Below are 72,089 nucleotides of genomic sequence, written 5' to 3' on the forward strand. Positions count from 1 at the left end.
ATTCCTGGAAGATTGTGGGAGATCTGCAGCTTAAAAAGTGTGAGATCTGCAGATTGTTCATTCCTAGAAGAAAATCTGATAGGTTTTTGGCTGGGAATGCTTTGCCTGTATATGTGGATTTGTGAAAGTGTGAGATTGTGAACATGGCCATATGGGTCTGGGTTTGTAGGAAGGAGGTGGAAGAATGGGGACGGATCTGGGTTTATTGGAAGGAGGTGGAAGATGATGCAATGGGTGATATACAACACGATGAAAGGGATAAATATTTGGTTTTGTTTTAATTCTATAGCTTAAGATAGAATAAATAAAAAAATTGTATGGATAACAACGAGAGCAGTTTGTGCTTTAGTGGTTGAGAGCGAAGCTCTTGTACATGAGGTTTGAGGTTCGAACCTTGCCTCTCTTTTATTTTAATTATGTTCGCATAAGACATAATAAATATAACATTTGTACATATTATAATGAGAGCAGCTCTTGCTCCGGTGGTTGGGAGCAAAGCCTCTGTGTATGGGGTCTGGGGTTCGAACCCTGCCTCTTACAAAGTTTTATGAATTTTGTATATGCTTTGGTATGTAGACGTATACCGTATGTAAAACTTCATAGCGTAGTCGAGCCGAAGGCAGCCAAACGGTACTACTGAGTCGAGACGAAAGTCGATGGCCGAGTTTTCGGCCCAAATCGGTACAGGCCTGTTCGGTTGCTTCGGCCAAAATTGCTAGCCCTCAGTGTATGGGATATATTTTAGTATAAATTGGGTGAATGCTCATTATCCCTTAGGGAAAAAACTACCCAACCTAAGGCCCACTCCGAATTTCTATACCCAAGTTTCCGAAACTATCATAATGGTACCCCAAATACCTTGCTCGACCCAACATATGTACCCGCCGTCCATGATGGCGTTATCCCGTATGCCACGTGACGTATATTAAGGGGAAAATCTGACCAAGTGGTTATGTTTTTTAAATTAGTATTAATAAATTAATAATCAATGAAGAGATAAATTAAAAAAAAAAGTATTGTTATCTCTTTCTTTCGTCCCCATTTAAACCCAGATAGATAAACCATGCTGATCTCTCTCTCTCGCGTCCCCATTCAAATCAAGCAAACCCAGAAACAATTAATAATGGTGGAGGAAACATGCCATTAACAATGGTGGAGTCTACCCATAAACCCATTAACGATGGTGAAATGGTGAATTAATAGCAAAAATCACTTTTTGACACCCAAGAGAAGTAGCAATCAGTAATGGTGGAGTCAAAGTTCTAATGTAGCCGATCGAGAGACCTCGACAACCTCTTTTATGTTTTCCTCTAATTTTTCTCACAATCACTTTCTTCACACTTCATCCCCTTTTGTTTTCTGCTCTTGTTTTCACTGTTGCATGTAAAAAAAGGGTTTGCAAGAAGAAATCTGGGGAAGGTAGTGTTTTTATTAGCTCTGATTGTTTGCTTTGGGACTGATCGTTTTTGGGTCAGTTGATTTTAGGGGAGATATGAGGTGGATTGTGGGAAATTTTGGGTTTTGATAAGCTTAAATGTGGAGGCTTGGGAGGTGCTGATTCCGGCCTCAATTGCAACCAGAAGGTCTTGATTCCAAAGCTATAGATTCAAGTGAGGAACACCATTAAAGATGAGAAGGTGACTGAGCTCGAAAGCATTTGCAATCCCATAATTGCCAAGATGTATAGGGGGCGCTGCTCCTGACATGGGTATGGTCGTATGGGTGGTGGCATGGAGGAAGGTGTTCCTCTAACTGATGGAAGTGCCAGCAGGCCTGGACTTGAGATTTTGAGGCTTGAGGCACAAAATCAAAATGGGCCTACATTTTTTATAAAATATATATATATATATATATATATATATTTACTTACAAAAAAAATTAAAAGAAAGACAATTTTTAGGTTCACCCCTAGGGTGAACGAGCATATTCACCCCCGTTATCGATTAACATATTTTTACTTAATAAATTTATAATCCAACAGTTTATATCATAAATTATCATTTAAAGATAATCTTTGCAAAAAATCAATCGAATCGGAAATCGTTTAATTATCTAATTAAATTAAACAAATGGATGGTTCTAACAACACTTACTACTACTATGATGAACCGTCCATGTATTTCATAGAAATGAATAACTAAAAGGCCTTCAATTTGATTGATTTTTTACAGAGCTATTTTTTGTATTACATTATACAACATGAATGGTTAGATTAGAAAATTATAAAGTCATTATGCGTTAATTGCAAGAGAGGGTGTATATGCTCATTCACCCTATGGGTGAACTTAAGAATTATTCAAAGAAAAATAGATACACAACTGAAAAAGGATTCGAACCTAGGCTAGGGGTAACATAAAAGAAAGGAATGCAACTTGCCAACTAAACCAATTTATTGTTTGGTAAAAAACATACATTTTATTTACTTAATAATTTTTTTAAATGCCCTAAAAAAAAAAAATTAGGCCTGACGAGACACTGGGCTTGAGACGGCCGACTCACGAGCCTCATATCAGGTCCGGCCCTGGGCAGTGGTGCTCAAGGTTTGAGAGCTGAGCATAGGGATCCAAAAGAGAGAGGAATGTCTGTTGAAATCTTTTTTTTTTTTTTTGGACGAATAGGTCTGTTGAAATCACTAGAAGAAAAAATTTTGAGAGAGGAAAGAAAAAAATATTAAAAAAAGTCTAAGTGAATGAAGTGACCAAAATATCCCTTAAAATACGCCACCTGGCATGCCGCTTGACGCCGTCATGGACGGTAGGTATGATTGTTGGGTCGGGTTGGGAATTCTAGGTACCATTGTGATAGTTTCAGAAACTTGGGTATAGAAATTCGGAGTGGGCCTTAAGTTGGGTACTGTTTGTATTTTTTTCCCTATCCCTTATGAATATGGACCAAGTTGCTAAACCAACCAATAGTTTTTCCACCTGCAGGTCAATGCCCACCATTCCAAAGGTAAAGCTTGATGCAAACATCTTAGTTTTGGATGACCGGCAAACACCAAGCCAGACAACATTTTATGAGAATACGAGTTACCATCATTTCATGTTGTTAGTGCAATGTTTATTTTGATTGGCATTTCCTAAGCGCAACAACCAAGAGTCATGTTTCTTTTAATAGCTTTCTACTCTTGGATCCTTGAAAGAATGGAATGCTTCAAGCTTCATGTATCACTCTCATCAATCAGGTATGTCTTGCATACATGTGCAAGCTTGTAAAGTGGTTAGGACTGAACTTGCCTCTGAATCCTATTATAGGATGCGAAAATCTTTTCAATCCTAATGTACTGATATGAGAATTTTTGGAAGGTTTTATCCAAAGCATTCAAACTTTCTTCATTTGGTTTATGGGCTTTTCCTTTCAAATGTCTGATTTTAATCCATGGATAAAAACCTCTTTTGAAAAGCCTTTCCGTAGTAGAAACCCTAGGAGACCCTAGTTCATTCATATCTTATATATATATATGTGTGTGTGTGTGTGTGTTTTTCACGTTGTTAGGGCTCGTGCACCAGAACAGAAAACATATTACTGCTACGTTTATAAAGAGCTTTCTGATCTTTCATCCTCAGAAAGTATTGAGCCAAAATTGTTGTTGAGAATTCTTCATGAGCTGTTCCTTGTTTAGCTCTTGAAGGATTATCAAATCTCAAACTTTTTCTATCAAAAAGTTTTCTGGTTTTATGCTTCATGTGTGTTGGTAGTTCATGCATGATTTGTGCCTTGAGGTGATTGACAACCGAGGTGAGAGTTGAACCATCTTAAGATTGACAAAGGAGAACAAGGTCGCTGATTTGGAAGTAGCAAAGACGAGGAGACACCGCTGCTCACTAGATTGGTTCTAGTAGATGAGTTGTGTAAGATCTTTATGTACTTTCATATTCATATAATGGATTGTTCACCGGCATAGTGCCCGCAGTTGTTTACCTCTTTGGAGGGTTTTACTGCGTCAACAGATCTTGTGTTATGTGTGATGAGTTTACTTTGAATGATTTGGCTAATTGAGTAAAGCATAACATCGTCAGACTTATTAAGATTGATCTGCAGTTTCGTTTAGGATTCAAATTGTGTTGCTATCCTGTATTAGGATGCGAACTGGCCTGCACTCCTAAGACTGATTCCTAAGTTAACATATTGATAAGTTGCGTTAGTTGGGAAATACATATCCATTTTGTAATTTCAATTGGTACCAGAGCAGGTCACTAGACGGACTTAGTGAGATCCTCAAAGGAAACAGAATGGAAGGTATAAGTGATCGTGCAGCTGGGTCAACAAGTCACCTCCGTTTCTTGATGACAAAACAAACTATGCAGCATGGAAGGCTAAGATGAAAGCTTTTTTGTGGGCAAAGGATGTAGTTGTATGGGCTGTTATTGAAAGTGGTTGGGAGCATCCAACTAAGACTGAAAAAGTTGACACAAAAGAGATTGGAGAGGGCAGTTCTACTGTTGAAGCCAAAGTTAAGAAGCCGATGAGTGAATGGACTATAGATGAGAACACCAAGAGTACAAATAATCAGAAAGCATTAAACTCTATCTTCACATCGGTATCCTCTGATAAATTTCAACTTATTTCTCATTGTTACTCTGCAAAGCAAGCATGGGATATTCTCCAAGTTACTCATGAAGGCACTACAGCTGTTCGAGAATCCAAGCTTCAGCAACTTATCCAGCAATTTGAAAATATGAAGATGGGTGATGATGACAAGTTTGCTGATTTCTATGCTAGGCTCAGTGTTGTTGTGAATGGTTGTTTCAACTTAGGAGATCCCATACCTCAGCACAGAATAGTCAAGAAAATACTCAGGTCTCTTCCTATGAAATATCATTCCAAGAAGATAGCCATTCAAGAGTCGAAGGACCTGAATAACTATAATATGCAAGAATTGATTGGAAACTTAACCACATATGATGAAATGAAGAGCAAAAGCATAGCTCTTAAAGTGAAGAAAGACATTGAAGATAAGTCAACAGATGAAGAGGATGCTGATGAAGATGAAATTGATCTTGTCACAAGAAAATTCAGAAAATTTCTCAAGGATAGGAAATCCAAAAGAAGTGAATCAAGGTTTGTCTCAAGCTCCAAGAATACAAGAATAAAAGAAAAGCCGGGTAATAAGGTTTTAAGGTTTGAAAGAGCACATGAAAAAAGAAACAACAATGCTCCAAAGTGTTTTGCATGTGAAGGGTTTGGTCACATTGCATCTGAGTGTGCAAATACCTTGAAGAAGTCCAAGAATAAACGGAATAAAGCAATGAATGTTACTTGGAGTGACAGTGAAGATGACTCTATGCTTGATAGTGATTCTGAAGTGGTGGCCTTGGTAGGATTAACGACTATTAGTGATGGGTCTGAAGTTGAAGAATTTGATCTTGAGGAAGTAATGCAACACTATATCATGTTGTCTGAGGCTTCAAAAGAATTGAAGAAAAGAAATTTAGAGTTGAGTAATGAAGTTGAGAACTTGAAGACTGATGTCAGTAGGACTGAAGCTGGATTTCAATCCCAATTGGAGGCAGGTGATGCAGTAAGAAAGTCTCTTGTGGAGGACTTTCAGTCCCTTCAACAAAAGTACCAAGAGAGATGTGACAAAGTTGAGGAGCTTAAAACTGAAAAGGCTTGTCTGTTATATGAGCTTGAGCAAATGAAAACCAAGGCTGGATGTGATTCTTCAAGTGGTGAAAAGTTGGAAAATATTCTAATGATTGGTAAAAAATTTGGAGATAAACGTGGCCTGGGATATGATGCTGAAAGTTCATCCAAAGGAGAGCATGTCACCAAGTTTGTAAAAAGCTCTGATCATTCCTCATCACAATCTACTTTCCCTGTGCTTGAAGAACCAAGACCAATGTTGAAGAATTTTGTGCCTGTGTGTCATCATTGTGGAAAGCGAGGACATATAAGACCGAGGTGCAATCAACTAAGAAAAAATTCTTGGAGTGACAAGAAGCCACTCATGAACAAAAAGAAAGAATATCTTCAAGAAAAGCTGGAATTTCTTTTGAAAGAAGTAAACAAGATAGCAAGATTTGTTTCAGTTCCATTCTCACCTATGCCCAAGATGAAGCAAGTCTGGATACGAAAAGAGTCTCATCTTTCTAAGCTTCCACATACAGGTAAGTGAACTCCTCCAATATGTGCTTGTGAAAAATATATATTCTTGGTTGCCAATAGCATGATTTTTCCATCATAAGCACATATATAGGGGGAGTAGTGTCTTTCTGTTTACATTAGTTTTTCTTATCATTAGAGTGTTCTGGTTTGTTAGGACTGAATGTTCTTTTCAATCCTAAGGTTCTAGTAGCTGTGTGTTTATTTTTGCATTTCTCTATAAGATGTTCTTTTCTCTTTTTAGGTTTGTTTTTGTTTGGTCTTTATTCAAAATAAAAAAAATTATAATAAAAAAAAGGGAAAAACTGAAGTGTATGCTTTGATTTTATATCATACCATACCATGCCTCACGGGTATTTCTGTTTGAGAGTGTTGAGTTGCAGGATTAATGGATGGATATTTGGATGCTCAATTTCCAAAGAAAGCTAGGTTGCCGAGGTTTAAAACAAAAAAAATTGGTCTGGAACTTTGGCATCAACAACTCAATGCCTTGGAAAATTTCACAATGGTGTTACTGAATGTGTGAATCAGGTTAATCTGATCTATCTTGTGGTAAGTTGACAGGTAAGGTTAATAATATGAACATATCATGTGGTGTTTTAAATGGTGCTGAAAGAAGTTCTCTTGTACTTGAGTTCATGTTAAATGAATGCCAACTTTTAATGCCCTTGGATTAAGTATGTATTGACAATCTCAAGCGATTCATTAGAATTTGTGATCTAAGTTGGTTCCCAGTTTTTAACTTGTGCTTGTAGCAGCTATGAATTTTTTATTCCAGGTTTATTTCAATCCTAGTTTAGGATGCGTGTTCTGTTGCAATCCTAACATGTGCATTGTAGTACATTATCACCTCAAGAGCAACTCATGAACTGAGATTTAGTTACATCACTTGGCCTTCTCCTGCAGTGATTTGAGTGTTTAAAGGTGCAGAATTAAACCCTATTCTTTTCCCTCCCTTCTTGTGTTTACGGCAACTAAAGCCTTGCTTTGTCTCTTGCACTTGCACACCTAAGATGTTGAGTGGGGTATGCAGACCGAGTTATCACTTTTGTAATGGCACCAGTTGTTCTTTAAGGAGACATCCAGTCTACCACCAAATGTAGATGGGACACCTGCCTTGTAAAGCTAGAGTGTTTCAGGTCGAAACTGTAAGTGGTGGTCTAGGCAAGTCAGGCTATCTCCAAATGTCACTACGCCAATAATACCTTCAGACGACAGTTTTGGACTGTCGTCTGATGACCTTGTCTGCTGTTGTGAAAGCTTGTGCCGTCTGGTAGGAGAATCAGACAACAGCAGAAAACTGTCGTCTGATTTGCTTTTGTACGAGAGCAAACATGTACAAGTCTATTGTCTGAATACCAGAAAGAACAACAGACCTAGATGCTAAGTCTGTTGTCCAAAGCAAAGTATGTCGACAGTAGCCTAGCGGAAAACAACTTGTGAAGATAGTCAGACAACAGAAAATTAAGAAAACCATTGTCTGTTTATATTTAATACAATAGAAGATCTTATTTTGCTGTTGTGTGTTTTCTAATTAGACAATTGAATATGTTTGAAAAATATTGTAATTAGGTGGCTCATACAACAGATTTTGCATTCCACTTCTTAATGTTCAATTGTTAGACAATAGATTTTAGTTAGAAGAATTGTCTGAGAGAGAATCATAACACATACATTGATTCCAAAAAAAAAAAATTTTTCCATCAATAATATGTTCATCCCAACATTAACACATACTAATTAACCCTACCTATATATACCTAAACATAAAGGCCAAAAACACAAAGATTATCTAAGCATAGCAGCATTAGTATCTTTATTAGAACCCTCCTGTTGCAGCTTGGTCTCCTCATGCTCTATGTAGAGGAACATACACTAGTTTTGAGCAGCACTGCCAATACTTCCCAGTAGTAGCAATCATGAAGTCATGAAGTACCACTGCATTCAAAGTGAAGCCCAGATAGCAAAGCTAGTAAGACCTGCAAATTCATGCATATTAGTTTCAATAAAAGAAGTAATCTCTTCATGCATAATAGTTAAAAGTAATCACTTTAACTTGTAGGTACTATACATTTCATACACTCATAACAGTAAGGATTGATGATGGCCAGACATTTGATGAAGCCAGAAGCAAACCTCCTCTTTTTGAGAGTGAAAATTCATGGTTTCCTCAGCTTCCTTCAATATGGGATTAATGACCAAGCTGCATTTTTCCCAAGTAGAAGAATTTCTATCCATGTGCATTTTCTGGACACAAAATTAAACCAAATGGATAAGAAAGAACTCTTGATAAGAATGAGATAATACAGTCAAAATGACTTCAAACAGAAACGTAATGTATAATTATTCTTATTTCCAAACTAAAGTTTTAATTCCTCTAAGCAAGAAGTCAATTGGATGCCTTCAAAACCTAATCTATACATGAATTAATGTAATTAAAAAATGTATGTAGCCAACTAAAGCAAAGATGTCAATTCATTTGGTAAATATCAAAGCTGCTGCATATATATATATATATATATATATATATATATATATATTGTTCCAGAGTTTGGCAATTAACAATGTAAGCCCAAAAAAATACACACACAATTTGGTAATTAGTAGTTTAAGAAAAAAGAAGTTCTAAAATGTGTAAAAGGATATACATTGAAAACTCTTACTACACAATGAATTGGTAAATATTCCTATGGGCATTGAAAACCAAGGATATACATCAGAGGCCACATCTTAACTTGCTTATTACAACCTCCAGAGAACACAATTGTCCCATCGTCTTTCCAAGCGGAGCACAAAACCTATATTTGCATATATGTATAAGAATTCAGACTCTGAGTTAACCATCATACCATAAATTGCTGACACTATCCAAAGAAGTAAAAAGGTAAGAAGTTACGTGGTAGACTTTCTACGAATCCATCACCTTGATGAGGGTACCAGATCATTAGTGGCAAGGGTGCTGCCATTGCTGGCAGCAAACCTCCTACCCGCTGTGGTTGCTAGCTTTGCTACTCTTCAAGATTCACCAAAAAATCGATTACCCTTCTCCAAATCTACCTCACAGTCCCTTGCAAATTAAAACACAATTGGATCATATACCACTCACCAACCAATTAAAAAATTTACAAAAACTCAAGCATTGACCAAACAAAGCCACTCAACCACAATCCAATTCTCTTCATTTTAACCCAATTCGCACAACACTCGTTACTTCCTCACTCTCATTCCATTTGGGTACACAGATCAACCACAATCCCCTCAATTCAGACCAAGATCGAATCAAAGTCCCAAGCTTTTTTCACTGGGTAGTCAAATTTTCACCAAAACCCAACAAAAATATTGACCCCAGATTTTGGCACAACTCACAAAATCAAACCAAATCCGGATTGGGTATCTAAATTTCACCAATGCACATGAAAACAAAGATAGAGATAGAGATAGAGAGAAGGGTGTGTTGACTTTGAGAGAGTGAGAGACACGGAAAGTGTTTAGCACATCACAAATGGTTTCGTAAACCAAAAGCTAGCATCAAAGAGAGAGAGAGAGAGAGAGAGAGAGAGAGAGAGAGAGAGAGAGAGAGAGAGAGAGAGCCCACTGTAACAGCAACAAACAGCTATAATGAAGAAGCTAATGAGAAAAAGCACCAATGTCTGAGAGACTTGATGGGATCAAAATCGGGGAACACAGGCCATGGCGTCGCGGCTTTCTCAACATGAGCGCGGTGAAGAGCTATTGCTCGGCGACGATGGGATGGGGTTTGTTCTTCGAGCCCCCGCTGTACGGTTTGGTGGTGGTGGTGATGAACGCCAATGGCCGGAGGCTGGCGAGTTGCAACGATTGAGGCGGAAAATGGAGTAAGGCTCGGGCTGAGGAAGAGTGAGAGAGGGACAAAAAATTAGGAAGGCTGCTAGGATTTTTCCCTTTAAATTGGGCAACTCATTAATTCAACTAGGGCAGCAGAATTCGAAATGGAGGGAGTCAAAAAATTGAATTTTGGCTAAGTGTGGGAAGTCGATTAGGGCAGCAGCATTTATCAACTCATAAAGCTTAGACAATAGAAACACATAGCCATTGTCTGAAGGAGAGTTGCACAACAAACGTCGAAAAACTGTTGTCTGAATATATAGTCAGACAACATCAAATATCAACATTATATGAATAATAATCACACAACAGAGTCACAGAAACAAAAACAAAAAACTATTGTCTGAAGATATAGTTAGACAACATCAAATACTAACATTATCTAAATAATAATTGCACAACAGACACATAAAAACTATTGTCTGAATTAAAATTACTCAGACAACATCAAAATGCCACCATTGTCTGAATAATAATTGCACAACAGAGAAGTAATAACTGTTGTGTGATTGAAAACAATCAGACAACATCTTTTCTCAGCCATTGTGTTAATCAACTTTTTACAACATCAATGTAGTAACTATTGTCTGAATTGGTTGATTCAGACGACATCAAAAAACAATCATGGTCTAATTTACAATTGAACAACAGCAATATAACAACTGTTGTCTGATTCAGAAATTGGGACGACAGAATAATTCTTGCTGTCGTCCCAAAGTTTCAAACGACAGTTAAATTTTTTGCAGTTGTCTAAAGCATGTTGTCTGATGCCATTATTGGGGTAGTGTGTAGATGGGACACCTGCCTTGTAAAGCTAGTGTGTTTCAGGTTGAAACGGGGATGGTTTGACTCATGATCTTTCTGTTAAAATAAAAAGGAAAGCGGGGGGTCGCAACAAAAAAAAAAAAAAGTATATGTTGCTCAACGCTCAATGCACCCTCATAGATCATGTCTCCATTTATATGTATATTGTGCCTCTTCGTGATACTCTCTCTAAAGCCTCTGATGATCTGGGTTCACTTTTCAGCATTGAACTTTTAGTACCCTAACTCAATTTGGTTTTGAAATAAATAGTGATTTGTTACTGAGACCTGCTCTCTTTCAAATCTGCTGGTTGATGCTCTTGAGAAGTGTTCATGTTGATGTTATCTTGGAAAAGCTTTGCTTGATTGCTCTGTGTGTGGTAATGGTTTGTCTCATGCATCGTCTCTGCTTGGTTCTTCTTAATTGTGTCTGCTACAAAGTGCAGGTTACCTTGGTTCAAACATATACCCTATTCTTCTTGATCTTTTGAAAGTTGTCATAACATACTGATATTCAAGAGTGTTTGAAGGTTCAATTCTATCACTACTACAAAAATCCAATCAGACGACGCCTCTCACACGACGCATTATAATTTTCCGTCATCTGATTGATTTTTATTTTTTCAGACGTCGTTTTTACAAAATTTGTCGTCTGATATGGACTTGTGAATTAGTTCAGACGGCGTTTAAGGAAAAAACCGTTGTGTGATGCTTAAAAAATTGAGCGGCAAGTTTCCCACCATGTAAGTGGTGCCAAATTCCCCCCTAACATTTATTAATCAGACGACAAAAAATAACAAAACTGTGGTCTGATCAGTATGTTTGGCTAAAGGAGGGAGATTTCCCACATCACAATTTTTCTCCAACTCCCGAAGGAGGGAAGTCCAATTAAAGGATACAACCCCCAAATTTAAATGGCTTCATTCAGACCACGTTCTTACACAAATCTGTTGTGTGAGTCCTTTTCCAAATTGATAGGGCATTAGGGCCTCACAAATCTAGCTGAAACCCTAACACGTACTTGGAGCAAAAAACATAACAAAAATAACAAAGTAGCAAAATCCTCTCTCGACAGCTAGCGCCTCGCTCTATCTTGACTCGTCTCACTGTCGATTGACAGACCCAAAAACAAAGCCCTCCTCTTGGTCGCCTCACTGTCGACAGACCCAGACCAAAACTAGAATCCTCACCCTCTACCCAAAACCTCACTCTCCCAAACCCTCATTCTTCTCTCTATCTCGACAGACCCAAACCAAAATGAAAATCCTCACTCTCCGAAATCCTCATTCTTCTCTCTAATCAATGTCATCTCTCTCCGAATAAGACTGAGCCAGTGAACTGAGATTGAGCCAGTTTAGCCTCTCCAGATCGAGCCGATTCCCTTAGAGTGAAGCACTGTTGGCCGCCCAGTTTAGCCTCTCAGACTGGTTCCCATCGCATCCAGCCTCAGGTATCAAAATTTTTTCTTTTGGTTGATTCTCTTCGATTCTGTAACTGGGTTTTAATTATTACGTCTTGTTTTCAGTTGGGTCCTCTCAAGTTTTGATCTTTATGGTGTAATTATCATGGGCTAAGCTTTCGGCTTTTTAATAATCTGTGAATATGCTTAATTCTGTTCCTTCTTGTTGGTTCTGTTTAATTATCTTCTGGGTTGCTTAAATTTTTGTTTATATGTATATACATGCGGTGATGACAATGAGAAGCAGATTTGAATATTTGATTTCATCATCTGAGTTATTGTTCTTAACTGGTAAGACACCGTATGAGCTATTATAATACTGGGCTAGCAGTTTGGGCACACAAACACAGAATTTTATTCTTCTCCAACTCCTAAGAGCTAGTTGTTACTGTTATGTAGAGGTAAAGTAAAGGATTTACACGTGTTTGGATTGATCTGAATCAAAGAGTCTGGTTAACTGGTTTTAGCTAAGCTAGGAATGAAAAAGCTGCACATGCATAAATTTTGATGGGGTTGGAATCAAAGAGTTGCGTGAGGGTTGTACAAGGCACGATTCTAGTTGTTCAGGTTTGTTGATTTGTCTGAAGGTTTATACTAGCAGCTGGGTTATAAAATTCCTCAGGACTTACGCATCTTTTGTATTCATAAGATGATTCACTGGGATGATCCCCCTCATGAAGGAGCCCTCCTTTGTTCTAAATGTCCCCGGAAAACCCCAAAAGAAAACCTTAACATAAGTGAAATTCATACTCAATGGGGTTGAGTTTAGGTTACTCTAATTTAGTTTAGGTTATCCTAATTTTAACCCAGATATTGGGTTAATTACTTCATGTCAAACCAGAGAGGCAGTAAACCAAAAATCCAGTCACGAACTTGTGAAACAGAAGAAACCTAGTTGAGCTAGTCGCTGTGACCAGCTCCATAGCTATTTTTTTCCCGAACCAAACTATATGTGACATGTGCCTCATGGTTGACTGAACAAAGTTAATTTCAACTTGGAATATAGCTCAAAAATAGTTACCACGCTACTTGTAAGATATAGAGCCATGCCTATATTTATATTCTTAGGGTCAAATTAGATACTAAAAACAAATGAATCTCTTTTGGGGTAAGATTTATCTATAGACATCGAAGTCCTTTTCTTCATTTTGATAAGATTTAGAACTGATGAATCCTCCACCAATAGTACCCCAAAGCTCGTTATCACTTTAAACAAAGGCCAAGGCCAGTTAAGTGGTTCTTCAATCAACCACATCTCTTTCAACTATATATCTCTTTCAACTTCAAGCTAAAATTTCTTGATCAACTTGACCTCAACCTCATAATATTGATTTGAATAAAGCCACCACATGACTAGCTAGTTGAAGAGCCATTTTGGATTTGATCAGATTATATATATATATATATATATATATATATATATATATAACATCTAATTTAAGTAGCAATGATCTCTCCCTCAACCTCATAATATTGATTTGAATAAAGCCACCACATGACTAGCTAGTTGAAGAGCCATTTTGGATTTGATCAGATTATATATATATATATATATATATATATATATATATAACATCTAATTTAAGTAGCAATGATCTCTCAGTTGTAGCGTAGTATTGAATCTACATACGTAACAAATTAGTGTGAAGTATTCGTTCTGCTTTTTCTCAAAGTCGGTTGCAATAGCCTTTCACAATATTTGAAACTGAGAGTGCCGTGTGGTTTTTTTTTTTTTGCTTTATGTGAAGTTAGATTTCTTCTATGACTATTCAAGAGAATAATCAGAGCACGAATTGAATGCTTTTAGGTTCTTAAAGATGGTTGTTTATTTAGAGCAGCTATACTAGGGGTTCCAATCAAAACGACCATTAAAGAGGGACGTATATTAATCATAGTGACTTGCTTTCGGATTTATACTACTTTCAGTGGATGAATACTTAAAATTCAGCCAATTTATATGATGCATTTGGTTTAGTTTCTCCTTTTTTCCTTTCAATGAAACATGTGTGTGTATTAGGATATTATGTAGCTGCTAGTTTCCATGTTTCCTTGTACTTTGAGTTGCATTAACAGTTATGTATCCTTCCAAGAGGTACTTGGGCAATTGTTACTAAAGTCCATCTCTCTACTGGCCCAACAGTAATGACTCTACCCAGCTGGTTGAAATGTTCTTGTCTTGGCTCTCACTAACATTTAAAAGCTACTTGTTATTATTGTAACACAACTGTCATGAAATTTCAGGATATGTAAACAGAGGAAATTCTGCTGACATTTTTAGTTCTGCAGGTTGTTGATATTGATGAGGAGGTTGATGTTATAATTTCAGAGTGGATGGGATACATGCTTCTGTATGAGGTAGCTATCAAAAGTTTTGCAAATTATATTTTTAAGATGTTGGTTATTGGATTGTATAATTACTGCTAGTTTATAATTGTGCCTCTGAATTATATACATGGGCATATATGGTTCAAAATTATTTTTTTGACATGCTTACTTTTCAACACAGAGGTTGGAAGTGTCATTACAGCGAGAGATCGCTGGCTAAAACCTGGAGGTGTTATATTTCCTTCAAATGCAACGGTAATTTTCTTTATCTCTTTGGTCTTTCAATTGTTGTGACAGTACATCTTTAGTTATGAGATTTATACACGATTGCTGCTTTAATGTCATTGAATTGACAATCATTTCAACCTCATATGTTGTTAACTTGTGGATTATCAACTAGAATATGCAGCTTCGTCAATATATTTTTGTACAAAATTAGATGCTAAATGAATTTGGTTCTGTCTTGCTGATTTTGTTGTTGAATGCTTGCGGTTGTACATAGCACCTATCACACATGTTGATAAATACAGTGAAAGCATTGATTTCTGGCAGAATGTTTATGGAATTGATAGTGAGTACACACCTTACTTACTAACATGATAATCAGTTGTGAAAATGTTTGGAATTACATGGATTTGGTTTGTTGGGTCTGTAAAGAGGATGCTTTATTGCGATGTGTCGAGGGTTTTACGAGTTCCTTTCCTTCTTGTATCCTTGTTTGTGAAAGCAGATCCATTGAATATAATTGTTTATTCAATATATATCTTTGCCCATAGATACTGAATGAGGTTGTTGAATGAATAGTTTAAACCCAATTCAAACAGCTTTCATCTTAAACTGGAATTCATGTTGCAGGTTTCATAGCTATGCATGCCACACTTGCCAGTCGCAATGTGGACTATTGTTTGATTCCAAATTCCCTCTTATTTCTTGAAGGACGAGGTGGACTTGTTGAGTTCATTGAAGAACGACTCAGAAAATGGACATATGGTTATTGTGATTGCTGAGGGAGCAGGACAGGATCTTCTTTCAGAGTGCTTGTAATCCATGAACCAGTAAGATGCTTCAGGAAACAAGCTACTAAAAGACGTTGGGTTATGGATATCTCAGAGGATCAAGGTGTTACTCGTAATCTGTAGAATTAGTGCTTGAGAGCTTCCAAAGCTAGACTCCAATGAGGCCATGAGAGCAGCAAAGCTAGACTCCTTAAGTAAATTTCTGGATGTATATTGCTAGGAGAGTAGTATTAGATGTACTCCTTTTGTAGATGAATGATTACCTTTGCACAATCTATTTTGGTGCATGATGTGGATTATAACAATTTCTTCTATATATTGATCAGCTACTGTTAATTGGATCATTTTTTTATTTCAATTTCAGCATATACAATGCATTGAATCATTCTATTAAGACAACAATAACCACAAAAAACTGTCGTATGTGCACAATATTCACAGTGACCCAAAAATAAAAGCTGTCGTTTGAATATAAAATAGATAATGGATACTTCAAAAAACTGTCGTCTGAATGAAAGTCACACAACGAGTATAAAATAAAGCGACCTCTGAATTGCCTTCACACAACAGTTTCTAAAGTCGCCCGTCGTCTGAAGAATAGTCACGCAACAGCTAATGCTGTCGACAGGCTGCTGGCATGCTGCCGACATGCTGCGCGCCATGCTGCCGAGCCCTTCACACGACGGTTCTCTACAATCGATTTTCATCAGACGGCGCCTCGATAGACGACGCTTTGCCTCTATATCAGACGCCGTCGTCTGATTCAATTTTTGTAGTAGTGTATTGCAGGATCAGTTTGACATTTTATTCCTAGCCCCCTGATTAATGTTTGTTTCCGCTGCTACCAATACATGAGTATTGAATTTAGGGGGAGTGAAATCTTATGCACAATATGCTTTGGTCCCTTTGTCCTTTCCAGGCAAAAAGGGGGAGAGATTGGAAGTTTAATGTTCTTAATGTTCCATATGCTTATGCTTACATTACTTCAACCATACTTGTTCTTCACGGGTGTTATGTTTCTTGTGTACAGAATACAACTTGGAAGTGCATATTTCATGGGTCATGGTAGTATAGGATCAACTATTGTGTATGATTAAATGTATATGTTTTTTAGCCTAGGAAATGCCAAAGGGGGAGATTGTTAGTGCAATGTTTATTTTGATTGGCATTTCCTAAGCGCAGCAACCAAGAGTCATGTTTCTTGTAATAGCTTTCTACTCTTGGATCCTTGAAAGAATGGAATGCTTTAAGCTTCACGTACCACTCTCATCAATCAGGTATGTCTTGCATACATGTGCATGCTTGTAAAGTGGTTAGGACTGAACTTGCCTTTGAATCCTATTATAGGATGCGAAAATCTTTGGATTAGTAATACAGGGCTCAGGGCTAATATGTGAAAGTCGAGCAATTCATTAGCATAGGAGCTACATGTCAACAAGATACAAAAGCAAAAAGTTACATCAATCACTGAGAAAACCCCGTAATTCTGATTCTTTCTGATTAAATAGAAAAAACTAATAGAAACCCACTAAGAATAGAAACTGTAATGACCTGACTGATAATGAAATGAAAGGGCTGGTAATCAAAGAGAAAAATGAGAAACACTCCGTTCCCATCAACAAGTAGTAATTAAGTCTACCCGGAATCATTAAATCAATGAAGCAAATCACTCATCAAACACAGTCCACTGCAGAATCATCAACTATAGAGGTACAACCTTTTGGAGGATTGGTAAACCTTTAAACTAGCCTTACTCTGTCATAGTTATTTCTGTTTGTTTTTAGCACAACTCTTGATTTTTTATTTTATTTTTCATTTCTATGAGTACATATCTCTGGGAAGGAAAAAACATAGGAAAAATTCAAAGTCAAAGCTAAACTAAAATGCAACACCAGAATACTAAAATCTAGCTCAAGCAAAAATGATTTGAGTATATAATGTATCAGAAATCTACAACCGTATACAAATTTTCATTCAAATACCTCATGCACAAATTTACTAACTCGCCCAGTGTTCACAGTTCACAGTTCACAGTCCACATGAACATTTTTGTGCTTTTCTGATCTTTCTGCACAAACCTTCTAAAAGAGAAGAAAAAGAAAAAAAAGAGTGATCAGTCATGACGAATGATAACACACAAAGATAAGAATGAAGAATAAGGCTAGTTACTTAAAGTTATGACAGTATTCCTTTCCAGAATCCATTTGGATGATTGTAGTATATTTGAAACTGAATTTGAGTCTTTTGGAGTTTAACTAATCTTATGAGTTGAATTGAACTGTAACGAATCTATAATTTAGTTGATTTGGATCTGATGCTCACTTTTTAATCTACAAATTAAAAAGTTAAAAACAAATAAATAAACAAACAAATAAAGAAGGAAGGTACAGCAAAGAGAAGGTGGACCAGAAGTCCACAATGAAGGAGCAAAAGAGTAAAAACAGTGCTCTAAGCAAACCAGAACAGAAACAGCCCTAACTTACAGCAGCCTTCACTGATCCTCACTGATCAGTTTAAATTAAAGATACACTCTTATTCAGAACCAAAAACTGATCCTAGTCCTGTTTATGAATAACAAATCAACAGCCAATCTTGTAAGGTGTATATAGAATGGGAATTAATATTCCAACTTGGTCTGCAGACATTTACAGTTGAAACAAAGGAACTGATGAATACCACTTAGAAAGCCTGATAATTCATAACAGAAGCAGGATTAATGGTACTGCAACAAGTGGGAAACACAGCTTTTGGCTCTCAGGTATAGACTCCCTTGGATTATTCATTATGGTTCAAACTGTGGGAGTTAGGTTATTGATCAAGATGCAGCTTAAAAGGCAGGAAAAACCTGTCAACCTGCGAAATATAGAACTGACAATGTCCCTTTTATTAATATGGGGTGCTCAAAGCTAAATGTTTAGTTAAAAACCTGGTCAAAGTTGGGAAGTATTGCTAAACTTCTGCCTATATTTAACCTTTCTAGAACATGTTAGGTAAAGCTTATTTTTGTTAAAACTTTAGATCGTGACCTAAACAAAACGACCTTTTTGACGAAAAGAAATTAAATTGCAAATAACTCTGTTCATATATGCTTGTATACAAATATACTTAATTTTTGACTTATGAGAACAATTCTTTTCTTCTTTGGTCCGCAAATACTTCAATTAAAGCCTCAAAAGAGCACAAAAGAGTACAAAGAGCAATACAACAGAATAGAACAGCAATAAGGAACACAAACCAGCTCAGCTATTCTGATAACTAACACAGGAAGGAGCTAGTGAATTAGTAGAGGCACTAAAGAAGGCTTAGGCAGCCCATCATCGACTAATATATGCTAGTGTAGACTTCATTGTATTACTTTTGATCATTACTCATTAGAGTTAAGTATATATCTATATTACAAGAAGCACATGCAGGACACCTGATATCTACCACTAGATAGAGGAGCGAAAATTGGGCTTCCTAGCAAATTTTTTCTTTCATTTGTTTTCTCTTCACACCAACAATCCAGTTAACTCACAAGCAAAAGGTTGCCTTTATTCAATAACAGATCTTGGGGAGCAACTCATCTCCCAATTTGTTAGAAAGGAGCTCATTGATGAATTGCAACATAGAAGTTGATACATGCAGTGAAAAAGTTTTGGATTTGAAGCCTTGTCAAGACTCCAAATTTCCACATAACATGAAGTACGTACATGTTATATAATACCTGATCTTGCATCATCATGGATATGATGGACTGACATGACAAACTTGGACCTAAAAGTAGTATAGACTCGATCAAAAGAATCAAAGAACTGACCTAGTACTCAATCATTAGAAAATCATGTAACTAACTGAAAGCACGTCTAATTAATATTATTACCCAAGAAAAAGCACAGATATTACTTATTCCAGGTGAATGGTAGTGTATATGAAATTACCATGTTCATTTATTAGATTTCCTCAGGATTGGCCATCGTAGAAAGGGCAGCCATGATAACATGGACACTGATGCGGACAGCATATCCATAAAAGGTGCAAAAACCTGCTGAAGAAGCTGTAGAAACCGAGCTATGAGTTAGTTTCCCTGCCAATGAACATTGGAATCACATTGGAGAACCAAAGTCCAAAGTTTAAATATAAAAGCTAAGAGAAAAATTCAGCTACCCTCCCCAAACTATGTTGGCAAGGCCAATTTGATACCCGAACTCTCAAAAGTATCAATGTGATACCCAAAGACACATTTTAATATCAACGTGATACTTCCGTCAAAACTTAGTGATGGTTCCGTTAAAAAAGTGACGTGGCAAGCACATGAAGACCAAAAACAAAAAAAAAGACCAATTTACCCTTTTCTTTTGTTAATTCATTTTTTTTTCTTTTTCTTTTTCCTTCTTCTTCATCTTGTTCTCCATCTTCTCTGATGATCTGGGAACTTTCCCAGAAAACTTGACATCGTCATCATCAGGAGGCCTACTTTACTACTACCCCAGCTCCTCTTGCCATGGATTATCTGATTCCCCCCAATCGACGAAGTCAGTTCAATAAATAAATAGAGCTTATAGCACTCCTAACAAAATCTAATGAAATTCATGAACTAGTCATACATAACAACAGAGAACATATAGCCTGACGGCAAAGAAATGAAATACCCCAGAAACACAATTTGATCCCTTCAACCGAAAAAGTTGAGATACTGAAATTAAAGCATCAAATACCAGAAAAACTATGCAAGAAACTAAAGAAATAAAGAAGATGATAATCCCAAATGGTGGTGCAGAACACCACAAAGAGTGCCACGGCACTAATAGAATCCAAGACACTGCCAAAACAGATCCAGGGATTCAAGAGGTCGGTCACAACTCACAATCCACAACCAAAAGACCAAAACTTGATAAACAGGTACCAAGTTGAACTACAAGAATTACCTGCTATGACAATTCAAAGAAACCGCAAATTCCAAATGACAAAATCAATGAGAAAATATTGCTCACCTGATCGTTCAATTTCAGAGACGATAAACCACCGATTTGGACAAAAGGGCAACAAATAGTTTGAAAGACCGTACGTTCTTCAGTTGCTTAATTCGATAACTTTCGATCACCAACACAGGAACAAAACGTGATTCTAGGTCGAGATTATACCTTCGAAACCGGAAATCAACCTGAATCAACCCAACTCAGTTCCCAGAACTCACTGCCGAGACGGAAATGGGTGATGAACTGATGAGTGTGATGCCAACAACCAGAAAGCTCTTCGATTGTTAGCCGAAGGCGGCCCAGACGGTGGCCGGAAAGTGCAGAAACTCGCCGGGAAGACTCAGACCTTCTCACTGACTTTTCTCCCTCCTCGTCCGATGCATGGACAATCGAAGACCACAGGCGTGACCGTGACGACGAGAGCAAGAAATCGGTGGTCGTGAGTCGTCGATCGGTATCCGGACGGCGTCGCTCCGGTCGGGTTTGTCTCTCGGGTCGCGGCGGTCAGAAAAAACACCATGAAACTTTACAAGTGATTTTTGTCTGGTGTAAGTTGAAGATGAAAAGCATATATATATATATATATATATATATAACAAAATTGGTGTAAAAGTACAATTCTGCCTTTAAAATCTAGTCACATGTACGACATGTGATCATTTTTAACGGAACCGTCACAAATTTTGAACGGAAGTATCACGTTGATATCAAAATATGTGTTTGGGTATCACATTGATACTTTTGAGAGTTCGGGTATCAAATTGGCCTTGGCAACATAGTTTGGGGAGGGTAACTGAATTTTTCTCAAAAGCTAATATAAAACAGCAAACCAATAGGTAAATACAGAACCATCGGCACTTGCACGATTAATGAAGAGGTATTAAAAATGAAGGGTAACAGTCAAACAGTCAAACCATCTACTATTGTACATTGAGCTTTTACTAGTATTATGTTTTTGTTCCATATCATCAGTCGGGTTTTTGAATTGAAACTCAGAGTAACACATAACAACTACAATCATCAGAGCATGAACTAGTTAATGATGTTACTACAATTTCAGGACAGAGATATACAAAAGAGAAATTTTGAGAGCCAGACGCCAACGCGAAACCCAAAATACCTGTTTGTCTCAAAATCGTCTCGGCTGAAATGAGGGCCGAGGGACCAGTGATTGAATCGTCCTTTTGAAATTGCGTGGGCGTGCCAACTCGTCGCCGAATGGCCGAACGAGGTTCAGATCTAATTTGCGCTTATATCTGACTTCCTATCAAATGATTAAAGGCCGAGGAAGGAACCCTCTCGACCGTTAGGTTCTAATGCCTCTGTCGCAAGGACTTCGGTTAGGCGTCAATCCTGACCGGGATCTTCTATCATGTTCACTTCTTGGGTAAACTCAAATGTTCAGGTGACAAGCGAGAGATCTATCCGGTGAAGGTACTCGCAAATCACGGTGAAGACGAAGGTGAAATGGACTCGGTTGTCAAAGCGTTGTGAAATTATGTGTGTGTGAACAGCGAATTGCATTGACCCAATCCAGACTTGCCGAAAGAGATCAATGGATGATAATTCTACGTTACGTGCGAAAAGTAAAGTGCATATAAAGTAAATAAACAAGAAAGTAAAGTGTTTGAAGGTAAAGAATTGAATTGAAACTAAGAAACTAGAAATGAAGACAAGTTATGAAAGTTGAATAGAAGGCAAAGTACCTATGAGATAGCAAGAGAAAAGTTTGTGAGTAAAAGTTGTATATTGATTTGTTTGTGTGGTGCAGGACCTTTTACAATGAGTTACAATGTGCTATATATACAAGTCAGAAACCCTAGCTAACTTGTCTTCCAAGACGTGGAATTTAAGTAGGATTCTCCTTCCTTCTAGGATTGATTCGTCTCATAAAATCCTAATCTGGCTGATATCTGAAATCTTCATAATCAAAATCCATAATTGTTTCGAGCTCCTTCTTTGTGAGGACTCCTTCCTTGAATGACCTCTCGGCCGAACTTTTTGCCTAGGCTCGGCCGAGCACTCCTAGTCCTTCTCTCGCCCTACTTGCATATTCACCCATTCCTTATTCGGACTGTCTAAGAGCTTAGCTGGGCGGCCCATTTTACTAACTTTAGGCCGTCCGACCCAAAACCTCGATCTCGGCCAGGCTGCCGAACGACACATTCGTCTCAGTCATATGATTCAAAAATCATTACCTTGGTCAAGCAACGCATGCAATTCGGCCGTATGCCCCAACTTCTCTTCGTCAGACTCTACAAATGGCCTTACATAGGTGTTACTAAATTCAGGTGCAAACAATACCATCGAACAATACTATCCACCAGGTTCTGTATACTTTGAAACCAATAGAAAGAAGAACTGAATCCAAGTTTTGATCGAAGTTTGTAAATTTCGTATAATAGGAATACACAAAAGCAAACGTAAAGGAACAACATTGTAGAGCTATCGAGTAAAAAATAACAACAGTAAGAGGAAGTTGCTAGAATTTCAAATGAGAGAGAGGAAGGAGACAACCACATGCTTCACGGAGAAGCGAGCGATCTCCACGAGCGGAATCGGAGCGTTCAGTATAGCTGAGCGGTCTTTTCTCTCAAGTGCCGGAGCTGTTAAATTTGGGTGATCGGGTTCCTCAAATGATCCAACCCATGTAATTGGGCCTAGCCTATTTAAAGACTGGGCCATTGGACAGTTGGGTCATTACTCATTAGTGAGTGGGCCTAGGCCTCAGACTTTGACTAGTCAAACAACATCCAATACAAAACAAAACAAAACAATAAAAACACCAAAAAGAAAAATTAAAAATCCGATTATACAATCCAACAGAACATAGAAAGAACATGGTGGCATGCTACACAAATTTTACACATGCATGCATACTGAGGAACAAAGATTGTGGTTATCGTGCTAGTAAGTGAGAGAGGTAGCTAGAAAGAGGAGAAAACTTACAAGTTCAATCAATTACGTCCATAGATGTTTACATGTTATGTCCTGGCAAAAGAACATGTAAAAGTCCGTACATGCAGTTTCCTAATATGAAAATCGGAGGCAAATGTGAAACAGCACAGAATCAAACCAAAAACTTATGAGTACATCCAAATAAAATGTCAGGTAAAATAGCAATGACATCCATATTCTTGCCAAATGAGGGATCTTCCAGGACCATTGAACATCTCTTCAATTTCGGACCATTGAACATCTCTTTGTGCTGTTTCTTCTTCACTGATAGGCTATGGACAATTTTTTTGATCTTTCGATCTTTACTCTCTGTCACCAAGAGTCAACAAAGTTCTGGAATGATGATCGGGTTAAAGTAAGTGCCTCTCTCTGACCTGTATCTGCACCAGATATATATGGAGACTTTTGAAATGTTAAAATGTGCACTAAAGAAAGAGGAAGCAAAAGAGAAAAGATACAAGACAGAATAACAAATTTGACCAAAAAAAAAAAAACAGAGAGAGAGAGAGAGAGAGAGAGAGAATAACAAAAGAAAGACAAAGGATGCTGATGACATTGTCGACATACCTTGGATAGAACCGAAACCTTCTTCCGCTTGTTCATCACCATTGAACTGAACGTTGTTATGGCTAATTCAGTCTATGGACTCAGAAGGGTATTTAACCACTGAATTTGCTCCGACTCTGGCATTTTCCGAATCCAAACTTCACCACAAAGTCTGTTAATTGGATAATACCATGATGATCATCTTCTAGGCAAAGGCAACAAAGGAAGAAGCATGATTTGGCCTTTTCTGGCTTTCAACAAATCCCAGGACATAAGTCAATAAAGTCCATGTGAAATAATAGCAATAAATAAGCCAGCATTTAGTGTATCTCACTAATTAACGTACAATACACTTCTCGATCTAATATTGAAAATATCAGCTAGGGGCAGAAATTTAAAAGAAAAAGCTAAACTAAAATGCAAGATCAATCATCAGAGCAAATTAATCTAGAATGAATATAATCGAATAATATATCATCTGTACAAGGACCCTGTTTTCAAATTTTTCTTTCAAACTATGCATTTGTATATATGTAATTTGTACTAGTAGAGTACTGAAACATGAAAAAAAACTCATTGAGATGATTTATTTTCTGTGTAATCTTGTTAGTTTCACAAACCTATTACCAAGAATCAGTTGATTTACAAAAATTAAATAGAAAGAATGTTCAAGATTATAAATATAAATGATAACAACAAAGTTATGATATTTTATTTCAGATTTCTTGGTGCATGTACTGATGGTGGGTGGAGAACTCATTTGCATAAAGATTGGCAAAACAATTGAATCAAAGATATTATTGAAACATTTTCACAACTAACATTTTGGCCTAGTAATTTGGAAATGTATTTACGTCATGGCCAAATTTTTTAAGACCTTTCAATGAAAAGAAAAAGAAAAAAAAGATCAAAAAGGAAGAAAAATAAAGAGAAAGGACAAATGAAGTAAGTTTATGGAACATCATCATTTATGGAACAACATCAACATACCTCTCCCTTTGGAAGTAGTCAGATGCAGAGGTTGGAAATGACAAGTTGGGGCAGTTCTTCACATACAAGTGTTCCGATGTTACCCATTTTCTCACAAACTAGCTTTTCCAGATTTGTAGTTCTGCAACATGTTGATGGCAACAGTACATGTTGTCATTGATGGCCATGCCTTCTTTCTTTCAGAACCTCTCATCTTCTTCTGCTTAAAGTTGGTGTGTCTCTCGGACCTCTCTCTGCACTAGATATGGAGACGTCCAAAATGTTTAAATTTGCACCACAAGAATGAGGAAGCAGAAGAGTAAACTGAAGATAGAATAACAACAAAACAAAAGACAACAGATTTTAATACGTCATAGGGACATACCTTGCATAGGAATCAAAACAGGCTGCTTATTCATCATTGAAACCAACATGTCCTTAGCTGGAGAATTGAAAATATGGCAGCGTTCCACATGCGAGTGTTCCAATAAAGGAAACTCAATACATTCTTCATCATTAGTAGCACTTCCAGTACTACCATAGAACCTTGTAAGCTTAAGAAGCTTTTTCAAAGCTAACTTCTTCAATTTTGGTAAAACTATCTTGTCATTCACTGTTTCCTCACTTGCTTCAATAACTCTCTCCAACCCTAGGCAAGCCTCTACTGAAAGATCTTCCAAGTCATGAAGATGGTGAGCTATGTCAGATGTAAAGAGATTTTTCAGCTTATTGCACTCGAAAACTACCAAAGTTTTAACATGACAAAAGATTTCACAAGGAGCAGGACCATTCCATATCTTTATTAGGTTCCCAAGATTCTCCAGTCTCATCTCTATCAACTCGGTCAGAGTACTTTGTTCTACCTCAGACCCTTCATATGAAAACACATACTCCAATTTATCCATCTCTTCACAACTTAGTTTTTCCAAATTTGGTAGTCTCTTCAACAAATTAGATTGTAAAAGTGCATTCATCAATTCAGGACAACCTCTCACCTCCAGTAACCTAAGCTTGCATAGAGACTGATTTGGTAATTCACCAACACATAACTCCTTCAGACAATTCACTCCATCGAGATGCAACTCTTCCAAATTCTCAAACACAGGTTCATTTGGAATCGGTGTTATTGTGGTCATCAACTGTTCCAATTTGTCACTGGGACCAATAACATGTAAATACTTCAGTGAATGTAAGGTCCCTTGGTAATATTCCTTAAGAACATTAACTAAACCCCGACAGTTTCTATACTGTAGCTTCTCTGTTTTCTTGGTTACCACATCAGTAAACCATTTTGGTAAGGTATCCATGGTTGTGTCAAGAGTCAAGGCTTTTGAATCGGCTTTTGAATCAAGTGGAGAACTTGGATCCAAAAGCGATTCTCTAATTGATGGGTCTCTACAGATACATATGTCAAAACTTTTCCAATTAGACTTTACCTCAACATCTGTAGGTAAGCATTTTGGATCAGATATGAAAACCTTCAAAATCTGTAGATGTAACAAGCTAGTGAACTCATCAAAGGAAGCATTAGTTTCCTCTCTTGCTCCCTCAGCTTCGCTCTCCTCAACTGTATTTCCCTTGACTTCACTTCCCTCTGCTTTACTCCCCCAGTCCGCAAAATCGCACTGTATGTACAGTTCCTCTAATTTATTGAGGTTGCTTATCACTTTAGAAGGAACTATATCAACACAGACACTAGTGAAGTCCAGCATCCTTAGTGTGGTCAACTGTCCTATTTCTTTAGGCAATTTCAAAAGAGGAAGTTCTCTCATACTAAGAATCTCAAGTTTTTTCAACCGTCCAAGTAGGGATATGTTACTTATCCTTGACAAGCAACCATCTAGATACAAAGTGTGGAGGCTGGTTAGGAGATTGAATGATGTGGGTAGTAAAGAAATGGCAGTGTAGCTAAGATCTAAGACCCTTAATGCCTTTAGACGTTGAAATGAAGAAACTGGGATGTTATTCATAATATTACTTTGTAACAAAAGAATATGAAGTTTTGGAAATACCAAGTGTTCAGCGGGAAGCGTGCATATTTTGTTCTTCATTAGTGAGATCGCAATGTAGCCTTTACCTGCATCAATCCTTGGCCAATACTGCAATTCACAACCAGCTCTTACAAAAAATTGTAAGGAAATTTGTATGGCAACATCTCTGATGACATCATGCATCCTTACGCACCCCTTAATCCCTTTAGCATCCAAAAGCAAGCTGGAATCTTTAAGAGATTCGATGATTGTATGTATTGTGTCTCTGGCATTTTGCATGTTGGACTCTTCAAACAATCCTTTCCCAATCCCATACTTCAGCAAGTCTTCAATTTTGATATCATAATCCTCCGGGAATAGGCAGCAAAGCAAGAAGCATGACTTGGAAACATCAGATTTCAAGTAATCATAGCTTAACTTAATGCATTCGAACACAACTTTCTCGTCTTCAGGGTGGGGAGGTTGAGACACCTTTAGTCGCTCAGCAGCTTTGTTCCATTCGTCCAACTCTTTATCCCCAAGTGCCTTTGCAACTGCTTTCAACGCAACTGGAAGACCACCACATTCTCCTGATACCTGCCTTGCTTTGTTATAGAAAGTCGACGTTTTAAAAGAATTTCTTGCTTCCTTTGCAAACAACTTCCAAGAATCTTGTTCAGTTAAGGTATTGAGACGAATGCTTGCTTGGCATTGCATACGATAGCAAACATCCCTTTTCCTTGTTGTCAGTAGGACCTTGGAATTGCATCTTTTAAGCTCGTTGAATCTGGGAATTCCTATGCTTGTCAACTCTATTCCCTCCCAAATGTTGTCCAAGATTATAAGGATCCTATCTCCACTTGTTATCTTCTTCCTCAATGTACGGGCTCTTCCAATTACTGTCTCATCCACCAGTTTCAGACCCAACATGTCTGCTAATGTGCCTTGAATATTCCACACGTTAGGTTCTGGGGATATGCGAGCCAAAATCACCTGAGGGAAAAGCCTTTTTTTTTGGGCTTCTAAACCAACATGTTCCACCATTGTTGACTTTCCAACACCTCCAATTCCGTAAACCCCAATGATAGTGATGTTTTCATCTTTTAGCGCCTCCATTACTTTATCCATGGCTTCTCTTGTTGCTTCAAATGGTTCAAAATGGATCGAGGAAATAATAAACTCAGTTTCAATAGGTCGTACTTTACTGCCCACAGCATCCACAATGGCTTCGACAAGATCTCTTTCAGTCCTACAATGAAGAAGGGTGAAAATAACATGTAAATTAGTAACATAGGCAAAAAGTGTAACTCTTGCTAATTGAGATAGTCTCATGATGCTTACTGAAAATCTTGTGCATTACGCCCAGAGAAACCGGCCACTCTGTGTAAAGCATCCCTCCACCGCTGCACCTTCTCTGAATTGTGCCGGCCCGAGTTTCCATGCTTAGTTAAAGCATCTCCAAAAGTCCCATTTTGATGCCGCACATCACTTGGTTGGACATAATAAAACAGGGGTAGGATTCTGTTCTTGTCTTTCATGCATTGACAAATCTTTGTAAGTTCCTCCAAACACCATGCAGACTGAGCATAGTTTTCCGACAGAACAACAATTGCAAAATTTGATTCTTCGATTGCCTTTAGCAGACTTGAAGAAATAGGGGCCCCTGTTTCAAGATCTTTGTCATCCTTGAATGTTTGGATCCCTCTCACAGTCTGCAATTCATGGTGTAAGTGGGATACAAAACCCTTACGAGTGTCTGCACCCCTGAAACTCAGAAAAACATCATACTTCTGCCAAGGAGCTGCTGATGATACAAGAGATGTAGAGGGGACCAATTCTTGATTTTCCTCCGGTACTGGCTCAGGGTTTTCAACCATGGAAGCTGACGATGATTCAGCTGATGAAAGAAGAGATGCAGGGGAGTCCACGTCGGCCAATTCTCGATTACCATTAGACACTGGCTCACGGTTTTCAACCATGGAAGCCAACCAATGTGTCATTGTCGCAAATCCCACAGCTATCGCCAACGCCATCTTTTATAGAGAAGAAAAAATGGAATAAGAACCAACAATCGGAGGATTCCAATTGATCTAGCTTAGTGAAATGGTATAGAAAATGGCGAGCATAGTGATCTAGCTTATAACCGTTTGGTTATGGTTTGATCATTCAATTAATGTTACTAATTTTCACCTCTTTTACTTCGAAGACTTCTTCTATCTGTTTTGTTTCTGAAGAGCAGCTAAACAGATTGGTTTACATTCTTAGGATGATGCAGTGCCTAGATGTAAAATATATAGATATATACAAAGGACGATTACAAAATAAAACCATGCTTCTCACCTCGACGGAATAGAGCTCCATTAGCTTCAGGCCTTCAGCTGTTCAGACTCTGTGAGAAGGTTTGTGCCTTGGAGTAGCGTTGGGCAGATCTCTGTGAGCCTTTTGAACAAAAGATCAATCGAATGGGATGGGATCTAACCCAGAGATCTTTGATACCAGATTACCACTAATCAAGTACGGAAACGAGACTTGACTTTCATAAATGAGCTTTTTGTAAAGTTCTGGGCTTTTTCCTCTTTCTTCGAGTGAGCTCAAATTCCATATTTTATATTATTTTTCTGGTTCCAATTTTGCCCCCGAAAGCCGCAACTCCGCTTTTGACTTCAAGTCTTCAGCCACGGCTTACAAGTAGAACGGTGGCAGTTCAAATTAGTTATAGGTTAAAATTCAAATTTTAAAGTTAAAATTAAAATTTTAAAATTAAAATTAAAATTAAAATTTTCAGTTTCAAAATTGAGCTACTAATTACAAATTAAAATTTTCAGTTTTTAATTATATATACCAAACTCAGTATTTCAGTTTTCGGTATTACCAACCTTAGAACAACTAAACTAATTCTTTTTAATATAAATTAGAATGAACAATACTAAGTTTTTCAATTTTATAGTCGTAAAGTTTGTATTCGTCTACTTATTATAGCTTTCTTTTGTATATGTGACATCAAGTTTTAGCCATATTCAACAAAACTAGGTTATTAACCATCACAAGTAGTCGAGTTGGTAAAAGCCTCCAGATGTGGAACCCCCACACCCGGGTTCGAATCTCTCCTACGCTTATTGGAGTTAAATCTCAATCTATTCTTAATGGCCAGGGGGAGGAAGCGTTTTGACATGATCCCCCCGTCACGGATTAGTCTCTGGATCTAGGAAACTTTTGAGAATCTCAGTGATCTCGATAAAAAAAAAACAAAAAAACAAAACTAGGTTATTTCACCATTTTTGACCAGGTTACTTAAAATACATGTACTATATACTATATGCAGTAATGTTCATACTATTATGAAAATTTTTATGTTTATTTCATAATATATATATATATATATATATATCTGTGTATTGAAAACTATAGTATATAAAGCTAATATTTAGATAATCAGTAGATTCGGTATTTACCAAAACTGAACAAACTTTTTCAGTAATTTTTTATTTCGCTTTTATCGGTCTAAGTTATCAAAAAGTTAGTTTATCAAACCTAAAATATCGGTTGGTATTTGGTCCGTTTGATAATTACCAAACCAAATGGCAGCCGCCTACAAGTTAGGGCTCAATGCGGATCCTTAAATTTACTGAACCCGAGATTGAATTAGATATATCGGTCTCGGTTAAGGTTTACAAATTTTTATTTTCAAAATTGATCAAAATCTGAACCGACTACTTTATTCTGGACTTTCACTCTTTCAGTTTTAAATACCCAATTGCAGAAAATAATTCGATCCAGTTCTTCTACTTCTATAAATTTCTCCGTCGGAATATGAAAAAATTCTCATTAGCACCTACAAAGTTCAGTAAAATACATCATAAATACACAATTCTCATCTCAAAAAACTGCTTTGGAAGTTTTGCTCCAAATTTTCTGGAGAAGAGAAAAACTTGGTTACAGATCGTGGATGGTTGTTCCATCCGGCAGTGCCTCCTCAAGACGTCGTCGTATGAGGTATCAAACTCAATTAAATTAATGAATGAACCGAATCTGTCCAACCTGAACCGTTCGTGTTCATAATTGTAAATTGTAGTTTTGAATGCCTTAACGATCATCAATTTGACTAAAAATTTACATAAGTGATTTATACATTAGAACCTAAAAACGCTGTTAAGATGTGAATATGTGATCGAAAAGTGGTCAAAATATGGAAATCCACCTCCTTAGCAAAGCAAGATTATATATATATATATGTATATATATATATAGGACAAAATACTGTTTACTCCCTATACTTATAGGGTCTCGACGTTTCAGTCCCTGACGTTTCAATTTTATCTAAAAAGTCCCTGAACTTTCCAATTTCACCTAAAAAGTCCATGCCGTCAATTTTCCGTTAAAAAGTCTGTTATCTTGTTGACGTGGCACTATTTCAACAGTAAAATGACTATTTTACCCTTACTGACCCAAAAAAAAAAATTACTCTCTTTTCTCTATTTTAACTCTTTTTTCTCTATTTTTTTAATTTGTTCTTTTTTATTCCTACTTTTTTTTTAACTCTTTTTTCTCTATTTTTTTTAATTTGTTCTTTTTATTCCTACTTTTTTTTTAACTCTTTTTTCTCTACTTTTTTAATTTGTTCTCTTTTTTTTCCTACTCTTTTTTAACTCTCTTTTCTCTTTTTTTTTATTTGTTCTCTCTTTATATATATATATATATATATATATATATATTTCTTTCTCTTTTCTACTTTTTTTTTAACTCTTTTTTCTCTACTTTTTTAATTTGTTCTCTTTTTTTTCCTACTCTTTTTTAACTCTCTTTTCTCTTTTTTTTTTATTTGTTCTCTCTTTATATATATATATATATATATATATATATATATATATATTTCTTTCTCTTTTCTACTTTTTTTTAACTCTTTTTTCTCTACTTTTTTAATTTGTTCTCTTTTTTTTTCCTACTCTTTTTTTAACTCTCTTTTCTCTTTTTTTTTATTTGTTCTCTCTTTATATATATATATATATATATATATATATATATATATTTCTTTCTCTTTTCTATTTACCTCTTCTTCCTCTTCCTCCTCTCTGCTCTTCGACCTTATTTTCCTCCTCCCTGATCGCAGCTCCAGTTTTCGGCCACGCTTGGAAGCCGGAATGGTCGGGTTCTCTTCCCTTCAGATTCCGGCCCTTTCGTGGTGTCGGAGCTATATCAGAAGCTTTCTCTTGACGTCAATAACGTTTCTTTGGTGTTGGTTTGCTGAGATGATGAGCCAATAGTGATTCGAAGAGGATAAGATATTTGAGTTTTCCTGCGAGTTTCCATGTTTTGGTCTATTTGGCTGTTTTTGATCGTAACTTTAAAGAGAAATGTTTGAACTGTTTTGGCACCGAAGAAAGGGAGGTGGAACGTGAATTGATTTGATTTGGGTGTGCTCCGATTTGGTTTGGAACCGATTAGGAGAGGTGGTGATGCTTGCTGGCATGACGGGGATGATGGATGGATGGTGGAATGGCCAGCACTTGCTTGGAGCGGCGGGCACGCCAACGGTGATTAGGAGACGTGGTGATGCTTGCCGAAAACTGGAGCTGCGATCAGGGAGGAGGAAAAGAAGGCCGAAGAGCAGAGAGGAGGAAGAGGAAGAAGAGGTAAACAGAAAAGATAAAGAAATAAAAATAAAAATAAACAAAAGAGAGAGAACAAATATATATATGCCCGATCACAGGCAAACGTCTGCAATGTGGCTAAAGTGGGGACGTCGACGCAGCAGCAGCTTCCAGGCCGAGACGGCGGCGCGTGGCTTGCAGGAGGGAGGTCGGAGGCATCTTGGATCGTTCTGGGCAGCGATCGAGGTCGGAGGAGATCGAGGTTGCACGTTCTGGGCAGCGGCCGGACCTGCAACTGCAAGCTTCTGGGCAACGCCGCAACCTCGTCGCCGGTGACTCCACCCGACTGCAGACCGACTTCTTAGACCCCTAGCCCCCCTCCGGCAAGCCCCGCCGCGTTGTCGAAGCTTGATCAAGCCCGGAGGAGCAATGTCCGCACTTTTTCTGGGTTTGCGGACGTCCGCTCTCGAACGGCTCTATATATATATATATATATATAATTAGCTAGTTTGGTTTAAAACCGATCAGTTTGGCAATATAAATAGGATCCGAACCAGATTTAACCGATTTCGGTCCAGTTTTCTTCTTTTCTGCTTCCCTTTTTGGTTCGGTTATTGTTCATACATATTATATAATATGCTAATAATACCAATAAAACAAGACTTATAGCCAAATACTCACCAATGGGGACTACTAGGACCACCACGATGTGACCACCGAGGTTGGCCCATCCCCAGCTTGGACACACTCTAAAGAGAGCATGCCTCTCCCACATCTGAAATGAACAGGACTCAACGTCCTCCAACACCTATATAAGGCCAAAAATCTTTCCCAACAGGTAAGTTCTCTAATCTAATTCTTCTCTTGATATTGTCAACATTTACTGACTTAAGCATCTAAGAGTCTTAGGCAGGCAAACCCGATCTCTCTCTGACTGTTGTTGTGTTAAACAGATTATGAAGAGAGAAATAGGCGAGACAAGATCAATCCGTGATTCCAGATCCCATTAGCAACCAGACCTCGGAAGACCCCGAAAACATTGGCGTTAGAAGGAGGGTCCTACTCTTTCCCTCCTTTTAGTTAACGGTACCACTAGTCTCAACACTATGGTAGAAATCAGCAATGTCGATGACCCCCAGGTCTCAGATGAAGGTGTCAACCGAGGCCTACAGTTCATACCCATAGATGATGACAATTCCACAGTCGCGGCTAGCGATTCCGCCACAACAACAGATATCGTTGCAGCTCTTGAACTCACTAAGCGAGACATTCTCCAATTCAAAGAGCAGGTAGCACGAGAACATGTGGCCATGATCGAAACACAGAACCACACAGCGGCAGTGGAAAGACAAAACCATATAGTCCTCAACACACTACAGCAAAGGGTCAAGAATAATGCCACTTGGAACGCCTTCTCCAACAGACATTGTTACCAACACTCGGTGGTACCCTAACACCTGAGACACTTTTCACCATGGGCGCACCTACATCTGGGATAGCTAGCCAGCCTGCCAGTACTTCAGGTGTCAATAACATATCAACCAACACCCTTGTCCCCACCACTGGCACCACTCAAAGGATTATCTACATGAACATAACTTTACACAATGATTCCCTTACCAAACCACCGCTAGAGCCTTCCTTACTCCCAGGGTTAAGTAACACAGCTTTAGATATGACTACCAGGTTACTCCTTCAAATGAACCAAACCATTAACAAACTTCAGCAACGAATTGAGGCCGCCGAGATCAGGGCTTGGTATCCGGTGTCAGTAAGGTTCAAGGGCAGGCCAGGCCTAGGCTGAGAAGCGACCATTTGACTCAAAGCCCTTCAAGATGAACAAATATAAAGGTACCACACACCTTTACCCACATCTGGAAATTTTCAACTCCTTCCTCAACAACACCCACTACTCCCGACGCTATGGCTTGTCATGCTTTTGAGGAGACCCTGTGAGGAGGCTCTCACATGGTTCTTGGGTCTGCCACCCACTTCAGTGGATTGCTTCCAGCAACTAGCAGATAAATTCGTGACCAGGTTCATTCTTCGTGCCAACGGGTACCAATCAACTGCTCAACTTTTCAGAGTGAAACAGCTGGAGGGCAAAGGATTGTGAGACTTCGTGACTAGGTGGCAATCTATGGCTACCAAGTGTCGGAATCTCACAAGATGATAGCAGAGAATGCATTTCGCCAGGCACTTAAGGCCAGGTCTCTTCCTCTATGAAATCAATGCTCACAGACCAAGGGATTATGATGAACTCATGGAAGTAGCCACTCTACATGCATAGGTAGAATTCAAAAATTTTGGTATTCCCGAGATGGTAGCAGTATCGAGACTCCAGTAGCAGCAATAGTAACCCTCAACCCAAAACCTCTGGCCTAGGTTCGCCCCACACAAGAGGGCAAGAGCAAAGATTGGTAACAAGATAAACCCAGCTATAGTTAGGACAAACGCCAATAGAACTATGGCAAGAGTCTAGAAAAGCCAAATAATAGTACGGCGACAATAACCGTAACATGGACTCCCAGGACACTCCATATGTGAAAAATCTCCCTCAGCCAAGGTACGAAGTATTCACGACACTCAATGCTTCCTATGAAGGGATATAGAATATCCACAGAGACATCATCCCTCCTCCTAAACGTCGATTCAGCAAAAACAAGCAGGCAAAGGAGGATAACGATAACTATTGCACCTATCACAGAGACTCGGGTCACAACACTAATCTATGTTATGCCCTCAAGAACGTCATCGAATACCTCATTCAGAATGGTCAGTTGCACCAATACAGGCCTCCCGCCACTGGTAACAACACCATTAAATGTAGTACCCCAGAAATTCATTATTATTTTCTGAGGATTATTCAGGAATTTAATTAGTAGTTGTTTGACGATTTTGTGGTTTATGGGTGATGCGGAAGTATTTCAGACGAATAATTACTCGAAACGTTTTATTTTTGAGGGGTCAAAATGTTGACTTTTTATTCATTGGGTTTCTCCAAAAACTTCCTTCATGAAAGTCGTAGAGCGAATCGATACAATTTCGTGGACATATGGTACGCATAAATCGGAGTTAGTATGAGGAAGTTATGGCCGATGGAAAATTGGAGAAATTTCTCTAAATATAGAAATTTCCGGGTTTTTTTTTTCATAAAACCCAAAACTTTCAGAAACTCCATTTTTTCGTCCGTTCTCTCTCCTCAGAATCGACAGAACCCAACCCGGACCCAGAAACCCGACCCTGTCAGAACTTCCATCTCCGGCCACCCCAGACGACGCCGCCAAGTCAGGGACGTTCAGATTGACCTCGCGCTCCTCCTTGTGGTAGTGGCTTGCAGCGGAGGGAACCGTACACGGCAAATCAAAGCCGCAAAGCTAGGAGCTTGGGACCCAATGGTAAATCCGACCTCCGGCCCACGATTGGGTCTGATCCTTACCTTTCTGGAATCCTCTCCTCCTCTAGATCACACATAGACAAGACTTGGAGGACGATTCAAAGTGTGGAGCAAAAGATCAAGGTATGAAGTTTAACGGTGGAGGATTCTTGGATTTCAAAACGTGATATAGGCCAATCTAGGCCGATTCAGACTTAGCTCCAGGTTTTGAGTTTGGTCCAGCGGTGGTGTTCTTCGCATACAGTACTATTTAGGGGACCACGCATACGGTTTTCTTCATCTAGCAGTACCTCGGTACGTCCCCCTGTACACAATTATAATTCATGAATAATAATTCAGCAATTAAATACGATTTCAACATCATATCCTCATAAATCAACATTTCCATTTCTTTTCCGATTTAACCCAAACTTCACCATTAACATCAATTCATTAATTTCAAGGTTCTATGCTAGAACCGAGAGAAATCCGACGATGGGATTCTCGTAAATCGATAATCAAAATATCGAACTTCGGAAATTCAAAATCAATATTAAACTTCTCCGATTTCCACCAAAAATCATATCTACATGTTATACCACTCACAATTAAATTATCTAACCAAAAACAGGACTTCAAAACCGGCCATACGCACCTCCACGAGCCACCAACAGTGGCGGTGCGTGGGCCCCGCTGGCCAACTCCGATTCTGGTCACCAAATTTCACCAACATCATCATCTCAACATTCTAAACAACTTTCATAACTACAACAAAGTCCAATTTCAAGTCAAAAGTCCGGAATTTACCTTGAAAGCAAAGTGGGAAAAATTGAAACCCTTGATCTTCAATCCTTCGATTCATGCTCTACACTTCAAAGAGACTTTGAGGGATGGTTGTATGATCCAAGAGCTCAAAGACCCAACAAGAATCATCACCGGAGGTAGCCGGAAACGAGAGAAATCACTGGAAATGTCAAACTGCTACAGTAACTTTCTTTGCTTCGATTCGTCGTATGTCTATGGTTAATGATAGGATGCAAGACATATATGGATAGAAACCTTATTTCAAGACAAAGATATCGATACCAATTCCATGGCCATAGGTGGCCGGACTAAACGGCGGTGATGCCGGAAAGCCACGCCGACAAGAGAAGAAGAAATCCCGAAATGGAAAGTCAGATTGCTATTTATAGACATGAATTCAACATAATTACAAAATTATCACTGACTTGAAACCCTTATAACTTCTTCGTTACAACTTTGATTTTAGCGTGCCACATGTCCCCGAACTCTGTTTAATGTTATCTACAACTTTCATGAAGGAAATTTTCTCAAAAACTAACCCAAACAAAAAGTCAACTTTTAGGACCCCCTAAAAGATTGAAATGGAGTCAAAAGTAAAAGTAAATGTCGTTTACCTTCCGAAAGATTAGTATGCCGGTAAATTTAGGTTTGGGACGTAACAATGAAGATACTGACACCTGGTGGTATCCTCATAATCAATGGTGACAAGGAAATGGGTAGGCAGTGTAACTCTTTAACTATCGCCAGGGGCGAAGGGGAGAAGTGCTCTCGCTAGGTGAACAACCGTCTCCCTCTAACGAACCAGATGATCCCTGAGATGACCCAGGAATAAATTACGACACTATATCTCAGCAAAAGAAGAGAACCAAGCAAATAGTGAGACCAAGCTCAGCTGAAGAGATCATATCTGTCTCAATCTCAGATGAGCATTGCGAGAGAAAGGTAAGGATTAGGTCTGGTTTGGATCCCGAGATAGGTGATGCTTTGATCCAATTCCTCAAATCCAGACAGGAGATGTTCGCTTGGTCCTATGCCGATATGCACAGAATCTCGCAAGAGGTAATCACCCATGAGCTAAACATCTCCCCTTCTTGCCCATCAGTACGATAAAAGCGGCGGGCCTTCAATGAAGAAAAATACAGGGCCATTCAAGCAGAAGTGAAAAAGTTTAAAGAAATAAGCTTTGTCAGAAAGGTAAACTACCCCATTTGGTTGGCAAATGTGGTCATGGTCAAGAAGGCAAATGATAAATGGCATATGTGTGTGGACTACACTGACCTAAACAAGGCCTGTCCCAAGGACAGGTTCCCATTACCGAGAATCGACCAACTCGTGGACTCGATAGCCAGACACAAACTCTAAGCTTCATGGATGCTTTCTCTGGGTACAATCAGATTAAAATGGACCCCAAGAATCGGGAACACACTACTTTCACAACTGACAAGAGCCTCTATTACTACGAAGTAATGCCTTTTGGCCTCAAAAACGCCCGCGCCACGTATCAACGGCTAGTTAACACCATGTTTGTTGAGCATATTGGTACGATAATGGAGGTATATATGGATGACGTGATGATCAAGAGCTTGACAGTAGATGGTCACATCCCTAACCTGCACATCGTGTTTGACATTATCCTTGGCAGTGGTATGCGATTGAACACAGAAAAGTGCATTTTTTCCGTACATGGTGGTAAATTTCTAGGTTTTGTCGTTACCACGAGGGGAATAGATGCTAACCTTGAGAAGGTTGAGGCGATACTGGACATGAAGACACCAATCACCAGAAACGAGGTCCTGTCATTAACCAATAAGATGGTTGCCTTGTCTCGCTTCATCTCGCGGCTAATAGACAAGTGTACCCCATTCTTCAAACTGTTCAAGACCCAACACCAGAAACAAATCACATGGGGTCTGGAGCACGAGGCAGCTTTTGTTGCTATCAAGAACTATTTGGCATCTGTTTCTATCTTGGCCAAGCCTGTCCCAAGTGAGGTAGCAATATCTGGCACGGCTATCAGCTCTGCCCTGGTCAGGAGAGAGCACGCCAACAAACTACCAGTTTTCTACCCCAGCAAAGGTTTTATAGATGCCGAGACCAGGTACCCAGGAATTGAAAAGCTAGCTCTCGCTTTGGTCAGTGCTGCCAGGCGCTACGACAACACTTCTAGACCCACACCATTCATGTCCTCACTAATCAACCCCTCAAGCAGCAACTGCAGAAACCTGATACATCAGGACGCTTGGTGAAATGGTCAATTGAACTGGGTGAATTCGATATCCATTACAAACCATGGATGGCCATGCTGTGGCAGATTTTATTTCCGAGTTATACCTCTGGAAGATGCCGAGAATCAAGAAAAAAAGCCAGCGACATTGATACCAGGCGAGGTCTGGGAACTGTACATTGATAGTTCTTCCAACAACAGACACAGCAATGCCGACATCATTATTACAGATCTAGAGGGTTTCACATACGAGTATGTTCTACGCTTCAGCTTCAAAGCATCAAACAATATTGCAGAATATGGAGCCTTGGTAATGAGTGTACAACTGGCACAAGAGTTAGAAGCCATAAACCTCAACATTTTCAATGACTCCTAATTAGTGGTTAACCAAGTAAGTGGTGATTTTCAGACCAAAGATTCTAACTTGAGCCATTACCAACACTTGGTAGGGGCCTCGTTACAGGGCTTCAGTTCTTTCAAGATTACCAAGATACTGAGACTGAACATGCGAGAGCAGACAGCTTGGTGAGACTTGCTACAGCTCCTCTCGAGGATGGCGACAACAACATCAGGGTCGAGACACTAACTCAACCAAGTATTTCTAAACCATACTCTGAAATCTTTGTTGTTGAACACCAGCCTCTTGATTATACGCATTTATATGCGTATAATTATATCTAAAACACTATAAATAAGCAAATCCTCATGTCAATTAATATGTAATTAATCCATTTTTATTTATTGTGTAGGAAATAAGCGGAATTGCGGAAATCGAGAGAAAATGATGAAAATTGAGCAAAATAGAGTTTACGACAAAAAGACGAAAAGCTAACACCAAGTAAACCATGATCGATGGCATGAAGGAACGTAATCCAATTGCCTCCGATAATTTGTGTGGAATTGCAAGAAGAAGAGAAAGGAAAGGAAGAGACAAAAAAAAAATTAAATAAAATAATGCAGCTTAATTAATTAAGTTAATTAATCACTTGATTAATTAGCTTAATTAATCAAGCTTTGGTTGAACCGTAGAAACCATGCACGTGCAGAGTGGTTTAATTGGCAGCCACCAATCCAAGCTTGACACGTGGCACATAATCCAATTAACCTTGACCAGAATTTCTCCACGCTGACCCCAATTCCCTCTTTTCCTCTCGACCACAAGCACAGCATATGAAGTGTCTCTCTCTCTCTCTCTCTCTCTCTCTGCAGGGCAGTAACCACGACCCCATATATGTATATATTGCACCAACCCTATTGAGAGGATTCGGATCATTCTCTCACCAACAGCGTCTCACCAAAAACAGGGCAGCCCCTTTGGGCTGCTCTTATTCTCTCCTCCTTCTCTATTATTTCCAGATTTTTATTAGTTTTATTTTAGAGAATTGAAGAATTACTTACCCAAAGCTTCAAGAATCTATCAAAAGGCTCAACCTCTACAAGATTCAATATTTGGGTATTTTATGGGAGTTGTAATTCAAGACTAGTCATGCTAGCTTTTTAGCTATTTGTGATTATTCTTGTTTTCTCCTACACTTCTCTACTCTTTGCTATTTGAATTTTGTAATCTTGATGTCTATACTTATGGGTTGTGAGTAATTTTTTTGTTGGGGTTTAGGGTTGTGTCCCTAACCCAAATTTTGTGTAAAAGATGTTTAATTTAATGTAATGATGCAATTTTCATATGATGGATGTTTATATCTATTTTTGTTGGGTTAAAATGCATGTCTAGGAGCCTAGTCAACTCTAGAGTGTGTATTTTGAGCATGTCTAGGATGGAGTTAGAGGCTTGACCCCCTCTAATTCCTAAGCTAGAAACCTTCAATTTCGTATTCGAGGGGTTATAAGCATGGTGATTTACACTCATTGCGTGATTGCGTGGGCGGGTCGCTTAGTAGTCTAATTCCTCGATCTCTACGCCTCTTGATGTGAATTAGTGACCCTTGAACCGGCTCTAATTCATGCCAAGTGAGTCCCTACGGCCCTTGAACCGGAGTAGGAATACCATGAAAGGGAATTTCGGTCCTTGAGCCTTGAACCGCCTTGGATACGAATACCGCCAAAATAGGAAATATGCATCTACATTAGATTAGCTTCCGACACATGAGATTTGGTGAAGGAACCTCCCTAACACCCAACATTCTCATTTTTATTGTTTACATTTCATTTTTATTTTTATTGCTTTACATTTCATTATTATTTGTTAAGTTAAAATCAACCCCCAAACATTAAACTCTTCCACTCATTTGTGCATATCCACCACTAGGCTTTTAGTTTTGATTAGGCTTTGGTGAAAACTAAAGCCGAGCATTGCTAAGGCTTGGTGCCTTAGATTAACATTTTTATTTATTTTCGTTTTCTTTTCTTTGTTTGCTAAGTGTCTTTATTTCCGATTACCCAAGGATTGTGGGTTAGCCACTAATCCCTGTGGTACGATAAACTTTGGGCATAATATTTCCCTATCTTGACAATGATACGTACGCTTGCGTAATTGTGTATCCAAGTCACCTCTCCCTCCTGGATGGCATCTTTCATCACTTACCTCACTAATGACATACTGCCAGAGGATCCTATTGAGGCGACACGCCTCTGGCGCAGGGCTTCACTTTATATGCTCAAAGACTGCAAATTGTACCGCAAGGGTCAGACATTCCAATACCTAAAGTGCATCATGACAAAGAAAGGTAATTATGTTCTACTCTCGCTACATGGCGGGGTGTGGGGCAATCACTCTGGCACCAGATCCTTGGCTTACAAAAATTTGCACACTAGCTATTACTGGCCAACACTTGGTGCGAATACTGAATGTGTTGTCAAAACCTGTATGAAATGCCACGAGTTTGCCAACCTCACACACGCCCCCTCGGTACCTCTATCTATCATTATTGCTCCATATGCTTTTGCCCAATGGGGATTGGATTTCGTAGGAAAAGTTCCCAACAACACAGATCAATATAAATTTGCCATTGTTGCAGTCGACTACAACACTAAGTGGATAGAGGCAAAACCCTTGGCCACCATCACCACATCAAAATTGATAAATATCCTCTGGCGGAATATCTTCTGTCAGTTCGGTATTCTCAAGACCATCATTACCGACCATGGCTTACAGTTCGACAATGACACACTACGAGAATTTGTTAGGAAATATGGCACCACAATACTCTACGCCTCGCCAGCACACCCTCTAACATAGTGGAGGCCATCAACAAACTCATCAAGCATAACTTGAAGAAGAGGTTGGACAAGGCAATGGGATTGTGGGCTACCAAGCTACCTGAGGTACTCTGGGCTTTGAGAACCACTGCCACTGGGGCAAACAGGGAATCTCATTTCCTCATGGCTTTTGGCACTGAAGCAACAATACCTGTCAAGACCAACATCACTTCTGATCGTGTCATCAGCTATGATCCCTAGACCAAAATAGAGGGGTTGAATCTCAACATGAACCTACTTGAATAGAAACGTCAGCGAGCACACTTAGGCAATATTAACAAAAAGTAAAAGTTAGCTTGCCACTACAACTCTCGCATCGTCCAGCGTCCTCTCAAGGTTGGGGATTAGGTTATGAAGGAGATCATGCCAACACCAACAGGTTTCAAGCCCACATGGGATAGCCCCTATGAGCTTATTGAGTCTTCTAGCCCAGCCATATTCTACCTGAGGAGGACAGATGTCAACACTCTGCCACATCCTTGGAAGGCCCAGCATCTGCGTTATTTCCCCATATAGGCGACAACAACACCATCCCTGGACTCTCGCTATTGTTTCCCTTCAACACCAACTGTCGGTTGCACATCTACTTTTCCAGCTTTTTGTTTTTCAGTCTACCTATGAAATGGCTACTTTACAGCCTCCCTCATATGCTTGTATTTTGGTATTGCTTTTAGCAGCTTCTTAAAACAACACTAGGGGATTATTCAATATATTTTGCCCATGTCTTATGCTTTATCTCTTATACATGCCCAAAATAGTAATCCTTTCAAAGTGTCATTTTAAGTAAAATACAAAGGACTACACGCTAAACAGCATCACAAACGTGCCTAAACAACTATAAATTAGTCAAAAGTATGCAAACATACTACTAGCTAACATGTATCCTGATCAAATACATACAACTTCCAATACATAAAACAGCAAATTTAACATATACCAAGTATAAACAAATTATGCTCGTTTATTCCACCTAAAGCTTTGTGGTCAATAGCAATACACAAATATCTGTCAATTACATTTCGCTAAACAAACAACGCCAGCTTTACACTAAACATCTTCTCTGCCCCACCAACGGTGCCAACTTTGCAGGCATGACCAGCCACCACTGACGGACGACAGCATGCCACGAGACTCAATTTCCCTCACCGCCTACGCCTTTTCCTGTTGCCCTTGGATCTCCCTAGCCAATCAGAAGACATCTCTGCTCCAGTATGGGTTCTTGATCTCCACAGGCGATAGCGGCCCATCTCTTTGCTGGAGAATCGGGGCCTGCCTGAGATTAAGCTACAAAGCCTATATGCCAGGCCTGAGATTAAACTAAAAAGTCTACGGTGCTCAAACAAGGGCACACCTACAAGCATGGCTTTAAGGAGAAGAAGCAAAATTAGAAACACAGAGAAACACATTTTCTTTGTTATCTTGACACTTCACACTCTACCATCGAAACACTATTTATACAGCCTACTGAACCATCGAAACACTGTCTTTGGCTTGGAAAAATCGACGGTCAATGAAATGTAATAAAATGCAATTATGATTGCGTTGGAATTAAAACACCCATTCAATGCTCACAGCACATGGGAAGACTCACTATCAGTCTATGAAACTCAAAAGTCAACCATGGTTAATCTAAAGCAGGTCACTCCAATTGGGCCAAATGGTGTCCAAATCACCAAAGCAAACAAATTATCCACAATAATCTTAAAAACAAAAAAAGGTTAAACTAGCACTATCCTATTACAAAATGTCACTCCTTAGGGGACTTCTGAAAGAGGCTGCTACTGATTTCCATGTCTCGAGGGTGTCGGCGCACTTGTAGCTGTCGCTAGCGGCGTTATGGCAGCTGTCGTTATCGGTGTCGGTGCACTAGTAACTGGCGATGACAACGCCATTTGCCATTAGCTCGACCATGCCGCTGTCGGTATCAACCTGGCTGGGCAGCATCCAAAAAGGCCAAGCGCCTCTCTTTATGCAGGCATAACCCCTCTTGCTTTGCAATCTCATTAGCTTCTTCTTGCTCTTTCTTCTCAACCTCCATATCTGGCACGACCTTGTCCAATCTCGCTTTAGGTGCGCACTGGTAAACGTGCCAGAACCATGAGAAGACGGCTTGGAGGATCGGGAAGACTTTGATCCCCCAGGTTGTGACCCTCCTTGGCTAGACTGCCTCGAGGGCCCAGCGTCACCAGTTCTGACCCTCTTAGTAAGCTAAGGATTAATTGGGACTCCCTTCATCAAATCCCCCAGCCTTAGTGGCTTTCTCTTCTTCTGGGCAATTGTCGGTGTCGGTTCGACACAAGTAGCTCCTTCCACTATTTCATGGCCACCCTCAGCAACATTTTGTGGTGCCAAGACCTCTGCCACACAAGCGGTATCAGTATCGCCACCCCTTTCCCCTTGCACTTCTTGAACCACCACTTCTTGCACTACAGCCTCCATTATCGCTTCCCTCTAGCCACCACTTTTTAAAATCTTTTCCCTCTCCGGCCCAGCCTCTTCCTCTCGCCTCATTGCCGCCAACTTCTAGGCAACAGAGGTCCATCCCTTGCCCAGAACATCCTGCTCTTGGTTCGCAACCTCTCCCAAATTGAGCTCCACCTCAATATCTTCTCGCTTCTCCCCTTCATTGACTCCTCCTATATCCTCGGTATGCAAGTCATCGAGGTTAGTACAAGATTTTCTACCACACTGGGCGGAAATTCGTCAAATTCCTCCACACTAACTCAGAGATCAACCTCCCCATCACAACGAAAAATTTCGCCAAAAGAGTAGACTAACGTCATGCCTCTGGGTTTCCAGCGCATCCTCGGCGAGACCCAAAACCAAGTCATGATCCGACAACTCATCACACACACTCGTCTTCTTCTTGTTCTTGTTCTTCTATTTGGCCTTGTTATCCGGCATCTTAACTGCAAAACAACGAAACAAAGCGTCAGCAACACAAATATACTAGTTAAAACAATTACGACTACACATTCACCAAAATGCAATACTCACTCGTCTTCCTACTCAACCCATACTCCTCGAGTACAGCGAAACGACACACACGAGATACACGCCTCGTCCCCTTACCAAAGTACTTCACGACCCTCTGAATACGCTTCCTCTCCAGATCGGTCAATTCAATCGACTGGGGGACCAGGACACATACCCAAGTGTTAGAATCCATATCTTATAAAGTCATCTAAATCTACAAAAGTTCATAAAAATGAGGGCAAAAACTTACTCAAAGGTTGAAAGTCACGGGACATAGGAGGTAAATCCTCATTTCGCCATCTGATTACACACATTTTTATACATGTAATTGTATCTAAAACACTATAAATAAGTTAATCCTCAAGTCAATTATTATGTAATTAACCTTTTTTTTTATTGTGTAGAGAATAAATGAAGTAGCGGAAACGAGATAGAATGATGCGAAAATGGTGAAGATTTGAGTTTCCGACAAAAGAATGAATTAGTCAATGCGAGTCAACTATGGTCAATGACATCAAGGGAGTGGAATCCAATTGTCTCGGATGGTATATGTGGAAGTTCATTGAGAAGAGAGAAGAAGAAGAAGAAGAAGAAAAAAAAAAAAAAAAAGAGGAATATATATATTTTAAATAATTAAAATCTAGCCTTGATAACGTCATGAATTACATCCTTCTTCCCCTCCCCACGTGCACTCTTCATCTTTTTCCTTTCTTTTTCTTTTTATTTTCTTTCTTTTTTTTCCTTTCCTTCCTATCACGTTTTGACACATGTCTCATCCCTCTCTTCTTCCAGCCCTACACCACATTAATTCTAAGAAAAATTCTTGCGTGGGGGCTACCACGTGGTGGGGCAGTGCGGTCCTCCAATCAAAAACCCCAAATTTTTCCCTCTTTTTCGAAACTGCCCCTGGTTTTTTATGTGAAATACCCAAAATACCCCCTTGCTTGGGCACTGATTGGCCCGCCCCACTGCCACGTGGTGCGGGTGCCATACGGAAGTCTCTCTCTAATTCCAATCATCCTCTTCTTTTAGGAAAAAAAAAACGCCGACCTCACCTCATTCCATATTTATTCTTCTACCTACTGTAGCCACATACACCACTCCACCATTCCCTATCATCTTCTTCTCCAACACACCACACTCAACCACCCTCAATTCCATTTTTTCTTCTCCTCACCAAGAACCACACCACCTCACCAAAATTCCATCTTTTCATATTTTCTTCTCCTCACTAAGAACACCACCACCATACCCACTTTATATTTTCTTTCAATCATCACTACACCACATCAAATCCTCATCAATTTTTCAAGGGATCTCATCTACATCAAGACTTGAGATTGGGTACAGTGGGAAGACATATATCAAGATTTGTCATAATTACTCCATAGCAATTTGTGATTTGTTTTTGTTACTTTTCACTCCTCTTCACCTTTACCTCTTTAATTGATGTATATTGTTGTTGATTTGTGGATGGGTTGTGAGTAGTCTATTTAGGAAGCTAGGGTTTGAGCCCTAGCATGGATTTAATGTAATAAATATGTTTTGATTTAATGGTTTTCAATTTCGTGTTTGGCATATGTTCTATTCTATAATATTTGGCTTAGATGCATGCTTAGGAGCTTGATTACCTCTTGAATGTGTAGATAAGCATGTCTAGAACAAATTAGGGGACCTAATCACTTCTCTAATTGATGGCTAGGACACTTGTTTAGAACATGGTTAGTTACAATACCAATTTCGATTGCTGTATTGGCTAGCTTGGGAACCTTGATTCTAGGACTCTTCGCCATTTGGTGCAACTAAAGGCCCTAACAAGGCTCTAGATTGTCTCAATTGAGTTTCTACGACCCTTAATCCGGAGTAGGAATACCCTTTAAGGAATCTAGTGACCCATGAGCCTTGAAAAGCCTTGGGTACGGTTCTTAATGCCATTATGAATTGAATGACCATTGTCGGAGCATATTTGTTCATTAAATTTGGCTAGGATGATAACCTAGTGACCTAATTTCCATATCTTGATTAGTACCTATTATATTAATTTTTAGTTGCAATTTTATTTTTCGCAATCAAACTCAATTTTCACATACCACTTTCATTGTCCATATCACTAGGTTGTGAGATTCCGCATTCACTTGTGGTTCTCTTGACCCATTTTAGGTTTGGTTGTTCCGAGCCGGGCATGTAAATAGCTTGGTGCTATTTTTCTAGGTTTATTTGTTAATTGTTGGTGACTTAGTAATCGGCACAACCAAGGATTAGAGTTAGCTTTTCAATCCCCATGGTACGATAATTTTGGGTTCAAATATTTCCCATTTCTTTGATGACCGTGCCCTTATTGCCCGTAAGTTGCATTTAAGCACCAAATCACCATCCCTTGTTGGCTATCATCACTACTACAAAAAACCCATTTAGAGACAAAAATTTTTGGGACCGACCAATTTTTCGTCCCCCAAACACATAATTAGGGACAAATTTTTTGATTTTGTCCCTAAAAGTTTTGAACGCTATTAGAGACAAATAAATATCAATTGGGGACAAATATTTTTTGTCCCCAAATTTAATTGGGGATGAGATTTAATTTGGTCTCCTATGTTTTTCTAATTTGTAAATAATTGGTAAAAAATTTTTTTTGAGAATAATAATTTTACTTATTACTTCTGTAGCATAGGACCAAATCATGGTTTGGGGTTTCCTTATTACTTCTAATCTCTAATTTTACTTGTTTACCCTTCTAAATTAATGTGGTTTTCATTGTATATGTATAAGGGGTATTTAAGTAAAAAAAGGTTATCTATTTATTATTTTTTCATAATTATATTTATCATATATAATTTATCTTTAATTAAAATGTACTCGGACATTTAATTCAGCCAATTCGCAATGAAGATTTGAGTCTCTAGATAGTCCCAGGGGTAGATGCACATAGAGCCCACCTTAGGCACTTGCTTAGATTGAATTTTTGAGTTTACATAGATTTGGTATAGGCAAGCTATGTGAAAATAGCAGAAATATGGCAGGAATATGGTAAAATAGGCAATCTTGGTACTGAATATATCCTTAATAGGTTTGGCATAGGCAAGCTGTATATGTGAAAATGGCAGATATAAGTCAAAATGACATAAATTTGGCAGAAACGAGCAAAATAGGCAAGCTTCGTAGGATATATTGACCTACTGAATATATCCTTACTATTTACTTTGAGTCTTGCCTTACCTTGAGAAACATTTCTGAATCCGCCCCTGGATAGTCCGACCTTAACAAGTGTGATCGAGTTCTTCAACTTAAGTGATATGAATATCAACATATTAGATTTACATATAACAAAATATGAATGTTAACTTCATTTACGTCTAAAAAGATACTATAGGTGGTTCCATCAAGTTTTTAAATTACAATGAGTTACTTTTTGAGACATGGCTTCATCAAGTTTATTTTCTTTTGCTAAAATTGCTTCATCGTGAATTCTCCTCACCCAAATTCGTCTTGAGGGAATTTCTCTTCAACTGGATTTCACTCCTCACTCGGATTTCCCTTAAAAGGAATACTCCTCACCTAGATTCTGTTTTAGGAGATTTCTCCTCACCTGGACTCCACTCTTCACTCGAATTTCTCTCAAAGGGAATACTCTTCACTCAGATTTTCTTTGAGAAGATTTCTCCTCACTTCAATTCCACTCTTCACTCGGATTTCCTTCGAAATGAATATTTCTCACCCAGATTCTCTTTTAGGAGATGAGAGATTTCTTCTCACACAAATTTGTATTTGAGGAGTTACTTCTCACCTAATTTGAACTCTTTGAGAGAATTTTCCCTCACCCAGATACACTTAGAGGGGATTTCTTTTCAATTGACACTACTAGGATTTTGGCCTTAGACATCATGACAATTACATCGGTGAGGAATTCACGCGATGTAAAAAATGTCATTAATATCGATTCCTCAAATACCGATTTCTATGAATATTACTGACATCGATTTTTACTGTTTACCGATGTCTACGATTTGATTCTGAAAATTAAAAAAAACGCGGAAAAGACTAAATTAAAAATTTCAACAACACGAGGGAACAAAATTTTCCTTTCCCTCACACTTAGGTCAGTTTTCCCACTCTCTGGCAGCCCATTTCATCCTCACTTTATCTCCGAAAGAATTAGTGACCCATCTTTGTGGCTCTTCCCCGAAACGCTAGCCCTCTCCTCTTTCTCTCCCACTCTCCTTTCACGGCCACCGCTGCCTCCATCTCCTCCGCTCACTCCCTTACTGTCTCTCTCCCCCTCATTAACTGCTAGCAAGCTCTCTCTCTAAAACCCTCTCCGTCTCTTTCTGGAATTGACATAGATGAAGTCTATATAGCCGCACCACAAGTTCTTACGGGATATGATGGAGCCTCCCCAGTCGCCAAACCCTAGCTCCGGCAAGCCTCCAAGGAGAACGTGCCTCTGACTTCAGATCTAACTATACGGCCACCAAGTTCAACGCTCCAACCAGACAGGATCATCAAAACCCTGGTAATTTATTTATTTTCATTTCGCTTATTGTTCATATTTCACAAAACGAAATAATGGATCCCGATTTCAAATTTTGGGTTTCAATTTCGATGTCGTTGTGTTAATTGGTGGCTGTTTTGGGTCAATAAATAGGAGGTAAGCTAGTGTACCAGACCACTAAGAAGGGCAAGCGGACCCAAGTGTCTTGTTATTGGCAAGAGTATTCAAGGGGTATGTATTTTTTTTTCTTTTTTTTTTTCTGAAATGGAAGCTTTTGTATGGTTTTGATGGTTTGTGTTTGTTGTAATACGAGTTTGGATCAGATCTGTGAATTGGTGAATTTGTTGCTTTATTATGATGAACTCCATGTTAATATTGGTTGGGGATTTCAAGTTTCCAAAGCATAGAGTGATTGATCCCAGAGAGAAAATTTCTGCCAGGGGATTGCAAACTATATTCTCACAGGGGATCAAGTCTGATATATCATTGTGTGTGTGTGTGTGATCTCTCAATTATATATTTTGCAGTACTTTTGTTTGATAAGTTTGAAACCTTTAAAGTCCTGGAAGCAGTACTTTTGTTTGATAAGTTTGAAACCTTTAAAGTTGTCTTGAAGATACATGTGCATATATTAAGCTCATTGTGTGTGTGTGTGTTAATTTGTCTTGAAGATACATGTGCATATATTAAGCTCATTTTGTGTGTGTGTGTGTGTGTGTGTGTGTTAATTTGTCTTGAAGATACATGTGCATATATTAAGCTCATTGTGTGTGTGTGTGTGTTAATTTGTCTTGAAGATACATGTGCATATATTAAGCTCATTGTGTGTGTGTGTGTGTGTTAATTTGTCTTGAAGATACATGTGCAAATATTAAGCTCATCATTTTATTCTTATAAGTACCACACTTTTTATAAGGTAGTAAATGGACCTCTTGAGAGAGAGGATTGGGACACTGCAATAAAGATGCCTCTCGGAATAGTTCCTGCAAGTTTGATACTCTTGATCTCTCAATTATATATTTTGCAGTACTTTTGTTTGATAAGTTTGAAACCTTTAAAGTCCTGGAAGTTTAAACATCTCATTTCTTATGTTCTATCCCACAGGTTTAAACCTTTAAATTCCAGTATGCTCATATAAAATGTGTCCAGAGGTGGTGCAATGAGAAGGGAGATATCATTTATGAAATCTGTCATCAGGTAATTAGCTAGAATGCTTTCATTCCTTTGCATATGCAGTGGTCATTTTCATGATCTTTTATAAATCTGTCTGATTCCATTTCTAAGTTAGAGATTAGTAATTTTAGAAATTCCTTATATTCATATAAGTAAAGCAGCTTCGATTTATTTAGAAGCTATCATTGTCCTGCTTTCCCACTTCTTTTATTGCGATTCGATGTACCATGAGAAGATATTTTTTCATATCAATTAACTATGGTAATGCATATATGTAATTTATTAGAGCATGTGACCATTTTATGGTAACTTTGATGATTTGAAATGGTTTATTTGAATCTTCTCCAGTCATGAATTCACAGTTTGTGTTCTCTCTGATGAAAAATTTCTTTTAATGCAGCCTTATCAACCTGGTTATACTGCCCCATCACCTCCCCCTTAGTTTTTGTAGATTCCGGAACGAACTTCCAGATCCAAGTGCACAACCCAAGCTCATGTCCATGAAGAAAGACAAAGATCAGTAAGTAATCTGTTCTGTTGCTCAAGCTTTTAAACATCTTGCATTTAGACTTGTCTGTGCATTTACAACTTTCATTTCCAAAAGTAGGCATTGGCATTCTTATCTGGCAATGATTCAAATCAAACGTGATAACAGAGCACAGCCAAGCCATTTTGAACTCTCTGTACTCATTTTACTGGAACTTGACTAGAAATTGGGAGTTGAGGTATGTGAATCTTTTTCACTACATATAAAATTCATATCAAATAATTATTGAACTTTGTTGATGTCCTTGATATATGGGATGGGGCAGACATATTGAACCCTTGATATATTGAACTTTGCTGGTTGGAAAGTCATTCAAAAGATTCGACACAGACATACATGCTTTAAATTTCAAGTTAGTATTGATTTCCACTCTTGATATTCACTATAAAGATATATAATTTTATTTCGCTTACTTATGGTTTTTCATTATTGATATTAACTTTTGGTATTCGATTTTCGTTACATTATGCAGTTGGATCGATATGTGGTAGGCTCCTACCTTGATCCCCTTATAGTTAAGGTACCCTTTCTTATTTGGGCATGTAGGTCTGATTACATGCTTTATCTCATGTTTGTTTGCTTGTTTTTAATTATCTAACTCAAGTTAAACCATTGATATCTTGTGTGTATTTTTGCTTTGATTAGTTGGTAAACATTCAGTGTGCGGTTTTGGTACTAAAAACTAACTTTTGTTTAATTTGATATTTTGCACTTATTAAATAATGTTTTATGCTCATCATTAATCCATTTCTGTACAACATTATGATTGCTTTCTTTGATGTTTCCTTATGAAATCCTATTTACTCCTTTCAATATTCCTTTATTAAGGTCCATATATTTTCATCTCCTCAGTTTCATGAATTTTCTTGGAGTCAGCGGTATTTTATGATTAAAGCTTTTGGTGCAGGTATACTGATCAGACACATGTTTAAGGATTTTCCATATGCCTCTGGTTCTCCATCAAAAGCCGTCTGCATTATTGATCTTAATTTGTTACAGATATTATTTATAGTTGAAGACTTGTGAAGCATACTATGAAAGTGCTCAATTTGTTCATGTTTATTGGATTTGAAAAAAAAGTTGATGTTAGGCTCTGTTTATTACTATTATCCATAATAAATTCAAATTTTTGGTAAAAAACAATTATATTTATATAATTGGCGACAACCATTAGATTTGTTTTCTAATATAATTCAATAATTTATTAAAAATAAAAATTAAATTTAAAAATAATTTAAAATTTGAGAATAAAAGGAGACGAAGTGAGTTTCGTCCCCTATTAGTTTGATTGGCACTATTAAATTTAAAATATAAAATAAAAAAATAAAAGGAGACGGAGTGTGTTTCGTTCCCTATTTGTCCGATTGGCGCCATTAAATTTGAATTTTATTTTTTAATTTGAAGAAAAGGAGACGGAGTGAGTTTCGTCCCCTATTTGTCCGATTGGCGCCATTAAATTTGAAAAAAAAAAAATTAATTTGAATAAAAGGAGACGGAGTGAGTTTCGTCCCCTATTTGTCTAATTGGCGCCATTAAATTCGAAAAAAATTTGAATTTTGAAAATAAAAGGAGACGGAGTGAGTTCGTCCCCTATTCCTCTGATTGGCGCCAATTTATTTTATTTTCCCTCCATTCTCTCAATGCTCAATGCGAATTGGGGATGAAATTTCATTGAATAGGGGACAATTTTTATTTTTTCTCCAAATACATTAGGAGACGGAATTTATCGGTCGTTGCCTTAAACAATTTGGGACGAGCTTTAGGAGACGACTTTAGCCACAAAACGATTCCGTCTCAAATTTTTTTAGGGGACGAATTCTCAGCTATTAGAGACAATATCAATTTGTCTCTGAATGGGTTTTCTCTAGTAGTGCATTACTTTGCCCCTCCACGACGCATACACAAAGGACAACAACTCCTCCACAATAGCATTATGCTTCCCAGCCTTCAAAATGACACACCTACTATTGCCCTTCTTTGTTGAATATTGCAATTTGTAGCAAGCACTAATCTCGTGATGAATGGGGATTTGTCCATTAATTGGTGGCACTTCATAGCACAACAGTACCGAGCAGTTGCCTAAGGGTATTAGGCAGCACTTGACCGATGGCGAGATTTAGGCAAAACAAAATGTACTATAGCCAACCAGGTAGCGATAGCAACAACCTGCACCTAAATTGGTACTTGTACACGGCAGTACAACCCTCTTCAGGGTGACTCGCCATCTCCCCCTCTCGCAAGGGGCGAAGCTCCACCTCATCCGGGATCCTCCAATTCACTCTAAACTCCTAGATCTGGTCTTCAGTCATGGTATCACTAGGCTAATCAATGGGAGTCCCATCACATAACTTCCATCGGCCATCGCTACCCCTGGCTATGGTACCTGCCGGTATCAACTGGTGCCAGAACCTCCTTCATCCCCTCCCCTATTGGCAATCCCAATAGCAGGCCCTTCAGCGCTTTCACTCGCTGTTGCCTTACCAGCCCGTTTAGGACCCATCACATCAATCTGCCAATAGAAATGGATATCAATCAATTTCTCAGTCTAACTTCCTATACCCAAACCACAACCATGCCCAGATTCCTATTCTACCCAAAATCTGGTTAACACAAGACCAGGTTAGAATTTGAAACCACCCTCTCAAACACGGCAAATCGGCCTATATTCTACCATCATTATACATCCAAAATTACCCAACCTATTCATTTCACCAATAGCAAAGCAAAACATAAACATTCAAATTCAAAAAAGTCCGTACCTTTGAATTAATTTCTGGGAAGATTGTTGAATTCCGCAAGCGGTCGCGAACACTTCAAACCTCCTTCAACACCAGGAAAGACAAAAGGTGCTACTTTTCTCTGATACACAACCCACTTTTCAGAAATTTTCTCAACCCTTCTTTTTCTGGGTACACTGCACTCTCTGCAAAAACCTTGCGCTACGCCAAAACAAGGGAAGGAACAGTCCTGCTTTCCTTTTGTCCTTTATTTATATACCACAAAGAGCAACGTGAGCCCCAGGAAAAATTTAAGGAATTAAGATGAAATTAATTGAGATTAATTTTATTTTTTTGATAAGTGATAACGACACTAGAGAAATTTTTTAGAAAACTTTACTGAAGTGAATCTTCAGTTTGTTAACTCGAATGTAAAGTAAGTTTCACGAGGAGTTCGTGATAATTTTTGTGGAATTTTCGGACGTCGGAACTATTTGTTACGAATTTTGGAAGTTGCGAATTGAGAAATTAATTTTTAATCAAAGATTTAATTTCGGTGCGATCTAGGTCGTTGGTTTCATTCAGAGAGCTGGTGACCCGTTTCTTGGACTCGTGACCCATGAAGAAGACCCGACAATATCTCCTCCGTCCGGCTATTTCTCGAAGGCGGACCACCGGCGCTAGGAATGTCTCGACATCCCGACCAAGCCTATGGCTTGGGTTTCCACCGATGAGCTCCAACGAAGCCAATTCGAAGCCGAGAAATTTCTACGGTCTCGGCTGTTCTTCAGCATTCTCCAGCGACTCCAAGCCGATGACGACATGCAAGGATTAGTCTTCTCGTTGAGCTCTACGTTCTGGTATAACTATTTTTCGATTTCGATTGAGTTTTGAGGAATTGATGTTTTGGGTATAATTCGTCCACCGCCGTGTACAGCTGTTCAGATTACAGGTTTAGATTTCCTTTGGTCACTTCGATCTTCAATTGGAATTCTGGGCTTGAGTTAATGTAAGGATATTGGGCTATTATCCTTCAACACATAACTTTCCCAAGGTTGCTAGGAGAACACAAGTTGCATCAGACTAGGAAAAGGCTTCTCCAAGTTTCTCGATGGCTCAAGGAATCAAAGAGGCGTGCAAGACTTGAAGAGGAAATCCGGGAGAATCATTCTCATTGATCTTGAGTTTAAGGTGGTATTTATTTCATATCACTTTGCATTTAGAATTGATATGCATATCGGTTAAGTTGATTTGAAATACTTATCTGCATTAAAAGGTTTTTGAGATGCATATCAAATATAGATTGGATTTGCAAACAGTTAGGAAGTATTGATTGTTTATCAAAATCAGTTTTAAAAGCTTTCCTTACTTATCTTATTTGATATGAAAAAGAGATTTGATTGAGGGGGAGTCTTTCTCCCCTATAAAAGGTTTTGAAACTGATTTCATTAGCAGAGTTTTTTTAGCATCTAAAAGTTGTCTTGTGTTGTGCTGCATATGTTCTCACAAATCATTTTCTGAAAACTCTCTTTGCTTGTTGGTTGTTTTCCCTTGCATGCTATGTTCATTTGCATACCTTATTCTCAAGATCAGTGAGACGTTGAGATCAAGGAAGGTTGGAAGATTGGCTCATTTAGATCGTGTGGAAATTGAGTTAGAAGTTAGATCAATTGTAAATCAAGTTAGCTATGTTGCTAAGTGAAAGTGATAGTTATGAACATCACTACTTGTATACTGTAAACTCATTTGATTTATAGTGGATTGATTTTCTCGTGTTGGCTACGTTACAAGCCACGCAGTGAAGTTTCCTCAGTGGAGAGGTTTACACTGCGTTAGCAATCTTTGTGTTGAATTGAAAGTGCATACTAAGTTTTACAAAGCAGTTTTCTTAATCAAATTGTTCTATCTGATAATTACAGTTAATCCTAGAATATATCTTAAATGCAGAATGGTCGAGGTGGTGAGAATCCTAGAAGTGAGCTATCTCTGTGAATGGGAAACAGAATAGCTATTGTTGCTGCTGTGCTTGACAATATCAAATTCGTTGTTACCATGATAGTCACAGACATTGACTTTGAGGAATTGAATTGAAGTGAAGAGTGAGGTTCATTATTATCAAGAATTTTCAATAAAGGTAATAGTCTCAAAGTGCACATTGGTTTGATATGTAATTGTTAAGTAGACGAGATTGATTTGGACGCTATTAATCATTTAGCTTGGAGTTGTGAATTTGATCTACTGTTAATTGTATAATTGGAATCACATACCCAGTACATGCATATTTGTATTTGGTCTGTGATTATCCACTGTTAGTGAAATTCATGGTTTTAGTATCAAGTATAAACTTGAGTTATGTCTTGGAAATGGATTCACTCTAGTAATGGTTGTCAACATACAACGAAGGGGCTGGGTTTGAAATTTATGTCGTTAAGGTGAGTTGGGTGTTTGGATTAATTGTAAAGTTTGAGTTCGAAATATATACGTCTTCACAACGTATGTTTTATCTTGTTGTTGATCAAAAGGAAGTTATCTTGAAAATAGTCAATATTTGGGTGTCCATAGTAATTGAAAGAACTACACCCAACGAGAAAACTAACGTACTTTCTTGACATTGATCTAATGAAATTGGTTGCCTTTTGACAAGAGTTATTGGTCGGAAGTGCTGCACTCTAGTATTGTCGGACTAGGACTCCAGTTACCCAGAATGTGAGATGTAGTGGTGTTGGCCTAGGAAAGCGAATGGAGTTAAAGCTGCGATATTCCAGGTAGGGGACTCTGGACTTGCCTTAGTTAGTGGTTTTAATGTTTTCTAATGTGTGTGTATGAGTCATTTTATTATAAATTGAAAAATACGTTAGTGCACCTAACTATGCTAGCAAATGAGTATGTTGTGATGACTTGAGAGCGAAGGGTGACACTGACTTTCTTGTGTTGATCCCCTTAACATCCGGAGGGTTAGCTACACTGGTTGGACGGTGCTTTTGATCGCAGTGACGATTTGATTCCATGTGTGTAGCTAGGTAGCGGACGCTCTCGCTACGCTTACCTGATTATTACTTTATTTGAGGTAAGGTCGTGTAGTTGGTCTGTGGAACCGGCCATCAGGTTTGTCTTTTGGATCATGGTGCACTAGTGTTTGATTTTATAAAGAAAAGTTTTCTTATAAATGATTTTCACTACTCGCCGGCACCTATGTTTGAGTTAGTTTTCAAACCTAGCTGGGCAGTGTCTTAATGAGCAGCGAGGACAAAAGCTCACCCCTACAATAGTTTGTGGATGCAGCAACTGTGTACGGAGACGGGACAATTGGACGAACGTTGAGTATGGCTTAGGTTCTTGATTTCTTAAATTGCGTCACTGCCGGAATTTGTTCCACGTGACAAGTTCCTCCATTCTCCTTAGTTTTGCATAACTCATTTGACAAGTTTTGATTGTGCGTGAATTATATCTCTTTGAAATCTTGGACTTTTGACTCTGAATCGGACAAATATCCTTAAATTGCTCTTTCCAGTTTTGAAATGACTAGTGCTTGTTTCAAAAGTTCTTTAACATCCCAAACAGGGTTTTCACCTTGTTTAAAATAAAAGCTTCCACTATCCAAAATTTGGTAATTGAATTATCAAAATATTCAAAAATTTATTTCCTTTGCCTTGCGACTTTTAGGGTCTGAGTTAAGGGTATTTTTGCTTGGATCATAAAGGTTTGCAGCACTGTAATGACTTTGATTTGGTGAGGTGCAAACAGATCGGATCACGACCGTATACACTAATAGGGTCACGATCCCACGATCTAGCCATGCGTGAGCCCAAAAACAGAATAATCATGAGCATGCGCGGCCATCCTGACAAACGGCACACACATGCATTTATGGAACGTTACAAAAGTCAAACGTTCCTCCACTAACACACGACACACCGGTCACAGCCAACCACATGGCATAATTCAAAAACCCAAGAAACCACCAGGCATACGAAAAGACAAACTATGTACAACTGTCACCAACTACTCTCAGCTCATCTAGCTCCCCAGTCCACACCTCCCTTGGGTATGGACTTGGGGGACTGGGAATATTGACAACGAGATTGATCTCGGTAGGCAGCATGTCTCGTCTTATTGGTATTCTTTTCACCAAAACAAACTCCTCACCTAAGGAACTCTTGATCGGGGACTTGGGGGACTTGTTTATACCTCTTATATAATATGTCAATAATACCAATAAAACAAGACGAATTGCCAAAGACCCACCAGCAGGGCCTACTGAGACCACCACGATGTGACAGCCCAAGCTGGCCCATCCCCAGCGTGGACACACTCCAAAAAGAGCATGCCTCTCCCACATCTGAAATGAACAGGACTTAACGTCTTCCAACGCCTATATAAAGCCAAAAACCTTCCACAACAGGTAGTTCTCTAATCTAATTCTTCTCTCGATATTGTCAACATTTACTAACTTAAGCATCGGAGAGTCTTAGGCCGGCAAAACCAGTCTCTCTCTGACTTTTTTTTGTGTTGAACAGATTGCGAAGAGAGAGGCGAGACAAGATCAATCAGTGATTCCAAACCCTGTCAGCAACCAGCTCTCGGAAGTCCCCGGAAACAGTTACCAAATCGAAAAACCGGTCCGATTCAACTGGTTTTTAAGGTAGAATCGTTTTTTTTTTTTTTGGTGCGGCTATTGCCACCCTACCATTTTCTTAGTTCACCCAACACATAATTGAATTATTAAAAGACTATATTACCCAAATGCAAAATGACTAATAAGTACACTAATTTTTTTTAAATTCTAATCTGTATGGAAAACTAAATACATAACTAATTAATTAAATACAAAGACTACTTAATTTTTCATTGAATAACATTAATCTTCATCTTCTCCACCCAAATTTGAATTTATTAATATTTTTTTTAATCTTTTTGTTGCCTCCTCATTGTAATTGTGGTTCAATTCAAAAAACTATTAGTATGAACTTCATCATCTTTGCAATACCCTATGTAAAACACACACACACACACACACACACACACAAAAACTTTTCTTCATTGCTCATAGTTGTTAACTTACTAATTTTTTAACATGGATTAAAATAGATGAATATTGAAAATGAAAGAAAAGAAATTTAAAAATGGAAGTAAATCATATTATAATTTTATTAGGAAACTTTAATATATTCTATTTGGTATAAATTAAATGAGAGATTTTCGTTAAAAAAAAATTCTTTAATTTGATATGTCATATAAGGATATGTCTGGAAAGAGAAATGGATTAGATAAGTAAATATAATAATTGAAATTAATATGTAGGGTGTAATGAGCAAGTAGGGTGAAAAAAGAAAATTGTAGGGTGGCAATAGCCGCACCCTTTTTTTTTGGGAAAATGATCATTTACCCAATTTTAGGCTAAAAATTGCCCACTTGCTCCACCAACTGTTTTTTAACCCCATTTACCCAAAACACTCTAAGGGATTATTTCCCCTTTACCCAATTAATTCTTTTTCTTTTTTTTTTTAGACTTTTTTGCCCTCTCCTTCTTTCTCACTTAGAGAGAGAAGTCACCCTCCACCTTGCTGTGCTCCGGTGACCAGTGGCCGGCGCGGTCTCCGGCGACCGGTGACCGGACACCGGCGAACGGTGACCGGATTCCGGCGACCGATGACCGGAATCCGGAATCCGGCTATTATTGCCCCCCAGTAATCATATTACTGCCCCCCAATAATCATATTATTGCCTCCCAATAATCATATTATTGCCGTCCAGTGAATTGTATGAACTCCCAAAACCAAATGAATACACTACAGGCATAATTGATCAATTTATAATCATATTATTGGCTCCCAGTAATCATATTACTGCCTCCCAATACAAAGTCCAATGTCTCTACTGCCCCCCAGTAATCATATTACTGCCTCCCAATACAAAGTCCAATGTCCTAAAACAACATGTAACTTGTCAAAACACCACACTATAGTGATCCCTGTCCCTCGTATCAAAGTCTACTGGGGGCCAATAATGTGTCTACTGCCCCCCAGTAGACCATCAAACAAACCCAGAGCAAAGCCCGGACCAGAACTCCGGCTTCCGCGTGGAGCTTCGGAGGTCTGATGACAACCTTGACGTGGCGGCGGAGCATCGGAGGTTTCTTCTCGTGGAAGCGGTGCTCGCAATTGGAGATGAATTCGAGGTCAAGCATCTCACCGCAGAGCTTGTTGGGTATGGCGTCGACGAGGATAAGCTTCGGAGATCCTAGGTTAGAATGGACTGGGTGATGGCCAGGCCGACGTTGCCGGCGCCGATGATGGAGATCTTGGTCTGGCCGTTGGAGGAGGAGGGAGGGCAGCGCCGTGGATGTGCTTGAAGAAGGCCTGGGTTAGGTCGATGATGAAGGAGGTCTGTCAAAACCGGCTGGGCGATGCAGTCGGCCGGAAGTGGAGAGAGAGAGAGAGAGAGAGAGAGAGAGAGAGAGAGAGAGAGAGAGAGAGAGAGAGAGAGAGATAGAGAGAGAGAGAGAGAGAGAGAGAGAGAGAGAGAAACTGGAGGTGGAGATCGGTGGGAGAGTGACAGAGAGTCTGAGAGGAGAGGGATGAGTTTCAATTTAATTAATAGGGGTTAAAATGTCAATAGATCTTAGATTGGGTAAATGGGGTTAAATAACTCTTAGTGGAGTTAGTGGGCAATTTTTAAGCTGAAATTGGGTAAGTGGTCACAACCCCTTTTTTTTTTTGCCCACACCTAGCCGTTCTTATCCCCGCCTCCAACATCTACCACATTGTCCACCCATCCTTGCCAACTCCCTTGTCCCTCTTAACTCCCTACAAGCTTTCAACCATTTTCATCTATCTACTTCATTCCTCCTCTCTTTCATTCTTGTCAGTAGAGGTAGCAAACGGGCCACTAGGCACGAGCCCCGCACAACCCAAGCCTGTTAATGGTCCGGCCCGACCCGAACATGTTAGAATAACGGGTCAGGTTGGGCCTAGAAATATTGGCCCATTGACCCGGGCCGGGAATTATGGGTCGGCCCGTTACAAACACAATGTTTCATTTTGTTTTTAAGTATATTAAAAAATTACAATGATGGGATTTGAACGTCAGACCTCTTTATTCAAAATTTCATGACAATTCCACCAATGCAATTTTATTAATGTTGTCAAATTAGTGAAATAAAACATTATATCCTTATTTTGACATAAGTATTTTTTCTAAATATTAAATATATGTTTATTAATAAAGACTAATCTCACAATAATACAACTATAGAAAGGAGAGAAAAAAAATATGATGCTAAATCTTCATTTAATTAATAAAGATTAATCTCACAATAATACACTAATGACTTTTAAACCTAGGGAGAAAACCCTAGCTAGCTTTCTCTCGTCCTATAGCCGCACAGTTTTCTTCTCAATCTCTATCAACACTCGTCTGGTGGCAGCCCAGCGCTGACACCGACCTTTGTAGCGCTGACGTTGCGGTGTCGCTGCCGGACGGGTTATACATCTAGGGCATGCTCCTTGGTTGTGGAACAATTTTGGCTTGAAGGCTTGATAGAATTGGTCCTGCCAAATTTTTTTTTTTTTTGGCTGCAGATCTGAGGTGGATGCGGGGGCACCATCTCAAGGGGAGGCTTTAGGCAGAGTAGCTGGTTTGGGCTTCTTCCAGGCGGCAGCGACGGCTTGATGGCATCTATACAGGGTTAGGATGTTGGTGGCTTCTATGGCACCGTGCTCCGACAGTCTGCACAAGATGGCAAAGGCTGGGCTGGGTCGGGTCAATTGTTGAGCATTAGGTTGGACTGTTTCTTGGGACCATTGGCCTGCAGCCCTTCTAATTAGCTTAGGTTTTCTTTGCTTTCCTATTTCCTATTTTTGTAGGGAACTAATGCACTTTTTGTGTTTTTAGATGCCTATTTACTATGTATGTTTCATAGTTCATACGTTTGCTTTAAAATAAATTAGCACTTATTGTCTAATGGGTGGTGCTAACATACCACGTCCTAAACTTACCCTAGAGATGGCAAGGGATTGTATGTATCTGTGTCTTTCTAGCTTGCGTTCGTTGAATGAAATTGATATTTCGATTAAAAAAAATATATAAGTGTTTCTATTCATACCTCTAAAATTAGCATTTAAACCTCTTATTTTTTTCAAGTGTTATTGAATTTGTCAATTCATGTACAATGACCAATAAAGACAAAATATAAAAAAAAAATATATATATATATATATATATATATATATGTTCCTAACTCCATTGTGTTCAACAGACCCGGCATATTCTTCCATGATGTTTGAACAAGCAACTCTATTCATAAATGGCAGCCTCAAATTTAAACTTATACTCCTAACAAGTAGCATAATCACAAAAGATTCAACTATTAATTTCAGAACCCATTGAAATCTTACCAAAGAAAATTAAAGTGATTAACAAACATGTAATTAATCACATGTTTTATTGCAATTTGGAACCAATAGCATCACGGTCTTTAGTTTTTTCTTCACCTGAGCATGCCTTGTTTTCTTTTCTTAGATTTTGGTCATCATTCTTGTCTTTTATCTCTCAATCTCAACACCCTTATTATTCTGTGTTCTTCTACATAAGTGATAGTATAAACTTCCTACCAAGATGCCAATATCAATTCTGTCAGTGCACTCAACTTCCTCTTCGATCCTGAGGTTTAGCATCGACTTCAAGTTGTACATCCTCCACGAAGCAATTTAGTCTGCTATTCTCCACATAGAAGTCATTCAATACCTCTCCTTCTTTTGGCATACGTGATCTATGGTAAGGGTTCACTTAATTCGATGTTTGAATGATGAGACTACAAGGAAGTGGTTGCTTGCTCGAGTACTTTTGTTGAAGAACCCTAAATTTGGTTAAGATTTTATGGGTAAGGCTATTTAGGGAACATAGGGAGGTGTAATTAGCATTTTAAGTATTTGAAAGACTATGTTAGAGGTCTAATAAGTGGAGAGGTCCAAATACTAATTTTAAAGGTATGAATAGAAGTAATATACTAATAAACAACTTATTTTTGAGTTATTTTTTATTTTTTCTTTCTTATAGTGGAATATATAAAATTATTAAGAAACTAATCTTAAAAAACTAAGATTAAGAAAAATGTTTTGATAAAAAAAATTAGGAAAAATGTTGTAGAACTTTATTTATTTTAATTTTCTATGTAGTTAAATAAAATCAATTTTTATTTAGGGTTTTTGTCCATTTACCCCATTTCTAGGGATTTTTTTCCCACTTACCCCATTAAGTTTTTTTAATTCCCTCTTATCCAATACACTCTAAGGGACTCTTCCCTAGTACCCCATTAAGATTTTTTTTTTGTTTTTAATTTTTTTTTTAATACCATTTTACCCCTTACCCCTTTATTACTTAGAGAGAGAGAGAAACCATATGAGACTTCGCCGGAGCCCGTCACCGGCCGCCGGATTCCGGTCAACTTTCGCCGGATTCCGGTCACCGGATTCCGACCAACTTTCCCCTAATAGACGCCTATTGCCCTCCAATAGACGTCTATCAGCCATGTATTGCCCCTAAATAGACGTCTATTGCCCCCCAATAGACGTTTCGATTATCGAAATGGAAACTAATTTTCCTATAATTAGACAAATAAAGCTTTGATTGAAGAAAAAAGAGAGGAGATTACATCAATTTAAAACGTGTATTGCCCCCCCAATAGATGTGTATTGACCCTCAATAGACACTTAACAAACGTCTATTGCCCTCCAATAGTCTTTTTCTTTTTCTTTTTCTTTCCTTCTATTCTTTTGCCCTCATTTTATCCAAAAAAAGAAGAGACAGAGTATGTATGCCCACAATTTCACAAAAGCAAAAGAGATGACCAATTAACTTCAAATTTCTTAGCCCTCAGCAACCTTTTCATGCTCCATTTTTTTTTTTTTGGACAATAGAACCATTACAACAGAAGAAGAAACAGAGTATGTTTTCCTCCTCAAAAAAAAAAAAAAAAAATCCTACGCTTTTGAAACAGAGAGAAGCAAGATGCCCGAACCCGAAACAATTCGAAACCTTACTGCTGGAATCGAAACGCTCAGTTCATGGTTCAGACGCCGGTGATTCCTACGCCTAGTTCATGTGTTCACCGTTCCAGGTAGACCTGCTGGACTCAAGGACGTGGTTCAGACGCTGGTGAAGTCTCCGGTGGGGCGGAGGCCGGCACGATCGCGATCTAGGGAGGAAGTCAGGAACTGAGGCCGCGCCATGAACTTCTCGAGCAAAATCTTAGATGCAGATTTGGAGGTGACGTAGATGCAAATCGTCGTCCAAGGCACATCGAGGAAGAAGAGAGAGAGAGAGAGATTAATGATGAGAGAAGAGGGCCGAGGTGGAAGAAAAGCAGATCGAGGATCAACTAACTGAGATTTGCCGGAAGCCGGCTGAGGCAGCAGTTCTGCAGAGAGAGAGAGATAGAGGAGAGAGAAAGAGAGAGGGCGAGAGGGAGACAGCAAGGGAGATAGAGTGGGATGTAGTTTTCAATTTTATGGAGGCCAAAATCGTCATTTAGCTATTAAATGGGGTTAGTGGGAACAAAATTCTCTTGATGGTGTAAGTGGACTACTTTTAAGTCATTTTGGTGCTATGGGTCAAGATCCCTTTTATTTACTCAAATTAAAATTTTAAAATTGTGTTTTATAATGAAATAGCACGAGCACACCCCCTTTATTAACCCGATACAAACACGGCCCGACACGATATAGGCTCAAGCCATGGGCCGAACCAAACTTAATGTTTTAGTAAATAGGCCGGCACAAGCCCAACACTATAATAAATGGACCGGGTCGTGCAGCCCCGCCCGTTTGCCACCTCTAATTGTCAGTTGATTTTTTTTTATCTCAAAGCAAAATAAGATTTTAAAAATTACCAAAAAAATAGGGATGTCAACATGCTAATTTGGGATGTATGAAATAATTTTAAAAAATAATAATACTAATTCACATGACATGTCTACAAAGGGCAAAAAGATCCCAAAATTTGGACCAATAATATTGTCCTCATGGACAATCAATTGGACTTGCATCATTAACAAAAGCATATGTAAAAAACCGAAGGGAAAAATTACACTTATTCTGTACCCACATACAGCCAAAAAGGGCATGTCTAACACCATGCCCGTTGATGCCGTAGTTCTTAGTTGCAGAGCCAATGTTCACTTTTGTCATTACATGCATATTTCAGGAGTATTGCTGATTCCCTCTAAATTGTCTTCAGCAGGACCATGGGGTCCTAACTCTCTCCTCCTCCTCCTCCTCCTCAAGCTGCTACTTACTGTCTTCTTGGACGACCTCTGTGAATTTGATTTTTCTTCTTTTCTCTGCTCTGGCCCTTATAACCAAAAAAAGAAAAAAGACGAATTGAATAATCATTATGAATGATATCAAAGAAAAATGAATAAGCTAGTTCTGAACTCCGTTTTTTAAGTCCTTTAAAGTTGAATAGACGAACATCAGCATTAAGAAATCGAAGAGGATCTCCCTAACAGAATGAAAAAGATAAGACAATTGGAGTTTATGACACAACAAAATACCTTCTCAGGGGAATGTCCAAATGTTATTCCAGAAGCTAGTATTATTTAATAAGAAGCTTTTATATATTTGTCTATTATGGGAACTCTATATTTCCTTGGGGTACCAATAAATCTGTAATAATTAACCTTTTGTAATTGTTTATTATGGCATGGCCACAATTATTGAATTATATACAAGATCTAAGAAAACCAACATGACTCAGGTGGTGACCATTGTTGATCATCATTTCATACTTTGTTAAGAAATAAGCAAAAGAAGAATGATCTGTACAGCGACATACCTTCTCAATACAATGTCCAAATGTTGTGGATGTTTGGGTTCGACTTTGTTCCTGCTATGGAAGTCAGACGTTGAAAACTGGGGGCACCTCTCCACATACAAGTATTCCAGTAAAGGGCACTCAATAGCACTGCCTGTACTGCTGCAGAACCTTGTGAGTTGTGGAAGCTTTATTAAAGTTAAGTTCTTCAATTCTGGAAAAACAATCTTGTTGTCCACTGTGTCCTTACTTGCTTCAATAATATTGTCCAACATTGGGCAAAGCTCCACTGAAAGATCTTCCAAGTGCAAAAGACATTGAGCTACATCAGCTGTGAAGAGATTTTCCAGTTCAAAGCACCTGGAAACTACCAAACTCTGAAGATTCTGGAAGATTGCACAATGAGCAGGACCATTCCATATCTTTATTAGTTTCCCTAGATTCTCCAATCTCATTTCTATCAATTGTGTCAATATCATTTGTTCTGGCTCAAGCCCTTCACATCCAAAAACATATTCCAATTCATCTATCTCTTCACAAATCAGTTCTTCCAGATTTTGTAATCTCTGCAGCAACCGTGACGGTAGGAGTGCATCCACCAATTCATAGCAATGTTTCACCTTCAGTAACCTAAGATTGCATAGAGACCCAGGTGGCAATTCACCAACACATAACTCCTTCAGGCAATCCACTTGAACGAGATGCAACTCTTCCAAGTTCTGAAACACTGGTTCATTCCAAAAGCGTGTTACTGTGTTCATCAACATTTTCAAGTTCTCATTGGGGCCAATAACAGATAAATACTTCAGTGCATGTAATCTCCCACAGTCATATTCCACAAGAATGTTATCTAATCCCCAACACATTATATACTGCAGTTTCTCTGCTTTCATTGTCACCGCATTGATAAACCAACCTGGTAAGGCATTGATGGTTGTATCAAGAGTCAAGGCTCTTGTAAAAGCGGGTGAAGAACTTGAAACCAACGACACTTTTCTGATGGATGGGTCTCTGCTGATACAAATATCAAAGTTTACCCAATTTGGTTCAACCTCCACATGTTTAGGCAAACATTTAGCATCAGATATGAAAACCTTCAAAACATTTAGACATGACAAGCCAGTTAACTCATCAAACGCAACAATATTTTCTTCTCCTGCTCCCTCAACTTTACTCCCCCAGTCTGCAAAATTACACTGCATGTATAGTTCCTCTAACAAATTAAGGTTGCATATCACTTCAGACGGAACATTATCAACATAATCACCAGTGATGTCTAACATCCTTAGATGGCTCAAATCTCCTATTTCTTTTGGCAGTTCCACAAGAGGAAGTTCTCTCATACTAAGAATCTCAAGTTTTTTCAATTTTCCGAGTATGGATATGTTATCTATGGTTGACAAGCAACCATCTAGATACAAGGTCTGGAGGTTGATCAAGATATTGAATGATGTGGGTAGAAAAGAAATTCTGGTTCGGCTTAGATCTAATACCCTCAACACATTCGGACTTTGAAAGAAATATTCTGGGATCTCATTCAACCAAACATTACTTTGCAGAAACAAAATAAGGAGTTTCGGACATACCAACTCTTCAGGAAGCTTGCAAATTTTATTCATAATTAGTGAAATAGCAGAGTAGCCTTCATGTGCACTAATACTTGGCCATTCCTTTAATTGACAACCAGCTTGTACAAAAAACAGTGGGCCATCCTCAGACAACGAAATCCTTATGGCCACATCCCGAATGACATCATGCATCTTTACACATCCGTCCTGTTCAGTTTCCAAAAGCAAGCTACAGTCTTTAAGGTACTTGACCACCAAATGTGCAGTTACTCTGGCATCTTGCATTGTGCAGGAATCTTGAAACAATCCTTTCCCCATCCCATACTTTAACAACTCTTCAATTTGGATATCATAGTCTTCTGGGAAGAGGCAACAAAGCAAGAAGCATGACCTGGCATCATCAGATATCAAGTAATCATAGCTTAATTTTATACAATTGAACACAACTTTCCCATCTTCAAGGCTGGCAGGTTGAGAAGCCTCTAGTCGTCGAGCCGCTTCCTTCCAGTCATCCAAACACTTATCACCAAGTGCCTTCGCAACTGCTATCAACGCAACTGGAAGACCAGCACATACTCTAGCTACCTTCTTTGCAACATCACACAAACTGGTCGATTCAAAAGACGTTCTTGCTTTGTTCACAAATAAGGTCCAAGAATCTTCTTCTGATAAGACATCAAGAGAAATGTTTGATTGGCATTCCATGGCATGACAGACATTCTGTGTCCTTGTGATGAGTAGGACTTTGGAATTGCATCTTTGAAGCTCGTAGTAGCTGGGAATTCCTATATTTGACAAATCTGTTCTCTCCCAAATGTTGTCCAAGATTACAAGGATCCTATTTCCTCTCCTTATCCTCTGCATCAATCTACGAGCTCTTCCAATTTCTGTCTCCTCCTCCAATATAAAGCCCAACATATCTGCCAATGTGCCTTGAATTTTTCTCAAGTCAGGGTTTTGGGATACAACAGCTGAAATCACCTGATGAAACATCCCATTATCCCGAACTTCTGCACAAACATGTTCAACCATGGTTGATTTTCCAACTCCTCCCATTCCGTAGACCCCAATGGCTGTGACCTCATCAGCTTCTAGTGCCTTCATAACCTTATTCATGGCCTGTCTTGTTGCTTCAAATGCTTGAAAATCTCCCATGGGCATTGTAAACTCAGTTTCAATAGGTCGTAATGTACTGAACACAGATTCCGCAATGGCTTCAATATGTTGTCCTTCAGTCCTACAAAGATGAATTAAGGTTCAAATAATAATCAGGTATATCAACAATAAACCCAAAATCACAATTACAACTCTTGGTAATAAAGACAGCTTATGAATTAACGGCTATATGAATAATGGCATTTAGACTTCCCAAAAACATGCCCAGTTGAAACATTGCATCAACACTAAGCCAGGTTGCTTTAGATTTCCTTGTCCCTGTCTCACAGTAGAAGGTTGGCTGAGTATTGGCACCTTCAATCAAATTTGCAGATGAGAGATCAATTGGTAAAGATGAAGGAGGTGGGCAGGATAGAGGTGTAGTATTGGGAATATACAAGATTTAGGATGTTTGGAATAGAGAGAGGATTGAAAAAGAAGATTGGTTGATCATTACAAATGAAAATTAAGAATCAAGAATGAAACAGAAGGTTATTTAAGATTTGTTTGATGGAGAAATCTCTCTCCCCCTCTAAAATGAGAAGACACTTTTTCATTCACATTCAATTTTTTTTTTTTTGTACCTTAATTACACTTGAAGAGTAAAAAAACCATTACTAACAATTCATGAGGGACAAAATGTCAAAATGCAATAAACACATGATGAAAAGTAAATCAAAAATTAAAAGCAAAACAACCTTCGACCACTCATTGCCACACATATCAGGTGTGGTTGTACTTTCTAGTATAATATTATGTTTAAATGTTGAAACTTCCAAAAAAGTAATTTGTTAAAATAAAGTCAAAAGAACACAGTGGAACAAGACAGAGGCTCCATGTTTTCTCCACAGTCTCACACCCTCTCTTTCCTACTTCTCCTAACTGTAAGGTTTCATATTTTTTTTCTTTAATTCATATTAAAAAAGAAAAACAAGAAATGGATCTTTAATTCATATAAGAAGCCTTTATATATTTGTTTATTATGTGGAATTCTATATTTCCTGGTGCACTAACACATAATAATTAACATTTTGTATTTGTTAATTATGGCATGGCCACTATTATATACAAGACCTAAGAAAACCAACATGACTCAGCGGCGACCAATCTTGATCATCATTTCATACTTTGTTAAATGAAAAAGCAAAACAAGAAAATGAAAGACAAATTATACGATAAAAGAAAAGACAACTGATGTAAGTTTACGCCAACGTCTGACATACCTTCTGCCAAGTAGACCAAAGTAATGTAATTTATCGTTGACTTGGACTTGGTTTTTGCTCTGGAAGTCAGAAGCAGAGGCTGTAAACTGGGGGCACTCCTTCACATACAAGTGTTCCAAGGAAGGACACTCGATATCAATAGTAGCACCTCCACTGTACAATATAGGAAGTTTCTCTAAACCCAAGTTCTTCAATTTTGGAAGAATGATCTTCTTGTTGTTCACTCTTTCCGTGCGTACTTCAATTAGTCTTTCCAATAAAGGGCAACTGTCTACAAAAAAGTCTTCCAATTGAAAAAGAACTTGAGCAGTATCAAACGAGAAGAGACATCCTAGAAAGTTGCAATGACAAATGAACAAACTTTTAAGAGCTTGGAACATTGCACTTGGACCTGGACCGTTACATATGTTTCTTATAGCAGGTAGATTGATAAAGGTCATCTCTCTCAGTTTTGATTGCTCTGGCTCAAACCCTTGACATCCAAACACATGTTCCAGTCTAGACATATCCCTACAGATTATGTTCTCCAGATTTGGCAATCTATGTAACAATTTTGATGGTAAAAGAATATTCCCCAAGTTAGGACAATAATGGACCTTCAATAACTTCAGATTGTATAGAGACCCAGGTGGTAATTTTCCAACACATAACTCTTTCAAAGAAGTCACACACTCCAAATGCAACTCTTCCAAGTTCTCGAACACGGGTTTAACTGGAACCCATGTTATAGCATTCATCAGCTCTTCCAAGCTCTCACTGGGACCAATAATAGAGAGATGTTTCAGCATATGTAACCTCCCATGGTGATATTCAACAAGAATGTTATTTAACCATTTGCAGTTTACGTACAGTAGCTTCTCTGTCTTGACTGTTACCTCATGGACAAACCAAGCTGGTAAGGCACTAATTCTTGTGTCAAGACTCAAGGATCTTGAATCTTTATGACTGTGTTGAAAGCCTTGATTACTTATGTCTCTCGTAATGTCTCTGCTGCTTGTGTCCCCACTAATACAAATATCAAAGAACAACCAATTGGGATAAAACTCAAGCTCTTCAGGGATGCATTTTGCAGGTAGGGAAACCTTCAAAATATTTAGACATGTTAAGCCAGTTACCTCACCAAAGCCAATATCGGTTTCTTCTCCTTCTCCTTCAACCTTCCTGACCCAATTCCCAAATCGAAATGGCATGTAGAGTTCTTCTAATCTATGCAACTGCGATATCACTTTTGATGGAATTTTGCTAATAATTCCATCAGTAATGTCCAGCATCCTTAGATTGATCAGATTCCCTATTTCTCTCGACAATTCTTTCAAAACATTTCCTCTCATACTAAGAATCTCAAGCTTCTTTAGTTTTCCAATTAAGGAAAAGTCAATCAGTCTCTGGCAAAAATCTAGATATAAAGCTTGGAGGTTCATTAGGAGACTGAATGATTGAGGAAGTTCTGTAATGCTGGTGAGGCTAAGGTCTAAGACCCTTAATTCATTAGGACTTTGGAAAAAAGTTCCTGGCATCTCATTTAAATCAGCATTCTGCTGTAGTAATAAAATCTGGAGTTTTGGACATACCAGCTCTCCGGGTAGCTTGTGGATATCATTGTTCATTAATGAGATTGCAGAGTAGCCTTCATGTAATTGATGTGGCCAGCTTTTTAAACCACACCCAGCTTTTACCAAAAACCCATGCCCGTCTTCAGATTTTGCAATATTCAGGGCAGCATCCCGAATGACATCCTGCATCCTTACACACCCCTTTTTCTCACTATCCAAAAGCAAGCTAAAATGTTTCAGGTACCTTACGGCTGAATCAGCTGATGCTCTAGCTTCTTGGATTGTCTCGGCATCCCGAAACAATCCTTTCCCGATTGCATACTTGAACAAGTCTCCTATTGGGATGTCATAGTCTTCAGGAAATAGGCAACAAAGCAAGAAGCATGACTTGGTATCTTCATCTTTCAAGTAATCATAGCTTAATTTTATACATCTGAATGCCTCTCCTTCATGTTCAGGATTGGCAGATTGCGACTTCTCTAGTGCTCGAGCTGCTCTTTTCCATTCCACTAGTTCTTTACCTCCAAGTGCCCTTGCAACTGCTATCAATGCAATCGGTAGACCAGCACATTTACTAACCACCTCCCTCGCTACATCATAGAAAACAATCGATTCAGAGTCTATTCTTGCCGTTTTCACAAACAAGGACCAAGAATCTTGTTCTGATAAGATATTGAGATGAATAATTGCTTGGCATCT

General features: G+C 38.6%; 3 protein-coding genes and 4 long non-coding RNA genes across 13 annotated transcripts in view; 4 read left to right on the forward strand and 3 right to left on the reverse strand.

The window, feature by feature from the left end:
• The first annotated feature begins 4,321 nt into the window (after nt 1–4,321).
• LOC112164367 lies at nt 4,322–8,300 on the forward strand. The gene is made up of 3 exons (XM_024300572.1): nt 4,322–6,110; nt 6,489–6,543; nt 8,168–8,300. Exons 1-3 carry the CDS (start codon nt 4,322–4,324, stop codon nt 8,298–8,300), a joined length of 1,977 nt encoding a protein of 658 aa, XP_024156340.1.
• Nucleotides 8,301–14,476: 6,176 nt separating this feature from the next.
• Nucleotides 14,477–15,470, forward strand: LOC121049352. The gene is made up of 3 exons (XR_005799700.1): nt 14,477–14,586; nt 14,738–14,811; nt 15,412–15,470. It is a non-coding gene; the product is annotated as an uncharacterized LOC121049352 (long non-coding RNA).
• Nucleotides 15,471–16,515: 1,045 nt separating this feature from the next.
• Nucleotides 16,516–21,072, reverse strand: LOC112202217. The gene is made up of 3 exons (XR_002937167.2): nt 20,546–21,072; nt 19,493–19,608; nt 16,516–17,653 (listed from the first exon to the last, which is right to left on the reverse strand). It is a non-coding gene; the product is annotated as an uncharacterized LOC112202217 (long non-coding RNA).
• Nucleotides 21,073–23,445: 2,373 nt separating this feature from the next.
• On the reverse strand, nt 23,446–29,539 carry LOC112167683 (disease resistance protein RUN1). Of its 5 annotated transcripts, none has more exons than XM_024304727.2 (6): nt 29,314–29,539; nt 28,315–29,006; nt 25,389–28,222; nt 25,025–25,257; nt 24,056–24,206; nt 23,446–23,868 (listed from the first exon to the last, which is right to left on the reverse strand). In XM_024304727.2, exons 1-4 carry the CDS (start codon nt 29,332–29,334, stop codon nt 25,214–25,216), a joined length of 3,591 nt encoding a protein of 1,196 aa, XP_024160495.1. In that variant the 5' UTR covers nt 29,335–29,539; the 3' UTR covers nt 23,446–23,868; nt 24,056–24,206; nt 25,025–25,213. The 5 variants fall into 5 exon arrangements, with proteins under 5 accessions (XP_024160495.1, XP_024160494.1, XP_024160493.1 ...); XM_024304726.2 differs by having other exon boundaries at nt 24,056–24,281; XM_024304725.2 differs by having other exon boundaries at nt 24,056–24,285.
• Nucleotides 29,540–49,280: 19,741 nt separating this feature from the next.
• On the forward strand, nt 49,281–52,488 carry LOC112167302. 2 transcript variants are annotated; one of them, XR_005800540.1, is made up of 8 exons: nt 49,281–49,664; nt 49,797–49,874; nt 50,560–50,840; nt 51,217–51,336; nt 51,472–51,541; nt 51,629–51,715; nt 51,836–51,883; nt 52,271–52,488. It is a non-coding gene; the product is annotated as an uncharacterized LOC112167302 (long non-coding RNA). The 2 variants fall into 2 exon arrangements; XR_002923696.2 differs by lacking the exons at nt 51,629–51,715; nt 51,836–51,883 and having other exon boundaries at nt 50,769–50,840.
• Nucleotides 52,489–53,977: 1,489 nt separating this feature from the next.
• Nucleotides 53,978–55,265, forward strand: LOC121048985. The gene is made up of 3 exons (XR_005799081.1): nt 53,978–54,209; nt 54,648–54,940; nt 55,018–55,265. It is a non-coding gene; the product is annotated as an uncharacterized LOC121048985 (long non-coding RNA).
• Nucleotides 55,266–65,003: 9,738 nt separating this feature from the next.
• The window catches only part of LOC112164735, a 10,355-nt gene continuing 3,269 nt past the window's right edge, over nt 65,004–72,089 (reverse strand). The window contains exons 5-7 of one of the 2 annotated variants that reach the window (XM_040519669.1): nt 69,838–72,089; nt 65,913–68,696; nt 65,004–65,423 (exon numbers count right to left, since the gene is read on the reverse strand). The exon at nt 69,838–72,089 is cut by the window's right edge and continues 550 nt beyond it. In XM_040519669.1, coding sequence (XP_040375603.1) covers nt 65,366–65,423; nt 65,913–68,696; nt 69,838–72,089 — 5,094 coding nt within the window. In that variant the 3' untranslated portion in view covers nt 65,004–65,365. Of the gene's footprint in view, nt 65,430–65,912; nt 68,697–69,837 lie in introns of both variants that reach the window. The other variant, XM_024301030.2, reaches the window with a different exon arrangement.

Source organism: Rosa chinensis, chromosome 5 (genome assembly GCF_002994745.2).
Source record: "Rosa chinensis cultivar Old Blush chromosome 5, RchiOBHm-V2, whole genome shotgun sequence".
Taxonomy (NCBI): domain Eukaryota; kingdom Viridiplantae; phylum Streptophyta; class Magnoliopsida; order Rosales; family Rosaceae; genus Rosa; species Rosa chinensis.

What these genes read in the sequence shown, in the direction of transcription:
- LOC112164367 (XM_024300572.1), top strand. Translation starts at nt 4,322, where the DNA reads ATGAAAGCTTTTTTGTGGGCAAAGGATGTAGTTGTATGGGCTGTTATT. An exon ending in TTCTAAGCTTCCACATACAG is followed by an intron (nt 6,111 to 6,488) that starts GTAAGTGAACTC and finishes GTTGAGTTGCAG; the next exon opens with GATTAATGGATGGATATTTG. An exon ending in AAGAAAGCTAGGTTGCCGAG is followed by an intron (nt 6,544 to 8,167) that starts GTTTAAAACAAA and finishes TTTAACTTGTAG; the next exon opens with GTACTATACATTTCATACAC.
- LOC112167683 (XM_024304727.2), bottom strand. Translation starts at nt 29,334, where the DNA reads ATGGAGCTCTATTCCGTCGAG. An exon ending in TGGAGCTCTATTCCGTCGAG is followed by an intron (nt 29,007 to 29,313) that starts GTGAGAAGCATG and finishes TCTCTATAAAAG; the next exon opens with ATGGCGTTGGCGATAGCTGT. An exon ending in TGTTTTGATTCCTATGCAAG is followed by an intron (nt 25,258 to 25,388) that starts GTATGTCCCTAT and finishes TATCTAGTGCAG; the next exon opens with AGAGAGGTCCGAGAGACACA.